The sequence below is a fragment of the Aquarana catesbeiana genome, linkage group LG10, assembly GCF_042186555.1.
Source record: "Aquarana catesbeiana isolate 2022-GZ linkage group LG10, ASM4218655v1, whole genome shotgun sequence".
In the NCBI taxonomy this organism is placed as follows: domain Eukaryota; kingdom Metazoa; phylum Chordata; class Amphibia; order Anura; family Ranidae; genus Aquarana; species Aquarana catesbeiana.
In genome coordinates, this window is record NC_133333.1 from 183,317,342 (window position 1) to 183,389,430 (window position 72,089).

Consider the following 72,089-nt stretch of genomic DNA (forward strand, 5'->3'; position numbering starts at 1 on the left):
TCGGAAATATTTAGAACATGTTCTATTTCTAGGTCCGTCAGAATTTTTGAAAAAAAAAGTCCGATGAGGCATATGCGATGAAAAGCTTCCGTTTGTGTGTACGCGGCATAAGAGGTGAAAGAATACGGTAACCATTCTAATGTACCCTAGTGTAAGTCCATATAATAGGCAAACAAAATCATTACATTTTTGAACAATATTTGACAACCAAAACAGTAAGACTACTGATTAATAAGTTTGAAAATCCCAAGAAATTTTTATTAACATTTATTTTCCAAAGAATGTAATTTGTTTTGTAGTATGGCTGTTCAATTGTTGATAGATATTATAAATGATTGTTGGATTAACATATGTTACATCTGATGTAACTCTCTGAAGCTGAATATCATGGATCACACTATTACCCTCATATGGCATCTTGGCATGGTAGCTCTCATGGTTCAGGTCAAGGCTAGCAAAACAGTGGATAGGGCAACACAGGACAAACTCATCACCTAAAATGTCAGCAATGACTAGCAACCACTGGACAAGCACAAAACTGAAACTGATTCCAGAGGGACTATTCTGAGGGCTGGACAGGAAGGTCAGGGCAGGAAGCAAGTAAACAAGGTCAGTCTATTAATTGTAAAATGGCTGTTTCCATGTGTGGGCAACAGGTGGTCATTAAAGAAGCATGAATCTTGCAAAAGGCATATTGTTTTGAAGGACATGCAGAAAAGATAGGCTAATTAGGATTCTAGCTGCCTCTGTGGCATACTAATTGGTATGATAACAGCCACAATACTTTTAACCACTGTTCGTAAACAGGAAATTCCCTTAAGAAATGGATGGAGATGGAAAAGCAGTTCTGGCCCTCATGACAGAGGGCACAGCATGACAGAGCAGAATGCGATCATTGGATAGAGAAGATAATTTGTTAAAGCAGTAGTAGATCGTAAACAAAAGAAAATTGGGCCCAGGAAGGATACTGTCATAATGTGCTAGTATGCATCGCATATTAGCACAATATGGTAGACTAACCTTAAAAGAAGCCCTCCAGTGGCACGCAGTCACTGCTGACAGGGCTTCCATGTTCACCCAGTCTTCCTTCTGGTTTGTGGGTTCTGGTTGTTTGAATGGCCAAGCCACAATGAAGTCACTCATACACGTGCGTGCAGGAGTCACGGCCGCAGCACAACTCTATCAGTGAACGGCATGCTGTCCCTTGCGAGTGCAGTGCGCAGGTGCTGGTGACGTCACCTACTGCTTTTTAAGTAAAGATCTCCTAAACGGTACACATTTAGGTGATGTTTACTGTACCTACAGGTAAGCCTTACCTGTAGGTATAAATAAAAAAGTTGACTTTACTACTGCTCATAAAAAAAGAGCATTCTATTTTATCAGAAGTCTAAAGGACTGGATCAGCCTACAGATAATGGCATTGTAGCCCTTTTGGCAAAAAATGCCCACTAGGGATCAAAATCCCCTCTTTAATGCACACAGCCATATCTCTTGTGCTAATAAGCACCCATTTCCGTCTTAATGATATAATGCATCTTACCTAAAAACCCACCCATCCAAGTAATCAGACATTACCACATTCTTACGTCCTCATCCCAGCATGGCTGCCTCACACTAGCCAGCATGCCCTTTTTATTAACACAAAAGCTTTCACAAACAGGAAGCGATGGTTCCAGCAGCCAATCACTTCTTACATGGGAAGTGACATCACAGGATATGACCATATAAGGATTTAACACAGGATATGACAACACAGAAACCCTTCCAACAGGGTTATATACAGGACCAATCACAGACATGTATATATTCAAATAGACTAGCAGTGACATGTGCAAACGATCAGGTGAAGAGCCATGCTTTCTATTAGACAAAGGGACACTAGAAAGATGGCTTTGCACAAGACCGTGTGCAAACCGACTAAATGCTTTCAATGACGCGAACCATACAAAACCATGGCTCAGTGACCCATAATTTTCATATAGTTATGCTATAGTTCCCATGTACGCAGACATGTTTGCTCGGAGTCATTATTGCAGTCGCCAAGAAGTGGCCAGTCTCTTGGTGAGGCATAAACGGACATCCCTAAATAAGCAACAGATCTGCCGTGTCCACAGGAAGGTTTTCGCTGCCAATGGTCTTCCACCAACGTCTGTATGTGCAAATACGCTCACATGAGCACATTACAGCAAAACAGACACTGGGGGACATTTGACAACATACATTTATAAAATTTCCACAACACCTCCTGGAGAGTGTTCTTGATCAGGCCAACTGTTGTGAATGGTGTTTTTTTCACCAGGGAAAGAATTCTTCGGTCATCCACCACAGTTGTTTTCTGTGGTCTTCCGGGTCTTTTGGTGTTGCTGAGCTCACCTGTGCGTTCTTTCTTTTTAAGGATGTTCCAAACAGTTGATTTGGCCACACCTAATGTTTTTGCTATCTCTCTGATGGGTTTGTTTTGTTTTTTCAGCCTAATGATGGCTTGCTTCACTGATAGTGACAGCTCTTTAGATCTCATATTGAGAGTTGACAGCAACAGATTCTAAATGCAAATAGTACACTTGAAATGAACTCTGGACCTTTTATCTGCTCCTTGTAAATGAGATAACACACCTGGCCATGGAACAGCTGAGCAGCCAATTGTCCCATTACCTTTGGTCCCTTAAAAAGTGGGAGGCACATATACAAACCGTTGTAATTCCTACACCGTTCACCTGATTTGGATGTAAATACCCTCAAATTAAAGCTGAATGTCTTTTGAGAAATTCCCAAAAGGATGTGTACCTGAAAACAGGGGGACACTGTAGGTACATCTATAAAAGTGTGCCAACGTCCCGATAATGGATCAATATGACTATAACAGCTAGGAAAATGGACTTTAAAGGCACACGGGTATATTGACTATAAAGGATAAAAATAGTTTTATTGGATTACAGTCTACATAAATAGAAACAATTAATATAAATAACACAGTCCATAGGAAAATTATTTTTGTATGTGCGTAGTATTTCCTACCCTGCATACAACCGAGACACCACTTATTGTAACATATATACAATAAAGCATTTATAGACAAAAGGGGAACAATTTCGCAAGTCAACATTACGATTGTAGATGTAAACTGGTGGATTGTGGGTCTGGTTGTAGGTCCGGGTGGATGTTTTTCTTAGTAGCTCAACATGTTGCGTGTATGGACAACGCTTCTTCAGGAGATAGGAAGATTTCTGCTGGATGTACATAAAGATGCATCAATGAGTATAATACATATGTACACAAAACATATCTCAAAGTAGGATATAAAAAACATTTATACAAGCAATATATAATATACAATATGCTTCGACCAGATAGAACGGCTGCATGGGGACCCCATAAAGGAATTGGTCATCTGGGGGCAGAACGATAAAGCAAGGTAAATGGGGAACCTATGTTGTCCCAATATGTATATTAAAGGATGGATTTTATAAGATTTAATATAAGGTGGATCCTAAATCTCTCCAAGTAGTCATTAGTGAGAGGAAGGGGGACCGATTTGCCCCAAAGGGAGGAGTTTCCAAGGGTAAATTCATAGACAATACATGGGGAACTTTTGGTGGTGGGAATAGTTCACAATCCAAATATATGGGACCTAATGCCCAAAAAGCACTACAAATACTAAATTCTCAGGGTCGCACTAACAACCCACCTACCACATCCCAATTATTGGGAGCAGTGGGAGGAATGTCCAGTAACACACAATCGATTCACACATCTATGAATATGGCACCCCAATCAAATTTTTCTAACTCACAGAACACACCCAATTCACTCCCTTTAGTACAGTTACAAACTTGCAGAAAAAAGAGCACCCTTGATTCTTACATTAATCAAGTAAATACACCTATTCTAAATTTTCCAACACTGGGGATGCAGTTACCCCAAACGTAGAATTAGATATTATCAATCTTACTCCCTACCACTTCACAGAGCAAGAACTGTACTGAAACTTGGCCTAAGCTTTTGCCCTTCACAACAGATAGATAAATATGAAACCATCAAAGACGTTTATATGTTTACTCGTATTCGTAAATTTCTATTTGACAAAGAACGATTAAGAGCAAAAGAAGAACGAGATCTTTCAGAAAGCATTAAACATTTCAAAATGGAGGACTTTCGGGCTCTCCGAGATTTAATGTTACTCTTATGCCCCGTACACACGGTTGGATACCTCCTCTGTCTCCTTTACTGTTCTGGCCGTCGTCACCAAAAAATCCAGAGGGGGTAAGTGGGATAAGTTCATTCTGCAGAGGGAAAGTCTATGGATAGAGCGCCTTAATGTGACTCGAGCGCTAGGACTGAATGAGACCCAGTCTTACAAACCCTTTCTCTAAAATATCTTCCTCTATCAGACACTTTCCTCCTTGTGAAATGGTATTGTTCCACACTTCCTAGACATGAAAAACTCTGTTCAACTTTATTTAGAAAAAAACACCAACAATTGCATATATAAAAAATCTTTTTATCTTTTATCACCAGTTGTCCTATATAATCAATATACCAATAATCTACTTGTCCCACGTAATTTAGACTTTACTTGGAAAATAACTATGCACTATTAACCAGCCTACTACTATATCCCCACGCTAATTCAAAACCAGAAATTGACCACGAATAGGGTTATTTATTTTACAAATGCGTTTCCTTGGTTCATGAATCTACTACTTACCTTATCAAAAAATGTATATGGTGATACCAATGTTAACTCTATATTATAAATCCTTATAAGCATGTTTATTTTGTATTCATTACATTGTTTATTTTATCTGCACAATGTGTAACATTACTGTCTGCTCCGTCCCTATTCACGGTCCCATGTTATTCCCCTGGTTCTGGTCGCCTGGATGGCTCAATGGTTCTTGGCCGGGTAATTCGACCGCACAGCGCCGCACATCCGGTTCTCTCCTCTGACTGGATGTGCGGCGACTGACGGGGGCACGGGGCGCCCTTCGGCTCTTGTTATGTCCCCGCCTTTGCCACTGCCACAATGGCCGATCGCCGCCGTGTCGTCGGCGTTGCCCGACACATGCACAGCGGCCAGCTAGTTCTATCGCCGCTGCTGCTTTGGCCGGGTGCCGCCACGTCATCGGCGCTGCCTGGCACATGTGCAGTGGCCAGCAGTCGGACTGGGATGCGCCACGCCCACTCGGGCCTGACTCGTTTCCGGTGGGGGAACCTTTTTAAAGCACACACGGCTCTGCTTTACTGTCAGCAGACGCTGTTCAACCACCAGGAAATGCACCTTACCCCACAGCCTTCCCAAAGCAAACCTAAGGTAAACTACTAATACTAACATACTCTACCCTTTTGATTTTGAGCCTTATTGCTGGATCTCAAATATTAGAAGGTTATACATTTTTCTTTTTCCTTTGTCTGTTTGTTACCTTATAGATAACGGCTCCCTCAAATCATCAATTTAGTGTTCTCTACGAGACTTTCTATCACTAACCAACACAGGTCTGCTTTTTACCAGGGATATTTGGCTGCTTTGATGGTGCCTAACAGCATCTTGTTTTTCATTGCTGCTTTTCTAAATAATTAGCTACCCAGCCCACCAGCTGAGATATCATACTTATACAGTTTTCATCGTACCTGACTTCTGTATGGTAAGCTGTGGGTGTTTCTTTGGTCCTTATTAATATGTTTTTGAATCTTTTTGCTGTATTTATAAATATGCCAGAACCTCCCTGTTTCTCCCTACATCCACTATGTCTTCATTTCAGTAACCATTATACCAAAAGTTCCCCATGTATTGTCTATGAATTTACCCATGGAAACTCCTCCCTTTGGGGCAAATCGGTCCCCCTTCCTCTCCCTAATGACTACTTGGAGTGATTTAGGATCCACCTTATATTAAATCTTATAAAATCCATCCTTTAATATACATATTGGGACAACATAGGTTTCCCATTTACCTGGCTTTATCGTTCTGCCCCCAGATGACCAATTCCTTTATGGGGTCCCGATGCGGCCGTTCTATCTGGTCGGAGCATATTGTATATTATATATTGCTTGTATAAATGTTTTTTATATCCTACTTTGAGATATGTTTTGTGTACATATGTATTATACTCATTGATGCATCTTTATGTACATCCAGCAGAAATCTTCCTAGCTCCTGAAGAAGCGTTGTCCATACGCGCAACATGTTGAGCTACTAAGAAAAACATCCACCCGGACCTACAACCTGACCCACAATCCACCAGTTTACATCTACAATCGTAACATTGACTTGGGAAATTGTTCCCCTTTTGTCTATAAATGCTTTACTGTATATATGTTACAATAAGTGGTGTCTTGGTTGTATGCAGGGTAGGAAATACTAAGCACATACAAAAATAATTTTCCTCTATGGACTGTGTTATTTATATTAATTGTTTCTATTTATGTAGACTGTAATCCAATAAAACTATTTTTATCTTTTATAGTCAATATACCCGTGTGCCTTTAAAGTCCATTTTCCTAGCTGTTTTAGTCATATTAAAGCTGAAAGTCTGCAGTTAAAGCACATCTTGTTTGTTTCATTTCAAATCCATTGTGGTGGTGTATAGAGCCGAAAAGATTAGAATTGTGTTGATGTCCCAATATTTATGGACCTGACTGTACACAGGAGGTCCACCAGATTATTGGTGCAGAGAGCAATGTAATGTGCCAAGGGTACAGTACCAATCTGAAGGAAATTATGACACTGAAGAGCTGTCCTGCATTCGGTATTAAAATAGGGGAATCCACATTTATAGGACAATTGTAGTATTGTATATATAGGCAGCCATTACACATCTCTTGCTATAAAAATATCACTTCACTGATTGTCATGCTTATATCTAAGCCACTGATTAGGAAAAAGTATGCAGATAGTTCTGACTTTCTTAATCTACATGTTTGTTGGAATGCATAGTGCAAAGCTATGTACTGTTTTGGTATTGTTTTCCTTTAACCACAAGTGATGCTCTGCTCTGCTACTTTACCTAACCTACATTGTACATTATAGAGACATAGCATTTTGGTTAACTTGCCTTCTGAATAATTTGGCTGTAATTAGGTGCTGAAACCTATTTTAGGCAAAACATTTGCAAATGCCAGAAAAATCTAATCAAGTTAATCAATATCTGCCAGTAATTGATCGGCTGAGCTATGACTTTTACCAGTCAGATGGTGCTGGACACGTGGCTGGGCCCTTTTTGTTTTCTTGGAAAACAACAGGAACACAAAGACAGGACATTACAACAAAACCATGTAGTTTAACTGGGAAGAACAATATATAAGGAATAATGCTACCACCCAGTGGCAGAACATCTATTCAAAATAAAATATTTGAGAATGGTTGTTGCACCTATGTCTGTACAAATAACATGCTAACAGTAACCCCATAAAAATCAATTGTTTGACAACAGATAACTGAAATCTAATTGATTATTATAGAATACTGCATATCTTCATTTCTCTTTGCTCTGTTATACCTGCCCACTTGCTGTAGAGAAACAACTCGCTGATTGCAGGTGAAACTCTGAATCAATAACATTTCTTGATATTATCAAGGTGTCCATACCCAGCCTAAGTGCACTGGACGACTGATCTGAATCTCTGGATTTTTAGAAGTTTTGCTCTCTAAACATCAATGGCTGCCAGCTGGCACATGAGCTATGCTTGCCTCCTCTCTTTGTCTGCTGCCTTTGCCTAGGAAGCAAAGAAGTGTAATTTACTTAGGGGGTACAACCACAGTGTTTTCCAATAGGTAGGGCATGTTCCATTAGTATTGGCCCTTACTATAGGAAGGACACTGCAAAGCTCAGGACTTGTGTGCTGAGCTGTCTTATGGAATAATATACCCACTCTAGTGTTTGATAGGAGCAGAAAATGGCATTAGTGAAACAGTTTGTGTATGTTTGTACATTCTTCAGTGGATATTTTGGTGAAAAAAATGTATTAACTTAATTGGTATATTGTAGAGGGGTGGTACAGTTTTAATACAGAGTGAACTTGGGTCCTACAAAGGTTGTAAGGTGGGACACAGTTGAGCAAATGTTGGACAAAAGGGTTTAGATTGGGGTGGGCAATTAATTTTCCCAAGGGGCCACTTGAGAAACTGGGAATGTTGCGGAGGTCCAAACTTAATTCTGTAAGTCTTGTATGTAAACATATAGAAAACAAGCACCTGGTGCTAGGAATAATAGGTACCACTGCTCATGAAATAGGATGGGCGATCAAGGGGTTGTAAAAATGAGCAGCGGTTGTATTTTCCTTATTGAGGAAGCTGACAGTGGAGGCATCATGGGCCAGGCAGGGACAAAGAGCTGGATGTGGCCCAGGGCCACAATTTGTCCAGGTGTGGTTTACATTAGATGGGTGTGGTTATTTGATTAGTGTAAATAAGAAAATTACTGCGCTAACTCAAATGAAGGGTGAAAAGCTGCTACATAAACAATGTGACAAAGAAGCTAAAGAGTGAATGATAAATAATGTAGCGCTAGTGGGTGAACTCATATATCAATACGTAAGTAAATAGTACAAAAAACAATTATACAGAAATAACACAAATGGAAATGTGAAAAAGTCCAATGAGTGTGAAGGTCCTGAGAAGGGCAATATGCGTCAACCACAAAAAGATGACTAACCAAAGATGGAATATGCTGGCCGGTATAAGAAGCATGAAGGATGGTACATCTTCAACCAAAAAGGGTAAGTATATCTACTCTTACCGGAACAGCTGGATTCGAATATCAGCGACAACAAGTCATAAGGGCATGGATGCCGGGATCGGCAGATTGACAGAATTCCCAGAAACCCAAGGCCTCCAGACACGACTCCAAAAAGTGTTAGGGACCACCAGTAAACTGGACCTCTGATGGAGAGAACACCGGGGCTGGACCTTTAGGCGTGGAAGGACTGACTGGACCACAAAGGAACTCTCGTCTGAAAAGTTTATGCAAAGAAAAAATACCTCCATATGATGTAGGTCAAAAAATGTTTTTTTTATTTCTAAAAACCAGCATACATCAATGAGAATAAAAACTGTGATCGCTAAATAAAAATGAGGGCCAATGTGAGAAGCAGAAAGCTGGTGTATTTGGTAAGGCCTGAGTACTTATCTTGTATTTATTACAATGGCAATTATGGACAAAAGAAAAGGAGCCTCAAGAACAGACAACATTGGAGTTATGTCCCCATTATTAGTATTTTGTGTGAACTGAACAGTACCTTAGTATCAAGGTGCATAATTCTTCAAATTCATCACAATATGGATACCCTCTCCCACCTAATTTAAACATAGACTTTAAAGTGCTGCATATGTACATTCATAGTAAAGCTTGTGAAAACCTAACCCTCTAACCCAAACCCTAACCCTTGTGTATAACAAATGTCTATGTAATAGCCTAGGAGTGGCCAAAACATAAACCACTGCAGGAAAAGTGTAGTACTGAGAACTGGAGATAAATATGAAGATATTGGATGATTAAACTCACCAGCATCTACACAAACCTGAATTACCAGTAGTTTTGCAAATACTTGGCTTTTAAAGTTATTTTTTTATGTTCCCTATAGTGTTTGATTGAATCACCTTCTGCTTATCTGGAAATGGATAAAACTGTGAACTATACAGTAGAGGTGCAGGTATCAGATGCAGTGTCATAGCTAGACTTGCACATCCCCCATTAGTGGAATGTTGGGATCTCCCACCAAGCAACGTGTGTGTAGTCCCGTTTCTCTCCTGGGAAAGATCAACATAGCAGGCTGCTTCTTCTCTCATACAAAACCCTTCTCTAGGGAGCTGTCACTAAGTAAGGCAAATCACATGCAAAAACAAATCCAAACAAGCTTGGGGAAAATAGACATAAAGGACCTGCTTTTGCCCTTACATGTTGGGAAAAAATAAACAGGAATGAAGCATGAGAGGCCCACAGAAAATAAGAAGAACACACAACACTACAGCTTGTGTTATACATTGATGCAATGCTAACAGCAAGATCATCAACTGTATTTAGAACTTGTGACCAAAATTTCCTGAAGAAGGACTGCTGCCACATGGAAATCTTAGTATTGGATTGGAAGTTTGGAAGACGGGACTGTCAATCCTATAGAAATGCTTTCACCTTTTGCAGTAGCCAGAAATAGACACTGGTAGAAATGTTTTGTAATGTTTGTAATTGTTTCTTTTTGGGAAGTCTTCTCCTGCTAAACACATGCAAATGCCGAACCTAGCAAATGTATTATTTTTACACCTGGATAACCATCTGCAAATAAATAGCAGAAACAAAAAGCTGTGAGAAGAGCCCTGTCATGCAACTTATCAAAGTCATGCGACCTGCCTTTACTCCAATCATGAAATGGTAACCAGAGAGAACTCTCAGAGTCCACATCATAGCCTGGACTTAAGGGGCTCCTACACATGACCAAATAGGGCCTTACACTGCCCAGATCAGAATATTTTTGCAGCAGATAATGCCAAGTGTTTGTCTGCAGCTTTTCTCATGTAAGGAGTGGTTACTTGTGGTTAGGAATGGATGTGTGCACCTGGATGTAGAGCAGGGGTCTCAAACTGGCGGCTCTCCAGCTGTTGTGAAACTTCAAGTCCCATCATGCCTCTGGCTGTGGTAGTCATGCTTGTAAATGTCAGCCTTGCAATGCATCATGGGACTTGTAGTTTCGCAACAGCTGGAGGGCCAGCAGTTTGGGACCCCTGATGTAGAGAGTTCGCAATCAGGGGTGCAAGACAACAGTACATCTCCAACTGCAGGTACTCACACTTTCAGAAACACCTGACCCTATCTGCTGTAAACATATGCTGATCTGGGCAGTGTATTGCCCTAATCAGCCATGAGCCCTTTAAATGGAGAATAAAATGCAGGCTGCGGTATGGAGTAACTTTGTGCTGTTCAGCAGAAAATGGTATCTGCTTATTCATAGGTGGGAAAACATCAAGAGGGATTTTCAGTAGGATCCTCCCACTCTATGCAGTGCTGATGTGATCATGTTAGTTCTGCAGTTAAAAATACAATGGCCTAATAATACACTAGGTTGCCTTGCATTAAGAGGAGAACAGCTGTAGCCAGTTGTGTAAAAAAGGAAAATCAGGGCAAGCAGCATCATTTTAACAACTATACAATAGAGCAGTGATGGTGAACCTTGGTACCCCAGATGTTTTGGAACTACATTTCCCATGATGCTCATGCACTCTGCAGTGTAGTTGAGCAGCATCCTGGGAAATGTAGTTCCAAAACATCTCGGGTGCCAAGGTTCGCCATCACTGCACTAGAGGTTCTGTGAAAGAATAGAGAAAATGTGTTAGTGTTTCATCAGGAGTTCAGATTTAAAGCAGTATTAAACCTAAAAGCAAACATTTATTATATTGCAGCGTACCAATTCTTAGATATCATGGCTGCAGGGAGAGAGAGGCACCAGAGAGAGTGACAATCGGAAGAGTCACAGCTGCAGGATATGTGTAAACTCCCATCGCCCACTTTGTCTCTCCCCCTCCCCTTCCTAGCAACAGCGAGGGACCAATCACAGGAGAAGAGAGGAGGATGATGGAGCATGTAGTCCTCTAGAAGGCATGGCCCATAGCAAATAGGTATGGACTACAACCCCCAGTGAGACCTATAAACGAAGGGGAGGGGAAATAAGGAATTTGCCGGGCAAAATCTTGTTAGAGAGCGTAGACAAGTGCAGGATTCCAAATCACACAGTCCTGCTGCAGACTGCCAGTGCCAGAGACTGAGCTGCTGAAACACCCTTTTACAGCGTTAGGGACCAGGCCATGTAGACCTGTGACCTAAGTGCGGAGAGCTGGAGCCACTGCCAGGATACAGACCCCGCCGCACTGTCTTCCAGAGTAGCCACCAGGAACCCAGAGTGAGGAGACACTTACCCGGAGGGACCACTGCTGCTGTATCGCTGGGTCTGATGAGAGGACCTTGCAGCCAATACTTGCTACCTCCATTAGGGACTGAGTAATCAAGAACTACCTAACCAACCACCCTATAGTTCTAGTACTGCCTGCAGGCCTTATTGACTGCCTTAAAGCACGCCAACTGTTACTGGGCCCCAACGCTTAGCTGGCTGAAGAAGTAGGACTAAAGACTGCGCCTAAAAGTTGCTGCCCTGAGGCCTTGTCCCTTTGTTAGTTAAAGAGGTACCTCTTAGGAGACACAATACCCACAGTCAATCTCGGACAAGCTCCCAAGGATAAAAAGTTGTGTGTGACCACGCATCTCCTATTCTTAGTAGTGGGAGTGGAGTTACAGGACACTGTGCAGACATATAGGGATTGATTTTCTATAACTGGAGAGTGCAAAATCTGGTGCAGCTCAATAAAGTAGCCAATCAACTTCTAACTTCAGCTTGTTGAATTAAGCGTTGACAAAAAAAAAACTAGAAGCTGATTGGTTTCTGTGCAGAGCTGCACCAGATTTTGCACTCTCTAGTTTTAGTAAATCAACCTCACAGTGCCTGTATTACATTGCCTGTTCAGCCTAAGGCTGGCCATAGAATATGCAATCATTTTCTTTCCTTCAACCACGGATTGAAGGAAAGAAAATCAATACAGTGAGTGTTGATAGGGGAATCCCTCCCGTTGCGCTATTGCATTCTGACAGCGGGAGGTTTCAACGCCGTCAGAATACAATGGTAATTCCTGGCGGCTCTAACCACAGGCAGTGATTATATGAAAAAAAATGACAGGCTGGTTGTACTAAAGTCGATCGATAGATCAACTTCAGTACAAACAGCCTACTCCATAGATGTATCAAAACTTGTCCAGTTCCTGCTGAACTAGCTAGATTTTGATTTGTCTAGGGACTGCTTAAGGCAAGAAGCAGGCTGTGCTTGAGCAGGGGCGTGGTCAAGAGGCAGCCTGTGATGGGGGGGGGGGGGTGCCAGAGGCAGCCTATGAATGGTCAGGGGTTGCAGTGGCTGAACAAACTACCCAATACAGGCATGCTGAGTGTCTGCACAGTGTTCTGTGCCTCTCAATGGCCAGCCAAAGGATGAAAATTGACCATGCTAACACAGATTAGCTTTTGTACTTTGTGTCAGTTTACCAAAGGGATGTTGACTAGCAGGATCAACCAGGTACATGAAAATGATAGCGTTTATGATTTATAAAATGCACACGTGAACACACACTTAGAAAAAATAAATAAATAGGGTAACATGCACTTTAAGATCATCATTAACTATTATTGTATAACTATTAAAACTCTATACAGTATAAATAAAGAACAAACACTACACAGATTTTCTTCACTCTGATACTAGAATCCCAGTTGCTTTGCTCTGTGCAGCAGCTGACGTTTGTCTAATTCACAAGTTGTTATGCTGACAGGAGACATATTGACTGGTGCAGAGATCATGACATTTAATATTCCGCACATGTAATCAATCCTCGCTGTGTGCTGTGTGGGTAAAAGCCTTGCATGCTCAATTTCCTCACACCTGAGAAACTGCGTCCCCCGAGTTATGACGTTAGCATCTGCTTTGACAAACACGTCTGCAGTTGCCCGTAGCAATTGGGCTAATTAAAATGTGAGACCATTACGCCATCGTCTCTGGCTGTTTCCCAAGCAACCAATCACGTGCGTTAAAGCCGACAATGGTAAGAGGCATATTAGTGACCCCGCAATGAAATAACATGAACAGCAGAGCCTGCATCTTACACAACGCTCACAATAAATATAGGTCTCTGCAGCATTTTAAATGGATCACTTAATAGTTTGAGGTACCAGAAATGAATAATTACTGCAAAGTGACAAGAGCCTGTTAGCAAACGTGTTTACAGTTGTCTCCTGGAAGTACTCCAGCTGCTTTTCATAGGAACGGATTCCTATGTACAGTTTTTATATCTCAAAATCAGGCAGGAAAGAAGATATGCAAACATACACATTTAGAGGGGAACTTCACAATGCTAATGGAGGATTAAAAGTCAACAGCTTCAAAAGACATTCGCCGTTGACTTTTAAGAAAGAGATATTTACTAGCCCAGAAGTCCAGCGTTGTCTTCAACTTAGCCGATTGTTTGCAGGGCTTCTGTCCTTCTGTGCTGCCATCTTGGATTTGAGAGCTGGCTGTGAATTCCTAATCACTCATGGCTGGGCACAGCATGTGGACTACAGGGAGACTCATCCTGTAATCTCCTGAGATGTGTGATGTTATAGCATGAGGCTTTGAGTGGTGGTGTGGGGGACAGTGGGGATGTCAACCTCCTCTAGGCTAGGATAGGGAGAGTGGGAGCGAGTACTCCCCGAAAAACAAAAGTGATTGTGTAAGAAATTGTTGTTGGTGGTGGGGGGGCGGGTGAGGATGATGCCGAGTGTAATTTTCGGGAGAAAGTCTACTTTAATGGCTCATTCACGTGGATGGCCAGAGGGCAGTCAAAAGTGGTGGCTGAGCCATGGTTTTATTGATAATACTCAATCTAGATAAGGATAAAAGACACCAGTTATTGCAGCTCTGCATTCAATAATACATCATTAACATTTTTTTTTAATGCAAGCTTGGTAATTATTTGCATTTGAGCTAGTAATTATCTTTTGCAACCTCTTTTACAGCAGAGCTCTTCTCAGGAGGGAAAGCAGCACAAGACGCCAATAATTTGTGCTGCAGTGCTCATGTGCTAACAAGGAATATGCTGATAGGAGAAGAGAGAAGAGTGACAGACAGATGAACCCATCGATCCATTGGACCAATGTAACTATGTATATACCATACCTGGACCAATGTAACCATTTATATATCATACAAAACAAAGAAGTAAGGGCGCACCAGCCTTGCGCATTACCCAAGTGGTATCTTTAATAATGTAGTAAAGGAAATATACTCTATACTCACAAACAACTCAAAGGTAAAAGCATTTCAGAGTCCAAAGTATGCACAAAGCAATCTGGTCATCTAGACTAGTCCCAGCAAGCTGGGGGATTCATCCAGATGGCTGACATGTTTCGAAGGTCGATCCCTTCTTCCTCAGATCCCTTCCTCTTCCTCCGGCTTGCTGGCACGAGTCTCGATGACCAGATTGCTTTGTGCATACTTTGGACTCTTATATGCTTTTACCTTTTATGCCGCATACACACGATCGGAATTTCTAACAACAAATGTTCGATGTGAGCTTGTTGTCGGAAATTCTGACCGTGTGTATGCTCCATCGGACATTTGCTGTCGGAATTTCCGACAACAACTGTTTGTGAGCAGGTTCTCAAATTTTCCGACAATAAGACTTGTTGAAATTCAGAGCGTGTGTACACAATTCCGACGCACAAAAGTCTGTGCATGCTCGGAATCAAGCAGAAGAGCCGCACTGGCTATTGAACTTCATTTTTCGCGGCTCGTCGTATGTGTTGTACGTCACCGCGTTCTTGACATTCGGAATTTCCAACAACATTTGTGCGACCGTGTGTATGCAAGACAAGTTTGAGCCAACATCCGTCCGTAAAAAATGCACGGTCTTGTTGTCGGAATGTCCGACAGTTTGTACACGGCATTAGTTGTTTGTGAGTATATTTCTTTTATTACATTTTTAAAGATACCACATGGGTAATGTGCAAGGCTGGTGCTCCCTCTTTTCTTTGTTTTACAATGTCTCTACTGGGTCCCCCCCCCCCCCCGATCCTCAGGGGGGCAACAAAGCCTGCAAAACCTGTGCTTGTATTAAAATACCAAGGAACTGTGATCCATCTCCACCTTTACATTACTCTTGAGTGCAGGAGATTGCTGTTGTTCTTTCTGCATTTATATACCATACCTGGTTAATACCCCTTGAAGCTGGAAATCGCACCACTACTTAGTAATCTCCACTTGCTTCTGCTTGCTGCCCTACTGCATTCTGAACACAAGGGGTTGGCTGCTCAGCATGGGCACCATTTAGAAAATGCTTTATATCTTCCGAATCATCCAGAGAGTGCTTACTGTAGCTGCTTGGAACAGATTGAGAAAGTGAGTGTGGGCACCTGTTCCACAAATGAAAAAAAAAGCTGTAAATGTGTTGGAGGCTTTGGGGAAGAAAAAGGGTGAGCTGCAGTTTCCTTTTTGGATGAAGGTCTATTTTAATCAGTGTATATAGCTGTTTGCATGGAGTTCAGCTAAGTGGACCTTCAGTCATTTTTTCATCTTTCCCTCTATTAAATCTTCTGCCCTTGTTGCTTTAACTTTGGATAGTAAAATATTTTTTTTTCTGCCAGTAAATTTCTTATACAGCCCACTTCCTGTTTCTTGTCTGGAAAAAAGCCTAGGCCTATGATATCATGCAAAGCTCTATCTCTCAGTTTGCCAGGAGGGGGGGAGTCATAAGAGGAACAATGAGAGCTGCAGAGCTGGAGGTGTGACTCTTTGTTTTTGTGTAAATCCAGGAAGTGAACATGCAGCAGCTTCAGCTGCCCACAGTTAAAATCATTGCAGCCAGACTCAGTGGAGTGAGATTTCTGCAGCATATTTGGCAAGTAGAGAATCACAGTATATATAAAATAATATGCGAAATGGTTGGAGGGAAGCTTCAGAATGGCAAAGATGTTTTTATTACAAATTATGTGAGAGGACTGCAGTTCCTCTTTAAAGTACAGGGGCACACAATTAATAGGTACATAATATACATCCTTTTATACAGCTTTTTAAATTGTTTATTTTACTAGTAGCCTGCAAAGAGTAGGAGCTAAAATGATTTTGTAGATTTGTTGTAGGAATTTGATGCTATCTACTCTCTGTAGGTTGCTGTGCTGCTTAATGCTCATAGAGATAATTTATGTACATCACTTCCTGTCTGTGTGTCTGAGTCAAACCCCGCAGAAGGAGAAAGTGGAGAGACAGGGAAATGAGCTAAGACCATATGTCCCTATGGAAGAACTATTGCTATTTCAGACCAGAAGCAGGGGTTATTAGGCAAGTGTTTATATGTTAATAGTTTACTATTGTTGCCATAGCTTCTGGGTGTATATAATGTATATATTGTATGACTGGTGACAGAAGTATATCTGTTCCCTTTTTGTTATCTCACATGCACTATACCAGATACAGTAGTTTGTTCTGTGACACAGTGTGCATGTGTGTCACCTTAGCGGTCACCTTGCTGTATGTTAGTAGGTAAACCTGTTTATTACAATAAAGTTTATATGCAGCTCCTGTTAAGCCTCATACACACAATGAGAATATCGGATGAATGATTGCCTGGTTTTCTTTGTATGCTAGTCTCATATCGAAAATTAAAAGGTTACTAAACTTTCTCGTATGACAGAATACAAAGGAAGTGATGCAATGAGTTGTATTGTATTGTAATAGATTCTTTCATTTCTGAGCATGCGTGGTCTTGCTCGTCCCATTTTTTGGGATGAATACTGTACTGATTAAACAAAAATCCTACGATCTGGTATTGTACGAGAAAATATTTTGTGTTTGTCCCTTCGGGTAATTTCACATGAATTGTCTTGATCGGCTCTCGAAAGCTGTATGCTAATGTTTAGATTATCGTACGGTCGCTTCGAAAGTGATATTTTTGTCGGATTTTCTGATCATGTGTAGTAGGCCAGCATTCAAAAATTCCATTCGCCTTGAGGGCTGGCGATAAAAGGCTGCCAGGGAGCGGGGGGGGGGGGGGGGGGTTCAGCACAGCCGGCAGGCGGGGTTGAATGGGAGTCCTTCTGATCATGGAGGGAAAGAGAGAGGAAAGCCGCTTGGATGATCAGAGCGCGGGGAACACAGCGATAACAGCTTTCATTTCTACTGCTGTACGTTCCCCGTACTCGTTGTCACATACAGCCCCGTCCCCTGCACGGGAACTTTGATAGACAGGTCACCCGTCCAATCTCGGGATGGGTGAGCTGTCTATCAAAGTTCCCCGGGCCAGGAGATGGGGCTGTATGTGAGCAGCGGGAACATACAGCAATTGAAATGAAAGCTGTTATCACTGTGTTCCCCATGCTGTAATCATCCGGGCGGCTTTCCTGTTCCTCTCCTCTCTTCCCCTGCACAGGCAGGCTGCATTGGTGGGTACAGACTGCATTGGTGGGCACAGGCTGCATTTGTGGGCACAGACAAGCTGCATTGTTGGGCACAGGTAGGCTGCATTGGTGGACATGGGCAGGCTGCATTGGTGGACATGGGCAGGCTACATTGGTGGACATGGGCAGGCTGCATTGATGGACACAGGTGAGGCTGCATTGTTGGGCACAGGTGAGGTAGCATTGATGCACACAGGTGAAGCAGCATTGATGGACACAGATAGGTTGCATTGTTGGGCACTGATAAAGTTGTATATTTTATATTTATTTTTATAACTTAATTCTGCATAAAACATTTAAGTGTCATTTCATTAGATGATTCATAAGAGCGTGTTTAGGGGGTGGAATTAGGGGTGGGGCAACTAGTGGCGAGTAACCCTTGAGGCCTGGATAGTAGCTCAGGACTTGAAATTTTGAGCCCTGTACTAGGCTGTAGTCTAGTTAACCCTGCCCTTTCTTGTCTTGGTTTCCATAGCTAGTTTTAGCTCAGGGCTCAATAACCAGCATAGGCTAGAGCTAGGTTAAGCATCCAACTGTTGATAGTGGCATGACAGATTAGACGCTACCAGAAACTAAGCACAGAGTAGATAGGCTGACTCTGAATTCCGGTGCCACGCGATGGTTTTGGTTGGTGAAAAGCTACATTCCAGGTTAGTTGGACAACAGCTGGAGGGTCCCCTTATCACTGAAGATCTTGTCTTGAGGTCTCCAACACCAAGAGAAATGCTGCATTATGATCATCCACAGGGACTCTTGCAAATGGACTTTGATGCAACTTTGATGCAACATTCATCTATTAATAACTATATATACCCGGGTAAATGTGCATAATTCCACCCGAACTCTTGTTGGGCCCTTTGCTGATAATACCTGTTGCACATTGGATGTATGTAGTATTATTAATCTTTTTCTTATATAAATCTTGTATTATTTCTATACTGGTGTGCATCTATATATTTAGTGTTAATATTATATGCTGGTTGCAATAGTTCCTCTGCTCCCAATTCTTTTGATTAGATTAGTGGTTCATTTCCTAAGAAGTGAACCCCTCTGTTTACAGGAGCCCTGTCCTGGGTGGAGGCACTGCCAACTTTATTATGAATCCCACTCTCCACTCACCACCTAGCGAAGGTTTTGATTCTCCTTATTACCTACAGGCTTAGCGCAATATCCTGTTTGGGAAGGGCCTTTTGTCACATACCACTGACAAAAGGCCCTTCCCAAACAGGATATTGCACTATTCTTCCCAAACAGAATGGGGAAAAATGTATTTTTTCGATGGTGGGATTGCACAAGTGACTGGCATATACAGGGTTGATGATCCTCATCATGGAGGGCCATAGTCCCTTGGATAAGAATATTAAAGTGGGGTAAAAACATACAGCACAAGCCATATTACAAATACATTTCTTTTTCGTAAGGTGAATGTTCTTTTACCATGTCATCTGAGGCATCCAAATGCAGCTATTGCTCTTATGTTTTTTATGTATAAGTTCAAGTTAATTAGGCAATTCTGTAAACAAAAACTTCGTTAATACATATGACCAAAAAAAAAAAACCCAAAAAAAAAAAAAAAAAAATATATATATATATATATATATATATATATATATATATATATATATATATATATATATATATATATATATATATATATATATATAAATGAGCCATGTTGTAGGAACATGTTAGATTTTCTGTCAAAAAAATGCATAACAAGGAGCATGACTGGTCATTTCACACCTCTGCGCTTTGATATATTCATGCTTACTGCATCCTGTGAGAGGTGGGTTTCAGCAAAGGCAACTTCCATAGGAATAATTGGTAACATACACTATACTGTCAAAAGTATTGTGCCGCCTGCCTTTACACGTGCACGAACTTTAATGACATATCAGTCTTAATCCGTAGGATTCAATATTGAGTAGGCCCACCCTTTGCAGCTATAACAGCATCAACTCTTCTGAGAAGGCTGTCCACAAGGTTTAGGAGTGTGTCTATGGGAATGTTTGGCCAACTTTATAGCTTTCTTTTCAGAATACTGTAACCATATTCTACATTGTATAACATGAAGGTGATGACTTGTGTAGCACCCTGGTAGTAGGCAGGGTTGCTAACAAATTTAGCTTGCTAGGTGGTAACTAGCCTGGCTGATTGATAAGGGATTCACTGGCTTTTCTCTAACTCTGAATTTGATGCACCTCTCACCTGTCACTAGATGGCATTGTTGCCTGTGGCATTAGAATCACCAGGGCATAGTGAATTCAGACTAGGAGTGGATGGATTGTCTCAGCCAATTGGCAGGGGTTTCTTTAGTCCCTTGGCCTGCTGGGAGAGCCTATTTATTCGATAAGAGTCAGGTGATTGGGGTTGTGTGCCACCTGTACGGCTGTCTGGGTGGACGCGTGTCACAAGGCTGTGGGCTGCTAGGCCAGAAGCTTGAGACCTATCCTGGGAGCACCTGGCTGCTAGGCTGTCTGAGGCCTAGCCTATCCAGGTTGGAGAGAAGCAGCACTGGTTTGGGGCTTCAGGCTGGTAGCCCAACCAAGTTGCAGAGGTTATGCCAGACGGGGGAACTGGATCATTGCCAGCAGTGAGGGAGAAGCAGTTGCTACAAGGGATGACACTCTGTCCCCAGGGGCAAGCGATGATCAAGGCCAGAGGTAAAGGGGGGAATAGTCGCCAGCAAGGGACAACCATTCCTGTTATCAGAGGCTAGTGTTTGAAAGTCTGAAGAAGTACCAGAGCAGCCTTTGCACCAGCCGGGGACGGTGAAGAAGTGGGAAAGCTTCAGCAGAGTGCCAAGCAAGGGACCCAGTGGGTTAGCGTGGGTGAAGCTTGAGGAGTGAGATGTGAGAGATCTATAACGGGTTACTGTGAGTTACGTGTATGGAATTCTATTGACTGTTCAAAGTTCTGTTGCCATAGGAGACAGCAGTTTTACAAATACAGTTGCTGCATCCAGCTTAAAGGCCCTCTACCTGTATAGCTGATTGCTTATTTTTGTCTCGGAGTCTGCCAATTACTATTACATCCGCCAAAGAGTGTCCTGGGCCTAACCCTCTCTCCCCCAGTTCTGTTAAAGCGACAATAACTCTCTTTTCTTGCATTCCAAAAAGTGACTGATGCCTATGTTTCCAACTTGCAATACACCCACCATGCCTAATAGCCCACACTACAAGGAAGGGTGTCAACTCTCCCTGACTCTGGAGGTCACCATTAGGCCTTTGTAGGCTGGGGATGCAGCTACATTTGGCGCCCAATGTGGGCCAAAGGCGTTATTCCTGCAGTGGTCGTCCCTAGCAACAGACTGCACTGGGATTTTGTCTGGCTCCATAGGAAGGTGGCAAGTAACATATTATTCCTCATAGACTGTGTTATTATCTATCTCAACTATGTGGGGAAGAACCAACATGTCTCATTGCTCATGGGAGAGTGTCAGCCTGGTCTTTTGTCACAATTTACGCCAGCGCTGCAGGGGTTAAGGCAGACTCCATTAAAGTTTTGGCGCGCCGCAAGAGGAAGGAGGCAGGCACTGAAGTTCCTGGAGAGCATGTAAACCAATTTCTTGGCAGGGGGAGTAGTTGTCGTTCTACAGAGGAGGAGAAGAAGATGCTACCATTACCTGAACACGTGTTGATATCAAGAGGGAGATATGGCGGATTGGAAGCAATATGCTCCAGGTGCTGGTCCCAGCCTGAGTGGACCGAAAATCAGCTTGACAGATACCGGAGTGTACCCAAAGGTAGCCTCGCGCTCTACACTGCAGGAGGTTATGAAGCTATTGGGCTAGTCTGTGAGAAATGTTCCAGCCTTGCTACCAGCGTACGGCTCTGGATCATCTGCGGACACTGCGAGGAACCCCTACTTGAGATAGTCTCACCAACGCCACCTCCACGGGCAATAGAGGTGGACTGGGACACGAATGTTGCCATCCCAGTTCAGGGAACCACCAAAAGTTCCACTGCCATCACCCGGCCTACAAGAGACGCTGCTCCTCTGACCCTTGTGGCTGCTCCAAGGCCAGGTACTCCAGTCATTTCCCGGGGCCATGGTCGGGCTAAACTGCGATCATTAATGACAGAACCTCTTAGGGAAAATACACCGGAGACCGGTAAGCCTGATTTGGGTGAAAGTGGTGTGCCTGTGAGGACTGTAAAGCCTGTGGCCAGTAAGGAAGCGGATTCTGCTATACCTGGGGTTGCCAGTTCAAGGCACAACCTGCTCCCGGCTGAAGAGTGCTCTACTATATCTGATTCAGACATCTGACCGGATTTCTGAACTGTTCTCAGACACTTTGTCCTGGCCTGAAAAATGGACTGATAGTGATAAGGAACAGCTTTGTGATGTGGAAGAGGATGAGATCCTCTCTGTTAAGGCCTACAGTGTCAAAACTGAACTCTCTACTGATGTAGTATCACACCTTTGCCCTGTAAACACCTTTGAGTAAGAGCAGTGGGCCAACCAGGCCCGAATTCCTAAAACTGCTAAGCCTAAGCCATTTCTGTCAGTCAGACTACCCTCTAAACCTGAAACCCTTGCTGGGCATCGGGTTCAACCTGCAGCGAACACGCAGGTTCTACCTGGCTGTGGAGATCCCAAAGCGCTGCTTATGCTGTCTAAGCTACAGAGAATTGTCATAAAGAAGGTAGCTGAAGAATATGGCTATCTATATCCGTATGTACCTGCTTGTTTGGAAAAGGAGATTCAGGAAAAGAGAATGCAATGGATTGATGCTGTCATTCAAAATTACTTAGATATTCCTCTTTGTGGTGAATTGAAGAAGATGTCCCAACGTCATGCTGATAAGTATGCAAACATCCTACAGACCTGGGATTATGGTCGCCACATCTATTTTGACTGTTTTTTTATTCATCGGCCTAACCAAAAGGATATACAGCACTATATCACCAAGACTGGCTAAAGTGCAAAGCCTTTGCAATTGCCAGATCCCAGATATTATTGGTGATATCTTTGGAATGTGACAAGTTCATCCTAACCAGAGTGGATTACAAAATTGTTAGTGGAGTTGTGTTGACCTTGCCAGAAGTTGCTCCACCCTTGGAAAATGTTGATGCGGGGACATTCCTGCTTGTGCTCTACTGCTGAATTTTGTTCCTGAATTCCAGCAGTTGCAGGAAGGGCCTTAAAAGAGTCATGCTGGCCTGTGCCTTGGAATTGCCAGCGTGCCTCCCTCTGAAGAGTGACATGCTGATCTGATATTGTGGAATTTCAGCATGTTTGTTTCTTCATTAATGAGGAAAATTGATCTCAGTTCCCGACTGCGTCAAGGGCAGTCCGAGATTACTTAAAATGCAAGGGGACTTTATTAATCAGGAAGATGGACCGTTCTTCGAGAATTAACGTCCCTTGCATGATTACATCACTAAAGTGTTGTCTGTGAATAACCATGCAGATTGTCCTCGGAGTTGTCCCTGTAAAGAAGGGAGATTACTGGGAAAAAGGTTATTGCTGTTTGTTGCACCTTAAGTGAAATGATCATTGAACTTTGGGTCTCCAAGGACAATGGGGTGTTTACTTAGTTAGGTAGAATGTGCTGTGGCAAAAAGGGCACGTTCTTACCATAAAGTGGATTATTGGACTGAAATATTACACAAGGACTGTTCTCTGATACTGACCACCAGGTGGCGTGAGAGTGCCAGCCTGAGTAAGTCCTACGTTCAGTTTTGCTAAAGTTCCTGAATAGGTTGCAAAGTGAGATTTCTTTAGAATTGTTATGGTAAAGGGGTGGCACCCTCAAGGGGTGCCATTTTAAATTGTAGCTATGTCTATATATAGTCATAGATTGAGACATACCACTTTTTTTTTGCACTACTTGTTGCTCTCGGCTGAGAGTGAACAAACTTTACTTATGTACATATTGCCATGTATTGCTGTAGGAATAGGATGTATTTCTATGTTGTTTATTTTCAACTCTTTCAGGTGTTTCAGCACCCATCGCATCTTCCTAGGCTAAGGAGAGACAATGACCCCATCTTGTTTGATAACACTAAGCTTTCTCCCCTTTATAGGTGTATATACTAGATAGATAGTTAGGACATAAGGTTACTGTTAATGCATTATTCCCTCATTTGTTTGGGTGGTCCTCCACGCGTAAAATTGTAAAAATACTGTCTTATATTTATTGCCCTTGTGTGAACTGCCACTCTGAGGTGTAGTTTCCCTTGGCAGGGCTGATGATGTAGCACCCTGGTAGTAGGCAGGGTTGCTAACAAATTTAGCTTGCTAGGTGGTAACTAGCTTGGCTGATTGATAGGGGATTCACTGGCTTTTCCCTAACTCTGTGGATTTGATGTACCTCTCTCTCTTCTGTCACTAGGTGGCATTGTTGTCTTTGGCATTAGAATGACCAGGGCATAGTGAATTCAAACTAGGAGTGGATGAGATGTCTCAGCCATTTGGCAGAGGTTTCTTTAGTCCCTTGGCCTTGCTGGGAGAGCCTATTTATTCGGGAAGAGTCAGATGATCGAGGTTCTGTGCCACCTGGACAGCTGTCTGGGTGGACGCGTGTCACAAGGCTCCGGGCTGCTAGGTCAGAAGCCTGAGGCCTATCCCAGGAGCACCTGGCTGCTAGGCTGTCTGAGGCCTATCCAGGTTTGATAGAAGCAGCACCGGGTTGGGGCTTCAGGCTGTAAGCCCAACCAAGTTGCAAAGGTTCTGCCGGATGGAGGAACTGGATCGTTGACAGCAGCGAGGGAGAAGTAGTTGCCACAAGGGATGACCACTACTGTTGCCAGGGGCAAGTGATGATCAAGGCCAGAGGTAAAAGAAGGAAAAGTCGCCAGCAAGGGAGAACCATTCCTGTTATTAGAGGCCAGTGTATGTGTCAGGAGAGCACTTACCGAGGCCGAGATGCCGAGAGCGGTTCGCCCTTGCAACTACGCGCACCCCGTCCCCTGGGGATGGTACAGGGAATGGGTGGCACTAAGGATCACGGCCAACAGCAGGTATAGAGTTCCTGAAGGAAGACTGCAGAGCCGGATCAAAGTTTGCAGGGGTCTTGGAACTGGCTGAGGATCCGATGTTGGGAGAAGCAAGTCAAATCTGTAAACAAGCAGAGGGTCAGGCACTAGTAACAGGCAAGGCAAGTCCGTAGAACAGGCCGAGGGTCAAACACTGGCGGCAGGCAAGGCAAAGTCCGTTAAGCAGGCCGAGGGTCAAACACTGGTAGCAGGCAAGGCAAAGTCTGTTAAACAGGCCGGGGGTCAAACACTGGTGGCAGGCAAGGCAAAGTCCATTAAGCAGGCCGAGGGTCAATCCAGGAGAGTAGTAGTGTGGTAAGAACGGTCCGGGTCACAACAGGTAATCAGATACGTCAAACAGGAAGCAGGAACCAACATGAAGCTGACGACAAACCAGCAACCCGTCTGGGCGCTGGAGCCATTTTAAATAGCCCCGCCAGATCATCACAACGAGCATGCGCAGGTCACCGCGCACATACGCACGCGCCGCTTCACCGTGTTCCGCGCGCGCACCGGAGTGCCAATCCACCGTGCACGTGCGCAGGACCATGGCTGCGGCTGGAAAAAACCCTTCTCTGACAGTATGGCAGTCTGAAGAAGTACCAGAGCAGCCTTTTTACCAGCAGGGGACGATGAAGAAGTGGGAAAGCTTCAGGAGAGTGCCAAGCCAGGGACCCAGCGGGTTAGCGTTGGTGAAGCTTGAGGAGTTTACAGTGGGTTAGCTGTGAAAGAGCCCAGGGGATCCAGTGACAACTGGGATCTTGAAGTCTAGTGAGAGACCAGGAGCTCAGTGAGTGAAGATCTACAGTAGGATACTGTGAAATGTGAAAGAAGATCTATAACGAGTTACTGTGAGTTACTTGTATGGATATCTATTGACTGTTCAAAGTTAGGTTGCCATAGGAGACAGCAGTTCTACAAATACAATTGCTGCATCCAGCTTAAAAGCCCTCTACCTGTATAGCTGTCTGCCTATTTTTGTCTCGAAGTCTGCCAATTACTATTGCATCTGCCTAAGGGTGTCTTGGCCCTAACCCTCTCTCTCCAGTTCTGTTTAAGAGACAATAAATCTTTTCTTGCATTCCAAAAAGTGACTGGCGCCCATGTTTCCAACTTGCAATACATCCACCATGCTTAATAGCCCACACTACAAGGAAGGATTTCAGCTCACCCTGAATCTGGAGGTCACCATTAGGCCTTTGGAGGTCGGGGATGCCACTACACTTGCATCATGTTTATCTTTGCTTGAATGCAGACTACCTAGCAGACTCGTATGAATTTTAATTTATAGACTAAATACACTGCTGGTCTATAGACTTTGGCAGCAAACGAAGACTTGGAGGTGTCTTCTCAAGGTACCTTGATAAGAATGCAGTTATATGATAGGATCTCATGGCACCAATTCAGGCTCATCATATGGCCAAAAGTTCAGGTGTTTCCAGCAAGGGACACTGTTAATGCCACAGCATACAGTATACAGCCAAGTCTGTAAAGATGTTGCTTGAAAAGCTTAGTATGGAGGAACCTAAGTGGCCTGCACAGAGCCCTTAACTCTTTTAGGATTATTTGGAGTGTCGATTGGGAGCTGGGTCTTCTCCTCCAACATTTTTACCCAAACTCACAATTCTCTTTTGGCTGAATGGAAAAAATTCCCACAAACACAATCCAAAATATTATGTAAAGCCTTTCCAGAAGAGTGGAGGCTGTTGTAGCCTCAAGAGAAAGGGGTGGAGGCAATGATATTTAAATGGCCAAAGTTTTTGCATAAGATGTCCAGCAATCTGATTATTGTATGATGGACAGATGTCCACCAACCTTTAGCTATATAGTGTACTTCCCTGGATTATATTAGTTATTTATTTATTTTTTTGCAAGTATTTCTATAGCACCAACAATTTACTCAGCATTTGACATATTGCACATTCACATCAGTCTCTTCTCTCAAAGAGCTTACAATCTAAGGTCTCTATCTAAAATGGGGATTACAATTTGATGTATATGGGCTGCATAGCCACAGACTGGTGAGGGTGCCCATGCTGACCCGTGTCCACAGCCAAAAGCGCCTACAATGGGCATGTGAGCTTTAGAAATGCACAACAGAACAATGGAGAAGGTGGCCTGGTCTGATAGATCACATTTTCTTTACATAATGTGGATGGCCGGGTGCATGTGTGTTGCTTACCTGGGAAAGAGATGGTACCAGGATGCAATATGGGAAGAAGGCAAGCCGGCAAAGGCAGTGTGATACTTTGGGCAATGTTCTGCTGGCAATCCTTGGGTCCTGCCATTCATATGGATGTTACTTTGACACGTGCCACCTAACTAAATATTGTTACTTACCAAGTACACCCCTTCATGTAAACAGTATTCAGAATAATGCGCCCTGTCATTGCAATTTGAAATGGTTCAAGAATGGTTTGAAGGACACAGCAATGAGTTCAAGATGTTAACTTGGCCTCCAAATTCTCAAGATCTAAATCCAATCAAGCATCTGTGGGATGTGCTGGAAAAACAAGTCCGATCCATGGAGAGCCAATCTCCCAACATATAGGACTTAAAGAGGAAGTAAACTCTCCCCCTCCTATGTTGCTTTCTATTAGACCATTATATTCAATTCTTCTAACACATATACAATATAATTTAGCCCCAATCGCATGTCCCTTACTGTGTTTGAAGATGTTTATAATGTTGTTTCTCTCAGGGTAAGCCAGCGCCATATTAACTGTTGTTTTCCGTGTCTGTAGTAGAAAATACGTCCGCCCATGTAGTCTCGTGGTATTGGAGTTCAGTGCCGCTGGGAGCGGATATGACAGTCACGGCACACTGTTCAATGGACTGATAGCACAAAGAGCGTGCTGTGAATCGCGGGAGAGATGTGCATGCGCCGGTGACGTCATTACAGATAAAAGGATGGATTACCAGCAAACTGAGCAAGTAAGGTGACATCTGAGGACAGCGATCAATAGTGCTTTTATTGCAGATTTATATGGCCTAAAGTGATGGGAGGGAGTTTACAACTACTTTAAAGGATCTGTTTGGTGCCAGATACCACAGCATATCTTCAGAGGTCTAGTGGCATCCATGCCCTGACCAGTCAGGGCTGTTTTGGTGGAAAAATGGATCTGTTTTGGCAGAAAAAGGGGGACCTACTCAATATTAGGTGGGTGGTCATGGCTGATTAGTGTACATGCATACGCATATTTGAACAGCACACACTTTTGGTTTAGAATTTCTTCTATACAGCATTAAGATTGACTTACCGTATTTATCAGAGTATAACACGCACTTTTTTCCCTTAAAATCAGGGGAAAATCATGGGTGCGTGTTATACGCCGAACCGCTGCCTCGGAGGGGAAGGAGGGAACGAGTGCCGCCGAAATAGACAGAGCCGAGTGTACTGTGTACTTGGCTAGGCTCGGCTCCGCTTGGCTTTGCTCGCAGTCACGCCCAGTCCCGCCTCCTAGCATTTATGTCCGGCCATTGGACCGGTGTTGTGTCCATCATAGGACCCAGGCCAAGGGGCGGGATTGCGAGAGGAGCTCTATCTATCTCGGCGGCACTCGTTCCCTCCTAAATTGAGTACCAGTAAAAATGTAAAACCGATCATGCTGCAATTTTGGGCAAGGCTGCAGATGGACAATGATCATTCTGCAATGATGGACAAGGCTGCAGATGGACACTGATAAGGCTGCATTGATGGACATTTAAATTGTAAGTTTTTTTCCTTAAACTTCCCTCCTAAAAGTTTTTTTCCATAAACTTCCCTTCTAAACTTGGGGTGCGTGTTATACGCCGATAAATACGGTAATTCATTCAGATTGATTGAGTTTTGTGTTTGTTTCTTTATCTAGTATAGGTTCTGTCTGTCTGTATGATCAAATATAATGTACATATTTTGTATCGTTATAGTCTTGTCTTGTATTTGCCTTATGAGATGTTGGGATGATGGAGTTTTAAAGTATAACAAAGGGCAAAACTTTTTTTTTAGTTGAGTAAAGAGGGATTAGTACCCGTATCCGTTTCTATTGCTGTCTTAATCACTGTTAACCTCCCTGGCGGTATTCCCGAGTCTGGCTCGGGTTGGATTTTTTATACCAAAAGCGGTATCCCCGAGCCAGACTCGCCTTGCATCGCAGGATCCAGGAAGAGCATACTTACCTTGTCCCCTGGATCCTGCGATGTCTCCCCGCTGTGATCGGCGAGCCGCTGTGTCTCGCTCGATTCACAGTGCCGAGCTCCGTTCCCTGCGAGCGTTGCGACGCACGGGGACGGAGTTCGGCGGTAAATTCAAAAGTGAAACACACAGTATAGATACAGCATACTGTAATCTTACAGATTACAGTACTGTATCAAATAATTACACATCCCCTTTGTCCCTAGTGGTCTGCCCAGTGTCCTGCATGCAGTTTTATATATATAAAACTGTTCTTTCTGCCAGGAAACTGGAGATTGTCCATAGCAACCAAAACGGTCTCTTTACATCAAAAGTGGTTTTAGAGCAGCTAGAAAAAAGCGATAATAAATTAGAATCACTTGCAGAATTGAGCGATAGTGATTTGTGGGGAGATCCGTCATCAAACACTAAAAGTAACGAAAGCTAAAATTCTGCAACTGAGCAAATTTCAGTGTTTTTGATTTGATTACATTATTATATAATTTTTATTATTATTATATTATTATTTGTTATAATTATTTATAGTTATTTATTATATTATAATTTTTTATTTCGTTTTTCAAACTTTATCATACCCGGGATGTCTACTAGACTCTTGTTTGGACAGATTTAAGTGAACTATTCCTAAGAATTACAGGCCTACAATATAAAACGCCAAATTTCTGTGCAAAATAATTGTACCGCTTTCAGCACCTAAAATCAGAAATAATCATACCGCCAGGGAGGTTAAAGTGGATGTAAACCCGATTCATGAAATTTGAGCTGGTCACATATATCTGCAGTGTTTTCTTATCTCTCCAGTTGCTTTCTCCTGCTCAGTAGCTCTGTTATCAGCCTGATAACTTCTGACAAGTTCTCAGAGGTGGCAACCTGAAGTGTATGTCTGGGAGGTTGCTATAAATAGATTAGCAGACTCACAGGAGAGCTCTGCACATTCCTTCCTTCCTTTGCCAATGTGGAGTAGGGGTGCGTGCCTTTCCTCCAATCAGCTGTCATGGCTGTATGCCGATAATCCACTCCTAGTGCTGACCACGAAGAGAAAATCTCTAACACCAAAATGCACTTTCTAAAGGATATATAAAGCTGAAGACAACATATATAGATGTAAAACTTATGTAGGGAGATTTGTTTCATCTCTGAGTATCATCGGAGGCTGTTCACTTTACTGGGTGTATGTGAGGTTTATATCCACTTTAATTGGATCCACTTTTTATTCACCCTATTTGTCCTGTTTACCATTATCTTTGAAAGTGAAAGTAAAGAAAATCACAAATTTGGGGCTGTCTCTAGAAAAGTAACAGAGGGGAAATCTTCCAATGGGGACACTAGTTCTGGTGACCTGGGAGTCCCCAAGTTCACTGTTTTGGCCATGGGACAGGAATTAAAGGAAAATTTGTAAAATGGGACACAGAGGACGAAAAAAAAAAAAATCTGGCAAGCGTTATAACCTCCCTTACTCTATCTAAAATGAAAAAAAAGTTTTGCCTATAGTTCAACTTTAAATGCAATCTGGACTATATGGTAATACATTCCTCCAAGTACTAAGGGCACTTTCACACGGGTTCACTTCAAAACTGGCAGTAAAACGCCCTATGCGTTAAAGCAAAAATGCATCCATTTAAAATCGATGAATGTTTTTACACTGGGGCAGTGCGCTTTTGTTTTGGTAAAAAAAAAAATCCTGCTTGCAGCATCTTTGAAGCATGTTTGGGGAGCACCAAAAACGCTCCTCCCCATTGAAATGAATGGGAACCGCATCAAAAGCGCCTCAAAAATGCCTCAAAAACACCCCCACTAAGCATTTTTGGTGCAGTTTTTAAATCACATGTCTTTTAAAAACCGCCCCGCAAATGCTGCAAAAGTGCAGCAAAAATGCTTCATTAACGCATAGGCATTTTACTGGCAGTTTTGAAACGAACCAGTGTGAAAGTGCCCTTAATGACGTGGAAAATCTGCACCAAAAACTCCTTAGCGGGGGCGTTTTTGAAGTGTTTTTGATGCGGTTCCCATTCATTTCAATGGGGAAGAGTGTTTTTGGGGTAACTCCCCAAACATGCTTCAAAGACGTTGCAACTAGGTTTTTTTTTTTCACTGCAACGGAAGCGCACTGCCCCAGTGTAAACACATTCATTGATTTTAAAGGGAAGCATTTTTCTTAAGCTTTTCAGGCGCTTTTTTTAACGCAAAAGCTCTTGAAAAAACTCCTCAGTGGGAAAGCAGACTTATGCCGTTTACACACAACCGTACTTTTCGTCGGACTGAACTCCGAAGGACTTTTCGACAGAGTTCCGACGGAGTTCTAACGAAACGGACTTGCCTACACACGATCACACCAAAGTCCGATTGTTTCGAACGTGATGACGTACAACTGGACTAGAATAAGGAAGTTGATAGCCAGTAGCCAATAGCTGCCCTTGCATCCTTTTTTGTCCGTCGGACTAGCATACAGATGACTGGACTTTTCGATCGGACTCGAGTCCGTCGGAAAGATTTGAAACATGTTCTATTTCTAAAGTCCGAGAGATTTTTTGACAGAAAAGGTCCGATGAAGCCCACACACGATCGAATTGTCCAACGGATTCGTTCCGTCGGACCAGTTCGGTCGAAAAGTCCGGTCGTGTGTACACGGCATTAGGCACTGTATGACCATATGAGGTCCACCATAGAGGGTAAGTACATGTCCAGTAAAGTAGAGAATGATCACTGAGGGATGAATTTTGCACTTTAAAAGGTTATGTATAATATTATTACTATCTATTCTCATAGGATTAATTGCATAGGGCTGATTTATACCACACACATTCACACACATATATATACACAATATAATTTATATTTAGTTTTGAAGAGTAGGCTAGAACTCTATTTTTTTTGTTCTTATTGTCATTTGCTTCTGTACATTTGTTGTTTATTTTTGTGTTTTTTTTTTTTAATAAAAATTTAGTGACAAAAAGTAGAGTATTTATTGACAATGAAGATAAAAAACAAGGTGTTGGTTTAATGTTCCCTGCATTCCTTTATTCCTCAACCCTGGCCATCATGTTAGCTATTCTGTCCTTCCCCCTCCCTTAACGCTCCCCAGGTTGACCCATGTGCTATGTAAAGTGGCTTTATCCAGCTTTTACAATTGCAGAGTGCTGGAATCCAGGGGTCCTTTCATGCTTCATGCTTTATCCTACCTCCTAGGTCTGCACACACACAGCATGCTCCCCTCCTCCTAGGGAAAAATACTGTTTACTCAGCACCACTGTAGAGAAGGAGAGCTGCATCATGGCAGGGAGTCCAGCCTCGGTTAATCATCTGTGCCATGTGCTGCCCGAGGTAATTCCCTCTTTAACAGTTGCACTGACCCAGCTCCCTCTCAGCGGAGGGTAAATATGTTTGCCTACTGGCAATGCAAATTCACTGTCCCCTTTCAGCTCATTCAACATCAATAAGCACAGGTACCTACATGAGTTCTATTATGGCTTTCTATTGCTTCCCCTAATAGGAAGTTAGAAGCCTAATAAACAATTCTCAAAAAGCAATCAGTTTAATTAAAGGTTACTCGCAGGCTCTGGGGACTTCACAATACTTATTTCAGCAGTGCCTATAATTTGGCCTAATGGTGTAATATATACATTAGCATGAAGATCACGCAGTATCCCTTTCTCTTACTTTCTGTTTCTTCTGAGAAATCTTATTCACATGAGTTAAAAAAGCAGGGCATTGATAGCAAGGAAGTAAAGGTTCTATCTATATTTAATAAGAAGGATGATCAGAAGCACCTGGAGCTGAACGTAAGGACTGCTATTGAGAACAATGTTGGGTGAAGGTTGGATGTGCGCACTGATGCTCTGTAACTGTACTCAAAAAGTTATTTTTTTGTATTCTTAATTTATGAGCTTTTCAATACAATACAGAAGAGAAGCCAAAGGAAATATGTAAAACAAGTAAAACAGACCACTGTTTAGCTGTAGGGGCCCAATCACATGTATACAACAAGAGTAATTTGAGAGGCATCATACGGTTCTGGATTTACATATTGCAATGGTAGAAGAGATGAGAGGGGCCAAATGGGAATCAAACCAGGACTTTCACAATAGAGTAGAGAACAGGGAACATTACCAATAAAGGGTGTCAATATACATGTCTATCACATAGCTTGTGTGATGATGTCCAGGGAGAACCCACAGGGCCTGTGCAATGGTTGTAGCAACTATTTACATAAAATTTAAGAGAATAGCGGGAGAGAAATAGGAAAAAAAACAAGGGGGGAATGGGGGGTGGCGTAAGAAAGGAGGGGTGCCACCAGTTTGAGTACATATGGATAGAGCTGCAGAAGGGCCCTCCTGTACTGAGCTTAATGAAACTGAAATGGGGCCCACGATCTTACTTAATCACTCCCAGCACATCCCAGACAGCAGCTTGTTTAAATAGCCAGTAATCATTTAAAGTCCCTAGTGCATGTAAACTCAATCCAATAACACCACGTGTTTCTGAATTTGGTGTGTGTTCTTAATAGAACTCATGAGACTCTCCATCTCCCTGATATCCTCCACCCTTCTGATTCATTGTTGTATTGTTGAGGGCTGGACTGAATTTCACATTGCCAATATGTATGTTCGTCCCACGTTAATCAGGTGGCGCAAGAGCAACAGTACTCAAAGAGTTTCACATCTTTCCCATTTATTCAGCAGGCATTTACTGTGATGAAATCCATTGCTACCATCTGCGTAGGTGCAACAATCTGTCATTCAATATATCTGTTTCTTGCCATCAAGGTCATCGGTGCCTCATATGATGTAAGTAATAGCCCAGACAAGATCTCTCTCTCAAACTGGGACATCAAATATTGAAAAAAAAAATTAAAAAAAAAAAAATATATATATATATATATATATATATATATATATATATATATATATATATATATATAAATAAGGGTATATTCATTAAGCCCCACATGTAGGCAGGTTAAAATGTATGTGTATTTAGGTTTTCAGCATCCGGACCATGCTGGGGAAAGGATTAAACATATCCGACTCAGTTGCCAGGCTTTTGGTTTTGGCGGGCTCACCTGTTAATATAGAAAGGGGGGCAGATGAGATCAAGGTCTGGCTGGCAGCTGGAAAAGGCATGGGTTTAGGTGCGAAGAAAACTCACCTGTGAGGGCAAATCAAGTCATAGACGTTGCTTTTATGGATGAATTCTTACTTCATGGAGGTATGCTTGGGCCACATTATGCTAGTTAGGATTAGAAACAGGACGTTATTCATTTTGTACTGCCATGCTGCATTTCAACAGTAAAAGTTACATTAATCATGCTAAGCCTGGTCTGAAGTTATTCAAGGAGGTGCATGCTGGTTCTCACATATTCCAAAAGAATCTGGGTCTGTAAAGTACTATGGCTATGAAGTAACTGTAGCACCCTCTAGGTAGGTAGGTGCCAGAGTAGGATTTTTTTTGTAGGTTAGGACAATTTAGGCAGGCCTGGCTGGCAGCCAGGCATGTTTTTTTTATTTGGTTTGGGCTGGGAGTGGCTCAGAGCAGCAGCTGGTGACTCACAGGCAGCATCACTGAGACCTCCCTCTTCTTTCTAGAAGGTTCTAGAAAGAGAGGAGGAGAGGAAAGGTGGAGTTGCCTGGGGTGTTCTGGGGATCCCCGACCAATCCCCAACTTGGATTGGCAGGGGGCAGGCCTCCTTAAATACCCAGGGTCAGCCCATCTGGGGGGAATTGGAGTTGTTCAGAGCTTTGGAGATGGAATACTAGGCTGTCAGGGCCTTTGAGGGTGGCCCCAATCTGGAGGGGGGACCTTGGGCCTGGGCTCGGGTGTGGACAGAGCTCTTCAAGAAATCGTGTAGGTTCTGGACAGGATGCACAGGAGGAGCAAGAGAGGACAGCAGGAGAGAGCATTGCCGGGCAAGTCTCCAGGGAGAGGACCAACCGGTCGCAGCCAGGAGGGCTGGTGAGTGACATGCACAGTCTGGAGGACTGGGGAGGCATGCCTGAGAGGACTGGGATCATGCAGTCTGGAATGTGTGCAGAGCCAGTGGTGTGGACTGTGGTGTAATGGGCAGTGGAGAAGGACAGCTGCAGCCAGGAGGGCTGGCAGGGCCTGAAGATGGGTTACTGGGCTTAGTAACCGAATGTAGAAAAGCTAGCAGCAGAGCTTTCTATCTGCTACACTATAGGGGTCTGCGGTCCCTGCCTGCAAAAGGCAATTGCTAAGGCCTGGCGCATTAGAGAGGAAGCGATGTTCAGGAGGAGAGAGGAGTGAACATTAGAAAGGAAGCGATGTGCAGGAGGAGAAACGGAGTGTATATACCAGCATGTACATAGTTTGTCCCAGTAAGTTCTGCAAAATTCCATTGGGCATCCCATACTTCCTATACCCCATCCAAGTTCATATCCCTCAATAAAACCTAAAACCAAGCATATGGACTGTTTTCTGTCTTGGAGTGTCTGAGAGATAAACACCAGTCTGGGCAGTGAGACAGGTGGGCCACATCACTCAGCAGCAGAAACCAGTAATTAAGCGTGGTATCTGGTAAGGTCCTCCAGTAGTGAGGGGGGTTGATGTTCTGGCTCCCTACCTAGCGGTCCACGTTCATCTCCCATAGCAACCGGGAGTAGACTAGCATTATGGAGATCTATGGCCTGGTCACAAGGTATGGGAAGGAAAAAGTTAAGTGAGAGCACACATGAGGTCTGTGCTAGGTGCTCGGCAGGACCCCATTCTGTTAAAGGGAGTGAGATAACAGAGGTAGGTTGGACTGGTGGAGGAAGTGCAGGCTCAGCACGTCCGTCCTAATGCAAACATGCAAGTTGTAGTGTATAGTGACATGGGACAAGTCACTTTTCAGAGGAACTCTGCACTTTATTACTGCACACAATAAGAGCTCATTTCTAAGTTGGGGAAGTGCCTTAATGTTAGATTCTTCACATTAGCACAGTCTTCACCTTGTCTGGTAAATGATGAGCACTCCCCATGGGAGAGGTACCCCACAGGCACAGTTGCGGTATGCATCGCCCACAACTTGGCGTAGTCGGAAAAGCCTGCTTTCACACGGATTGAGCAAAAGAAATCAAATCGATTCCTCCATCCATGCTAAAAAGCATAAATGGTGGAATCTCCTCTGTTAGCTTTGTATTTTGACAGCTGCTGCCCATGGCCGTAAGAAGACTCAGACAGTGACTGCATTTTCCAGCCGACTTCCTAAACAAAAAGGCCACCTACTTCAACAGGAATCTGCTAAAATTCAAGCTGAGGTAAGGGCATATCTCCTTAACAGAGCCCCTGATAGCAGTAAAAACCAAACAGGGGTTCTGAACCTTCTCTACTCTATTCAAAACAAATACACTTTACATTTTTTATGTCATTTCAAAAGTTGTTTTCTTTAAAATCTTTTAAAATGAAAAAGTTTTGTTAACACCTGGTGATCCTGCTATAAAGGTCCTTGTTCAGGTACTTCTGTTATGCTGTGACAACCCAAGAGTGCTCCTGCATTGTCACTCTCTCACACATGCCCCTAATTGAGAATACAAGCAGCTGTGACCACCCTCATTGCACAGGCACAGTCCACTGTCATCACTCAGGAGTAATGATGTGCAGCTGATGCTCGTGTGAGTGCATGTAGCCAGGATGTAGCTGAAAAACAGAAAAGATCAGCAATACTAAGATGCAAATCAGGTTGAACAAAGTGGTAAAAACATGATTGTATGAAAAAAATGAAAGTTTAACTCCACTTTTGTTGAGAAAAAACATTCCCCTCTGGGTGATGTATGTACATTGTAAGGATTTTATCAAACTTTGTTACAGATTCCTTTTGTTATTCTAAAGAAATCCCTGTTTGTTCCTCTGTGCCCCTGTTCTAAGTGAATCTAATAGGAGTGGTTTCATAATTATCAACCAGCTGCTGCAAAATCAGGGCTCTAATGAGGAAAATTGCATCTGCTTTTTCCTATTAGTGATATCTTACCAAAAATGACATTTTTGTTGCAGGAGATGCCAAAAATCTGACTTGTATCTTAGTGCAGAATTCTGGGGAAATCAGTGAGCTGATCATACAAGCAGGAAATGATATTCAAACAGTGCATTATAAACATAAGGCGAACTAAGATAAAAGTCTGTTCTTATGGCATAATTAGTGATGTGTTGTGATTATTTTAAAACACCCTGTGACAAGTGAGAAAAATAATAAAAAAAACACATTTGACTAAGAAAAAAGTCCATGAGTAATTTCTTCAAATAGTGAAACTTTATAAAGTGTCTTCTCAGTTCTTCCAACACACCAATATGTGACGTGATTCCTCTCCCTTCAGATAACACACTCACCAGCTTCCAATGCCTTAGACTTTCGTGTTTTTTTCATGTAAATAATAAAGTGCTCCAGATAGTTTTCATTTAAATTATAAAGTGCTCCAGATAGTGTAATAACGTAAAACCAGTTTAATTAAAACACTCCAAAAAATCTTCAATCATTAAACTCACATCAAATAAATAATGTAAACGCATATAGTGAAAGCACAGCCACGCCCCGACATGTTTCGTCATACCGACTTAATCATTGAATCCCATGATTAAGTCGGTATGATGAAGCATGTCAGGGAGTGGCTGTACGGCAACCACGTGTAACATCTGAAACTCCACACTGAACGAGGAAGTGGAGATCTGATTCGAGCCTGAGGGGTGGGTGATAGTGAGTCCTTTATCTGCACACCTCGGATCCGCGAGACCACTACACATCGCTGTTATAAGTTGTTTGAAGAGCTGCTGTGCTTTCACTATATGCATTTAAAGAATTTATTTGAGTTTAATGTTTGAAGATTTTTTGGAGTGTTTTAATTAAACTGGTTTTACGTTATTACACTATCTGGAGCACTTTATTATTTACATGTGGAGAGATCCTGATTGATGTTCACGGCTGGAGTCTGAAATTTCACTTAAAGTGGAGGGCCACCCAAAAAAAAAAATTGCACCAAGAATTAAAAAAAAAATAAAAAAAAAACGTGAAAAAAAAAATTTACTTATCTGAAACCCTTGTTGCTAGGTAGTCTTCCTAATCTGCCTCTTCCTATTCCGCAGCGTGTAATGCTCCTCGGTGAGCGGTCCCGTTGCCTTCTGGGAACTGTGTGTGTTCCCAGAAAACCACAGGGCCATTCACAGAGCGCAGTGCTGCTCGCGCGTGCGCAGTAGGAAACTGGCAGTGAAGCCGCAAGGCTCCACTGCCTGTTTCCCTTACTTAGGATGGCGGTGCCGGGACCCGAGAGCCGAGGGACGGGTCGGCCTCAGGCGGCCGACATCGCGGGCACCCAGAACAGGTAAGTCTACTTATTTAAAGTCAGCAGCTACAGTGTTTGTAGCTGCTGACTTTAAAAGCAAAAATTTAGCCGGCCGGAATCCCGCTTTAACCCCTTTATGTGCAGTTGAAAGCACTTTAGCCAAACACGAAAGTGTAAGGCATTGGAAGCTGGTGAGTGTGTTATCTGAAGGGAGAGGAATCACATCACATATTGGTGTGGTGGAAGAATTGAGACACTTTATAAAGCTTCACTAGTTGAAGAAATTACTCATGGACTTTTTTCTTAGTTAAATGTGTTTTTTTTATTATTTTTCTCACTTGTCACAGGGTGTTTTAAAATAGATTGATGCACGTTGATCAATATATACTTTCACTGTATTAATGAATTTAGCGCCACTATTTTTATATTTTTTTATGCTATTGCTGTTAGAGGTTAAAATTGTGGTCACATTCATTGTATTACCATATATACTCGAGTATAAGTCGAGTTTTTCAGCACATTTTTTTGTGCTGAAAGTGCCCCTCTCGACTTAAACTCGAGTCAAGCACTTTTCTGCAGCAAAAAATTTCATTTTCCGAACCAAATTTGGGGCCCCGTATCTCAGGATCACTTGGTGCTAGGAACCCCAAATTCCTAGCACCAAGTGGCCCTGAGATACGGGGCCCCAAAATCGGTTCAGAAAATGTCATTCTCTGCTGCAGAAAAGTGCTTGACATTTTCTGAACCAACTTTGGGGCTCCGTATCTCAGGGCCACTTGGTGCTAGGAACCTCACATATGGTGTGCAAACCCAACGGACCTGGTACCATAACTTATCCAAAGCTGGGGTTCCTAGCACCAAGTGGCCCCGAGATACGGGGCCCCAAATTAGGTTCGGAAAATGTCATTCTCTGCTGCAGAAAAGTGCTTGACATTTTCTGAACCGATATTTGGGGCCCTGTATCTTGGGGCCACTTAGTGCTAGAAATCCCAGCTTTGGATATTTTATGGTGCTAGTTCCACTGGGTTTGCACACCAAATTTGGGGTTCCTAGCACTAAGTGGCCCCGAGATACAGGGCCCCAAAGTCGGTCAACTGTGTCCATCTGCAGCAATGTCATTTCGGGACACTTTGGGTTCAGAGACCCCAAATTTTGGCTGCAGCTAGGGGGCATCTAGGAACCCTTAACTACCGAGTTTGAAGTTCAGGGGACCTATGGCTGCAAATGGGCACAGTGAGGCATGCAAATGGGCATTGTTGACCCTCTTTTCCACTTACAGTATCTGTGCATTTCTCACCCTCGTCTTATACTCGGGTCAATAAGTTTTTCCCATTTTTTTTTGGTAAATTAGGGCCTTGACTTATACTCGGATCGACTTATACTCGAGTATATACGGTATTTAACGTGGCAGCTCTACTATATAGGTTTATATCCAATCTATAGGCGCAGTGGTGGAACTTCAAGTATAGGCGGAGGGAACTTGTTGAACCAACAGTTTTTTTAATGTCTTGTGATTGCCTGTAATTCTACTTTAATGTGTTTAAAAAATATAGAATAAACCAAAGTAGGGCGAAGCATTTGCTCATTCACTGATGCAGTCATTTTGTTTGCAAGTTAGGTTAAATAAATACAAAGTTCAACCTTTCAAAAATGTTCAGAAAACTTCCATCTAATCCAGAATAAAACATAAAAACCCTAAAAAATTTGACAAGCAATGAATACTCATACATACATGAAAAAAAAACAAACTTTATTTAACCTAGAGGTAACAGCATCAAAGCATAAAATGATTGTTTAAAAGCAAATTTTTATATTTTTTTGACCTTTTTTTTAATTCTATGTTCTAAGGTAAACCCCCCCCCCATTCCCCGAATACTTACTTAAGTTCTGTATTGATCCAGCACTGTGCCCCGCTTCAGTTATCTTCTCCCCTCTCCCTGCTCTCATAGGCTTGGCTGTCAAGGACAAAGAGCCTCGGTATGGAACAGTGTATGACATATTGACATTATACGCACCAGGAGAAGGAGCCAAATTCCTTCTACCATTGGCTAAATAGAAGACTATCTTCAACCACATAATACTGCTGTAATGAATGCTGTAATTTGCGGTCCCAGTGTGATATATCTGTACAATCTTTCGTCTTCCACTATCCAGCACTGTGTTCCTTATAGTGGATGACACGTGGGTCAAAAGACTGTAACTGGAGCTAAAATTAGTGCCCAATTTTAGCCAGAACTTTTTTTCTTAGATTTGCATAGACTTGGGAAGAGGAAATACTTCTCTCAAGTCTTTATTTCTGTCTGTGACATCATCGAAGAGAATCCAACTTACCTCCTGTCCTTATGACAGTAGGACAAGAAATAAGGAAGCAGTTGTTACAGACATTTATGATAACCTGGAAAAAGTGCTTTGCTGCAGTCTGGAGAGATTTTCCATCACTTCCTGTACTGACAACCTATTCCACTGGGACTTCTATAAAATTATGAGAGGTCTAGCATTCCTTTACCAGCCTATTCAGAATGAAAATAAAAGTTTTGGCTGGAGTTGGGATTTAAGGTACCTGAGCATTTTTTTGTTCTAATATACCATACCACCAGCTGAACAATGGTGAATAGAAATGTTTAGAGTTGTAGCTATACTGTCCCTGTACCCTGCTTTGTGAGTGCCCTCCACACTTCAATCGGTTTTACCATACTGGCTCTAACATTAGAAGGAAAGGGTCTCGTTGAGACAAACTTCCACTGTGTTCATCCCTTTCTTGCTCGTTGATCCACTATGTTTAATCTGCAGGATATTACTGAATACTGACTTCGTCCATACAGCTTATCCGGTCATTAGTGCTTCTTAATTAATAGGGAACTTCTTATGACTTTTTTAACTTCATACTGAGCGATCAAACCCTTCTATCGTGTCTTTTGTGCTATATGTGATTCCTCAGCTTGAGACAAGCCTTGTTCTGCAAGCTGGACATAAGTACTTTTATAAAACCGACGCCTTAAATGGAATGGAACGGTTCTGAGTTCTTTAATCAAGAGTCTCCCCTGCAGTTTAGTTCAAGGAACACTGGCTCCCTCGCTTGTGGCGCTCACAAGGCCACATTCTAGAAGACTCTTTGAGGAAGGCACCACTAGACCCAGCTCCCGGGGTTTCAATGAAACAACTTGATTTGTCTGTCTAACACTTTGACTTAAGGAGCTAAGCAGGGGTCTTGGGTCAATATTGGTTTTGGAAACAGATGGAGAAATGTTGAATTCCCCTGGCTTTCCACTGTGCTGTTTGTATCCGTGCAGGTCTATTAGTGTAAACAGCCTATTGTCTTACAGAAAACCCACTAGCAGGAGGTAAGAAGACAAAACCTTGTTACAGAGATTAAAGCCTGTCCTGCAAATGAGGTGGAGAAACATACAGGTTTCAAAGTTGCGAATGAAAAAGGAAGCAAAGTTGAGAAAGAATAACCTTTACACACTGTGAACAGGAGACACAGCATGGAGAAAAATAAACGTGGCTTGTTCCCATGTTGTAGGCTTCTATTGCGGTCGTAAAAGATGAGAGATGACATGGAAAAACAAACTCTATGAAGGGTCACATGCAGGTTCAGCGACTGAAGTCTAAGGGTTACAGAATGCTGCGGTAGAACATTTTTGTATTTTAAAGGATTCGTTTAGGATTGCCTTGTAACAGTTACTATCTGACTACATTTACAAGGCCTGATCTTTAACAGAGTTGGTGGTCCTTAGGGCAAATGTAACTGATCGGGATGTTTGGTGCTCCAGATTAACTTCTGAAACAGTGAATGTGATTTTACAAAAACCATAAACACACATAGATTTGCTTATCATACATCAGAAGATATTTTGCAGTCTCAGTAGCAACCCGAGAGGCTCTTTGGCTGGGAAGATTTTATAAAGCTAATACAAACATTATTATGTAGAAAAAAGTATTTTAAGCAGAGGTATAGAAAGGTAAAATAGCTTTAATCCTATTTAATGAAAGAAAAGCTTTTCTGATAAGGCCTCGTTCACACGGGGGTATCAATGTGATGTCCCTATTTACCCACTTTGGGATGCACAGGAGTTCCGTGCATCTCCAGGCAGTCCCATTGATGTATATTGGGATGCTGCAGCTGCATGGACACAACCACTGCTCCCAATCGGACATCTGCATGTGCGTGTCCCCAAACTCACACTGACTGCATTCGGGGCCGTGCACCCACATTTATAGACCAGACCAAAATGAGGGAAAAATGAGGAGGAAAGAGGGACAGAGGGACATTGTTCCAAATCAGGGACCATCCCTCGAAATCATAGACTGCCCCTCGAAATTAGAGACTGTTGGGAGCTATGCCACAACCACATGATGCCAGGTTTTGTTCAAACATTACTATGTAGAAAAAAGTATTTTCAGCAGAGGTATAGAAAGGTAAAATAGCTTTAATCCTATTTAATGAAAGAAAAGCTTTTCTGATAAGGCCTCGTTCACATGGGGGTATCAATATGAGGTCCCTATTTACCCACTTGGGGATGCACAGGACTTCCGTGCATCTCCAGGCAGTCCCATTGATGTATATTGGGATGCTGCAGCTGCACGGACACAACCACTGCTCCCAATCGGACATCTGCTGGTGCGTGTCCCCAAACTCACACTGACTGCATTTGGGGCCGTGCACCCACATTTATAGACCAGACCAAAATGAGGGAAAAATGAGGAGGAAAGAGGGACAGAGGGACATTGTTCCAAATCAGGGACCATCCCTCGAAATCAGGGACTGTCCCTCGAAATTAGAGACTGTTGGGAGCTATGCCATAACCACATGATGCCAGGCTTTGTTCTGATCTATGAGTTTTGGGAACATGTGCAAAATAGTGTGCTTTCCTGACCCATACAGAAATGCTTTTTAGCAGACAAGCAGGGGTGCTATTAATTATTATTGGCACCCCCATGCATCAGCAACTGCATGCATTTTTGTGCATGCCAAACTGACTGGTACTGCAGCACCATGTGGTATGGTGCGGCACGATTTTACAAAAGGGTCAGGGACTTTTTCACCCACATTTCACTGAAATGATTTGGCTGCCCTACGTGCAGCATGCAGCACACATAGATCTGAACCAAGCCTCAGATTGGGAGCAGCGGCTGTATCCATGCAGGTGTTGGGGCCCAATAGTCATCAATGGGACTGCCTGCATGGGGATGCACGGAATTCATATGTATCCTGTGTGGGTAAACATGGCCCTCACACGGGGCTAGGCATTGATATGCCCTGTGTGAAGGAGGCCTAACTGTTGTCCCATTGATATCTATTGGGCCCCAACAGCTGCATGGACACAGCCGCTGCTCCCAATCTGAGGCTTGGTTCAGATCTATACATGCTATACATGCTACGTGCTGCATGTAGGGCTGCCCAATCATTTCAGTGAAACGTGGGTGAAAAATTCCCTGACCCTTTTGCCCTTTTGTAAAATCATGCCGCACCATACCACATGGTGCTGCAATACCAGTCAGTTTGGCATGCACAAAAAAGCATGCGGTTGCTGATACATGGGGGTGCCAATAATAATTAATAGCACCCCTGCTTGTCTGCTAAAAAGCATTTCTGCATCGGTCAGGAAAGCACACGATTTTGCACATGTTCCCAACACTCATAGATCTGAACAAAGCTTGGCATCATGTGGTTGTGGCATAGCTCCCAACAGTCCCTAATTTCGAGGGACATTGCAGTTTGGTGAACTGCAGCTGAGTACTACAGCCTAGTCTAGGATGCACCTCAGTGGATGAATGGGCAAATGAAAGAGCAGAAGCTCACTGATGAGGTTATCTTTCTAGACTCTCCTACATTTATGAAGCTCTCAGTGCTATATGTGCAGCACTGTGTAATACAGTAGAACCTAATTGGCTTACAGTTTTGCCCCCCCCCCCCCCCCCCGAGTCTGTATTTGAGATCTGCTATATAGAGATAAATTGCAATTGCAAAACCCCAACATTTTTGTGAAAATCGGATGTCAGCAAAATGTCACTATTTTGGCGAAAGCAATTAAATCAATGGGAAAAGCAAAATTAAAGTGGTAAAATGGCTCCTGAGAGGCATAGAAGCACATTCCACTATTCTAGACCTGTTCTTGTACTGAACAACCGCCCCTCATTAGCTAGCAGATGATGACCATCATTTTTGCTCTAATATAGAGTTACAACTGCACTAGTATCAGAGCTCTGCAGGGAGAAGCTGCCCATTGGACCATTTTTTAAAATATTTTAACTGAAATAAAGCTTATTGAACAAAATAGATTTGTCATTACAAAATCCAGAACATATGCAGCCCAGTATTTAATTGGAATTCTTTTAAACTGACATACAACATGGTATTAAACATCAGGGTTGAACAATCTATCCTCAAAAATCAGGTAAAAATACATGTTGTTAAGTCAAAAATATACACCCTTGCTGTCCATAGACACCCTCACAGAAAAGTTACTACTTATCCACAGCTGATTAGTAGGCAAACCATAATAAGGTCAGCTAATTCAGCGTGTCCAGCCAGAGGGACCATAGCTTATCGAATTTACCAAAGCTATCCCTATGACGAAAAATATATTTTCCAGCCAAAGGGTATCTCCCATTTGTGTTATCCACTCCTTCAGTGTGGGAGGGTCAGATGAAGTTCAGTGCCGTAAGATTAACCTGCGGGCCTGGAAAAGCGACCTAGCTATGGCCTGTTTAGGGGCATCTTCTACCGGGATTTGACCATTGTTAAAGTAGAACAAAAGACAATTTTTTTTTCCATTTTGGATAAAGAAGGAAGGGTTATAGCCCCTGTCAATTCTCTTTGCCATCTGTGTCGCATAAGTAAGATTTCTCTTGACATCTTTTCCCATAGTCACAACAGGAAGTCAGAAGAAATCCCTTCATGGTGAGTGAAATCCCTAGTTATCACCACAGGTAGTTTCCCTGCTGGAAGATGTCCTCTATATTCCTGTTTTGGTGACAACTCAAAATTTGGGATTTTCTTTCATTTTCACACTTGGCCATAATGGTCACTATGACAATTAGAGACGGTAAACCTCCCTAAAGGGGACACTGACAGAAATAAGGATCTGTTAGGTGCTCTAAAGCCTCTCCACTATATCCAAAATGAAAAAAAAAAGTTTTGCCTTTGGTATACTTCATTGTTCCTCTATGCTTATTTTATTGTATGTAGGCAGGGTCACTTTGAGGAGGTAGTTTCTTAATGATGCTATACCAGGATTAAATGGTGGCTTTTATATCTGCCCAGAATTAGGGTTTAGTTCTGTCTTCACAGATAAGACATTGCTATCCATCACTGACTTATTTTACTTGCTTGTAAGATGCTACTAATTTTTAATACCTACTTTACCCATTTCGTTTATCATGACGGTGTTCTTCCACTGCTATGTGGCACTGCTAATCACAAAACCACACTTTTAGTCTTACCCAGCTGTGCGTATTGGAGCAATAAAACATCCATGGAATATTTTGGAAATGTCTCAGCGCTGGTCTGTGTGTTCAGCTATCATAATTAAAAACAGTTAGGTAAATACAGTATTCTTTCCTGTGCAGCTGAGGAAGCTTTTCATGGTAAATTCCTGAAACACACAGCCCTTGGCTAATGACGCCAGTGATTTCCAACCCTTCGCTCTCTGGGTGAAGTCCATAATATATAGTGCAGAATGTGTGGAAAGGAACTGTTGGCCATCATGCAGGAATCCAGACCCATTTGTATAGATTGTGAAAAACTATGTCTCAAATTAGTAAAGCATTCGCTGTACCCTGCGCCAAAAAGAATATGAATATAGCTTAGGTCTGGGGAATTTGCACTTTGATGTATGACTCCAAGCAGGGATAAAAGTTAGAAAACGGCATCTCGTCAGGTGGGCCTGGTGCTGGTATTTTATGTATGATTGTGGGTTTGCTTTACACGTAGATCATGACAAAAAGCTTAAAGCTCAACTCTTGCAAGAACTACTTTTTTTTTATAGCGTTAGGGCTTTGTATTCCAAACTTACTCACTTACTGCCCAGGTAACATCCTGTCACATCTTGATCCAGAATGTGTCACTGGGACAGGAAGTGGGGGGAGCTTCACCAATTAGGTTCCTAAAGTTCTTGTAATGCCCCTGTACACACGACTGGTTTTGCTGTCGGAATAAACTCTGAAGGTTTTTACGACGGAGTTCCGACGGAATTCGGCTCAAACTGTCTTTTATACACATGGTGACACCAAATTCCGACCATCCAGAACACTGTGACGTACAACACGTACAACGGGACTAGAAAATGAATGTTCAATAGCCAGTAGCCAATAGCTTCCATCTCGTACTTGCTTCAGAGCATGCGTCGTTTTTGGTACGTCGGAACAGCATACAGACGAGCGGGTTTCCCGATAGTAATTAGTTCCTTCGGAAAAATACAGAACATGTTCTCTAAGTCCGTCTGAATTTTTGACAGAAAAAGTCAGATGGGGCATACACACGGTCGGAATATACAATGAGAAATTCCCATTGGACACTTTCTGTAAGAAATTTCGCTCGTGTGTACACGGCATTAGGGTAGACATAGATTATGGAAGCTTCTTTCCTTCAACCACAGGTTGAAGGAAAGAAAATTGCTTGATTCCCCCATCAAAACAGTCTGTGCTTATGGCGGAATCGCTCCCGCTGTGCTATTGTATTGTCACAGTGAGAGGTTTCCCTGCTGTCAGAATACAATTATCACGGCTGGCGGCTATAGCTGCCGGCAGTGATTGTACGAAAAAAAGCCCAACAGGCTGGATGTACTGAAGTCGTTTGATAGATCAACTTCAGTACAACCAGCCTTTCCATATGTAGTGCACCAGTTAAACTGGGATTTCCCACCCTGCATAGCCAGGCATACCGAATCTTCATAGGCACGCAAGAGACAGAGAACAGTCAGTGCCTTTGTGTTTGTTATTTTTTAAGGGTTAATAACGTGGATAGGGATGGGAAGCTTATGGGATGCCCACTTGACTTTAGCAGAACTTCAGGGACATTCTTCCTATACACAGTCTCTACATACAGTCTATATACAGCTTCCAACCTTTTCCTCAAGCACACTTTTGCTTGCAGACCCCAGCTGAATCACGGTTAGGATATCTGCCCACTCTCAGACAGATGTTTGAGCGATGTCCCATTACAGGCAGGAACCAGAGGCCCCTTGTAGTGTAGTAGTAAAAACAGTGAAACAGCCTGCAGATTTCCTCCTGTGGCTACTAATCCCAGCACCACCTCTTCAGGCACTGCCAACCCACCTAGCTGTAGCTAACGCTTTCACTAGCCCTCCAGGCTAACTTCTTCTCCACAGTCCTCCAGACTGACACTCACCAGCCCATCTGGCCAACGCTCATGAGATCTCCCAGTAGTGCTGATCTGCTCTTGCTGTCCTCTATCCTTGCTCCTGTGCCTCCAGGAAGGGCTTCCCCTGTGTGTTATGGCAGGATTCTTCCAGCACCTGAGCCCCGGCCAGAGGTCACCCCCCCAGGACTAGGGGGCACCCTGGAAGGCCACAACAGCTTCCTCAGCACTCCATCTCCATCTTCCATCAGACTCCCCCTTGCTGGCATGACTAATGCCTATTTATGAGGTGACCTGCCCCCTGCCAGCCTTTTACCTGGGGATTGGCTCATAAATATTCCAAACAGCTCCTCCTAAAATCCACCCACTATATCTAGAACAGGTGTAGGCACCAGAGAGGTGGCTAGGATGAGTCATCCAGCTCTAAATGACTGAACCCTGACCCAGATTCATAGCTCAGGCTTAGCCCTGAGCTAAACTACATTTTCCTACAGTAACAATTCTACACTAATAAACCTAGCACACTAGAGGATGCTACACATACATGGATTGAAGTTCGGCCATTCGGCCTGTTCCTGCTGAACTAGCTGAATTTTGATGCAGAAGCCTCTGTTGTACTCCCCCCCCCCCCATCCCTTCTTTCTTCTTGCCATCTTCTCTCCACTATCTGCCCCTCGAACACCTGTCTTATCTTTTCGTTTCCCTTCTTTTTTTATTCCCTCCCCTTTCTTCCTACTTCCTTTCTTTCTATACTTTCTATTTTTCCTTTTATTGATTATCCTGTACTCATATTAGACTAGGGAGCCCTTTTTTCCTCCCCACTGATAACCGGTAAGTGGTCATTAAACCCCAACTTCAATAAATCAACCGCTCGGGTCTGTGACTTGTTATGTTTTCAAATGCCAAATCACTCATGACATTTCTTGTGATATTCTTTTGAATACTTTTTCTGATTCATAGCATTCTTTTGTTCATTTGCATATGTCACATTTCATTGCATAATGAGTTAACTATTCATGAAAGAAAAGCCTGCTTGCTCACGGTAAATAACACCGAGATTTTAGTTTTGCTTCAACTTGGGTCTCACAGATTCTACTAATAGGGCAGAACTGGGCCATTCCTCCTCTGCCTGGTATACAGTAAAACATGATTTTAGGCAGGTGCAACTGCACCCGTGCGTCCTTCCGCCAGGACACGCCTACACACAGGGCTGACTCAGACCTAGCACATAAGCCACCCACAGTCCACAACCCATGCAAAACTGCTTCTGCCGCACACGTGCACATATAGTGTGTCAAAGACATGGAGTGCCCTGGACACCCACTCACCATACTCTTGGTCACCCTTGACAATGACTCTACTCTGGTTGAGGACACTTCTTGCATTGGGCCTGATGTCTTCCACATGGTATAGGATAGAGCTCTTACTCTCCTTTCCAACTCTAGCCCGACTAGGCATACAGTGAGTTGCTTCACTGGGATCCTATCCCTCAGTGTGTGTTTCTTAATGAGATGCACAATCTAGCTTTGGCTTAATTGGACGCTATCTCACTTTACAGCATCAGAAGTACCCAGGATCCACTCTTTACACTTGAAGCAGCTACGGGCTCAGTCTAACCCACTTTTATTGAGGTAGTTCAAAGTCACAGTTTAATAAATACATTTATCTTCATCCAGCTATAACAGTTCCTCTCAATGTGGTAGTGTACCTCCAGTTCAAAGTAGTAGGAGGGTGTCAATCCCTGAGGATAGCAAAGAAAGAATTGCAACTTCTTATCTCATGTTGGCTCTGTTCTTCTCATCTGTCCTGAGCTAGTCTATACCCACAACTTAAATACAATCCTGCCAGAAAGGATGTGAAATCACCTCACTTCCTGAAAGGATTATAAGCAAAAACCTTCCTTAGAAAGGCTACAAATTAACCCCTGCCTACATTATGTTATCATGAATTATCCTCATTCTGCCTGAAATCATCAACCCCAACTATAGAGATCTTTGTCTGTTTTGGTATACTCTGCCCAAGAGGTCTGTGGCATGATTTCATCAAACATTGTAAAGAAATGATATTACATTTATTGCTGCTGCTGTCAATATACTTTATAGGTTTAACCCTATTGAAAACGTTGAATCTGACTCTTTTGAGTAAGCAGACTGAGGTCACTATTATTAGCCTTTCCTGGGACCCCAGTTCTCACCCCTCGCTTCCCTGTTGTGTTAGCAAAACAGGCTGTGTTGCTCTTACTCCTTACTTCCCTGCTGTGTGAGCAGGGCAGGCTCTGTATGAAATCTACTGCTTGCTCCTGCACCCCCCCTCCCTCCGGTAGCAGAGAATCTGAGCCAATTAGAAGCAAGAGGATTTGCTATGTAGCAGCCATCATAGATTCTGGGAAATGTAGTCCTTAAAGTGATACAGTGTAATGCAAGTGAAGGGAGGCTGAGGACTTCACTAGCCAGTATTACCTGCACAACAGAGGAGGAGAGATAAGACTTTTCCCGGGCAATTCTGGAGAGATCTGGGTCTTTTGCAGAGGAAGCCAAGCTGTACAGATGTGTGATCTTGGCTGTGACTATGCAGAGACCAGGGTGCCATATCAGAGTGGTTCAGGGACCAGAGAATGCGGATCTGTTGCCTTTCCTGAGCCTGTGCACAGATCAGGTGCCCTTGCTGTGTATATGAGAGCCTGAGGACCGAAACGCAGAGGGAGTGATTGCTGTGCCTTAAGTTGTGCCTTAGCCGTGTGTGCCTACATCAGAGAAGACAGATCCCATGAGAGAGTGAGCCTTGTGAGCACCAGTACAGGAGGACTGAGTCACCGGGGTACCTGAGGACAGCAGACTGCCAAGTGATCTGGTCCGGATTCCTGTGTAACATTAGGGGTGAACTGAACCATCTGTGCTTATCCCAACACTGACACAGCTGTATTATTTCAATATAAGTTTTCCATTGCACCTGACTGTGTGAATTATTGCCACTGCACCATGCTGCACCCCACCTACAAGCAAGACCTTTTAACTTTGTGCATCTGCTAATGACAGCTTACAATTGAACTTCAGACAAAGAGCTAAGTACTCATTGAAATTATATATTATTACTATATAATTTACAGTATTATAAATAGCATATTAATACATTATAACTATATTGCTAGACAGCATCATATTAGAACTATAGTCTGCACCATCGAGGAATGCAGAGGAATGCTGGAGAAGATCCAAAGAGGATAAGTGCCCTGCGCATTGTATGACTGACCTGAAGACATCCAGTAAAGGTAAGTATAAAAAAAGCCAAAGATACTGCTGGGTGGCCTCCAGAGGGAGGCAACTAGGGTTGTATGTGGGGAGGGGGGGGGGGGGGGGCGCGGTGTCAGGGAATTGGTGTAGTTGTAGACTTTAAGGATGTAGAGTGAAATCTCTCTAAGCCTGCATTCATACCTGAGCAGAGTGTTTTTCTTGGTGATTTTTTTAGCCTTTTTTTTCAGATATAAAAACGCATCACAAGTTTTAAGATGCTCCCATTGAAGTCTATGGGGCTTTGAGTGTAGGTGTAGAGAGTAGGGTGACAATTACAAAGTATGGGATACTGCATGTTGAGCATAGTCAAACATAGGGAAATTCTCACGTGTGAATAGGTACACTGTAGCAATAAAAACACATTTATGGGGTAAGAATAGAGCCTCAGCCTTTTATTGCTGTTCCCCCTTTAGATATTTCTCCTCACTTCCATCTACAATTAAAGAATTGTCACCAGGACAGGAGATGAATGAAGGTCTTAAAAAAAAAAAAAACATTTACCACTCTAACCAAACATAAAAAAATGTTGGTTAGAGATATACTTATACTAGTTCAAAATAAGAATTATCTGAATACTGCAATGCTTGTGTTTTTTTTTAATTTTTTTTTTAAGTTCTGTATCAATGGGCTTTTGTTTACATTAGACAGGTTTTGCATAGATAGGATATGTCTCCAACACGCCAACAAGCTTATTTCAAAGTGCAAAGCTTTTTTACTTGTAACTGATCACTGAAGGCCTTCAAAAAATACAAGGTTGAGGGATCATCCTCAGCATTCAGACTTTATAAAGAATGCAACAAGAAATGTAAGGGTGCAATTAGGACGGCTAAGATAGAACATGAAAGACACATAGCGGAGGAGAGCAAAAAAAATCCCAAGAAATTCTTTAAGTATGTAAACAGTAAAAAAGGGAGGACAGACCATATTGGCCCCATAAAGAATGAGGAAGGACATCTGGTTCCAAAGGATGGGGAGATGGCGAAGGTATTGAATTTATTCTTCTCCTCAGTCTTCACGAGTGAATCGGGGGGCTTCAGTAACCAAAACTGCAGTGTTTATCCTCATGACACAACACAGGAAGCACCTCCATGGTTAACAGAGGACAGAATTAAAATTAGACTTGAGAAACTTAACATTAATAAATCACCGGGACCAGATGGCTTGCATCCGAGGGTACTTAGGGAACTCAGTCAAGTGATTGCCAGACCGTTGTTCCTAATTTTTACAGATAGTCTACTGACTGGAATGGTACCAGCTGATTGGAGAAAAGCCAATGTAGCACCAATATTTAAAAAGGGCCCAAAATACATCCCTGGGAATTACAGACCAGTTAGCCTAACATCAATAGTATGTAAACTCTTGGAGAGGATGATAAGGGACTATATACAAGATTTTAGTAATAAGAACGGTATCATTAGCAGTAATCAGCATGGATTCATGAAGAATCGTTGTTGCCAAACCAATCTATTAACCTTCTATGAGGAGGTGAGTTGCCATCTAGATAAAGGAAGGCCCATAGACGTGGTGTATCTGGATTTTTCAAAAGCATTTGACACAGTTCCCCATAAACGTTTACTGTACAAAATAAGGTCTGTTGGCATGGACCATAGGGTGAGTACATGGATTGAAAACTGGCTACAAGGGCGAGTTCAGAGGGTGGTGATAAATGGGGAGTACTCAAAATGGTCAGGGGTGGGTAGTGGGGTTCCCCAGGGTTCTGTGCTGGGACCAATCCTATTTAATATGTTCATAAACTACCTGGAGGATGGGATAACCAGTTCAATCTCTGTATTTGCAGAAGATGCTAAGCTAAGCAGGGCAATAACTTTTCAGCAGGATGTGGAAACCTTGCAAAAAGACCTGAACAAATTAATGGGGTGGACGACTACATGGCAAATGAGGTTCAATGTAGAAAAATGTAAAGTAATGCATTTGGGTGGCAAAAATATGAATGCAATCTATACACTGGGGGAGAACCTCTGGGGGAATCTAGGATGGAAAAAGACCTGGGGGTCCTAGTAGATGATAGGCTCATCAATGGCATGCAATGCCAAGCTGCTGCTAACAAAGCAAACAGAATATTGGCATGCATTAAAAGGGGGATCAACGCCAGAGATAAAATGATAATTCTCCCACTCTACAAGGCTGTGGTCCGGCCGCACCTGGAGTATGCTGTTCAGTTCTGGGCACCAGTCCTCAGGAAGGATGTACTGGAAATGGAGCGAGTACAAAGAAGGGCAACAAAGCTAATAAAGGGTCTGGAGGATCTTAGTTATGAAGAAAGGTTGCGAGCACTGAACTTATTCTCTCTGGAGAAGAGACGCTTGAGAGGGGATATGATTTCAATTTACAAATACTGTACTGGTGACCCCACAATAGGGATAAAACTTTTTCGCAGAAGAGAGTTTAATAAGACTCGTGGCCACTCATTACAATTAGAAGAAAAGAGGTTTAACCTTAAACTACGTAGAGGGTTCTTTACTGTAAGAACGGCAAGGATGTGGAATTCCCTTCCACAGGCGGTGGTCTCAGCGGGGAGCATTGATAGCTTCAAGAAACTACTAGATAATCACTTGAATGACCGCAACATACAGGGATATACAATGTAATACTGGCACATAATCACACACATAGGTTGGACTTGATGGACTTGTGTCTTTTTTCAACCTCACCTACTATGTAACTATGTAACTATGTAATATAGAGAAGCAAGGTTTCAGGACTACACAGGGACTCTTCCTCACCCTTCCCATGATCACATGCCTGAGAAAGGGTCCCTGTGTGGTCCCAAAACATTGCTTTTCTATGTAATAATACAGGAATAAAGAACTTTGCATTTTAAAACCAGCTTTTTAGTGTGGTGGCGACATATTTCATCCATGTTGTACACCGTGACCAGTCGGAAATCATTGCAGCACCCTTTCAACCAAATGGTCTTTTCCAGTATAGTATATGAAAGGAATTTACTTCTATGTGGGTTTTGAATTCCCATACAAGTTTATGGAAATGCAAACCCTGCCCGAAGCTGGTGAAATGTAGATCAGTAGGAGGTCAACTGCAGATTACATTCACCTCTCAATGAATTCTGAATAAGTTCAGGATGGTTTCAAACTGATACTATCGCCACAAGCCCAAAGCCCATCCACACAGGCCCTTCTACTGTTAAAATGATATAATTTATTTTATATTAAGCAGGGTGGCTTTATTTTGTCTTAAAATACAGAAACATGATTATTGAACTTCAGGCATTGTGAAAAGATAAATAAAATAATTAAAAAAATCATATTTCCACAATAAACACTGAATGTGTCTGTCTAGAACACCACACATATGATGCAATCAAGGCAGGTAGAGGCACATCACAACCTTGTCTTTGATAAAGATAACCAGAGGGTCTGTTTATTGTAATCTAAGTCAAAAAAATAAATCTTATAGTAATACAGCTCAAATGAAATGTCTTTGTCATTCTTCGCGTATATCTTATTATTCTATTTAACACAAAATTTTCATGATACTAGCAACTTGGGAGTGTAACTACAGAGATAAGGTCGGCACAAAGGAGATTTTGGCCATGGGATGCAGGTAAATATACACCCAGGACAGGGGAAAGTGGTGTACATTAGGTCAGGGGGTGGTGGAAAGGATAAGTGTACTTTGTGTAAAAGTGCACTTATCCTTTGTCCTCTTGCCATCTGCTTATGATACCTAAACTGGCGGATGGCGCACTCCTGAGGGTGGGATGATGTTTTAAAATGCAATTTTCAAATTGCTCTTCTGCCCCCCCTGGCATGTGCACGAGCACTGTTCTATGGATGCAATATCCATTGGACAGTGCAGTTCACAAACAGAAGGTAAAGAACCAATGGCTTTGTACCATGTTATCCCTGTGACCAGTCACAGCATCAAACAATGCAAGCAATGGCTGTGGTTAGCAGCCGGATTTCAGTTGCCTTTCACATACCCAGTCTGTGCTATGCATACAGCCAGACTTAAACAATTAAAGATTATATGTAAAAAAAAAAATAAAAAAAAAATATTAAGGCTACCTTCACACTGAGGCGCTTTACAGGCGCTACAGCGCTAAAAATAGCGCCCGTATAGTGCCTGTAAAGCGCCTCTCCTGTGTCTCCAGTGTGAAAGCCCTCGGGAGCGGTGCGCTTGCAGGACGGTCAAAAAAAGTCCTGCAAGTCGCATCTTTGTAGCGCTATAGGAGCAGTGTATTCACCGCTCCTAATGCGCCCCTTCCCATCGAAAACAATGTGGCAGCGCCGCAAACCTGCTGGCAAAGCGCCGTTGCAGCAGCGCTTTGCAGGCGGTTTTAACCATTTTTTGGCCACTATTGGGAGTTGAAACCGCCCCACTAGTGGCCGAATAGCGCCAATAAAACGACAGTAAATCAGCGCTAAATATAGCGCCGCCGACGCCCACAATGCCCCAGTCTGAAAGTAGCCTTAAGCTTGCAGCTAAAAGTCTGCTATAATGACATGATAGTAAGAAGTTACGCTAGCAAGTAATCCTTTGAATATGACTTCAATCTAAAAATAGATATCAAACTTTCAACACAGAACAGGCCCTCTCGACTGAGGACATCAAACATTGCTTGGATTGGTACCAGCCTGGACCATTTATGAGATATTTACTGAATATGCAGCTGGAGACATCACCGGCGCATGGGCTCTGAAGCAGATTTTCCTTCAGAGTCCTGTGCCGTAAACGGCGGCTCCTGTGCGCATGTGCGGGAGTGACGTCATCGCTGATCCGGCCACTCACACAGTCGGAGTCCGCGAACCTGGAAGGAAGACCTGATGAAGATGGAAGCGCCTTCAGTGGTGACAGAGTGCCGCTGGAGGGCTTCGTTCTAAGGTAAGTTTCACATAATATGCTAGTATGCAATGCATACTAGCACATTATGACATTGCCTTGCAGGTTTAAAAAAAAAAAAAAGCCAGCGGTTTATACCACTTTAATTGAACGAGCTGAAGTTAAAAGCTGATTGGCTACCATGCACCAGTAAATCAACCCCTATGTTTTTTCTGTGGTTAAAACTTCTGACCTCTGCTGGCCAGCTTTTTTAGATTGTACACTGAGCGGTATGCACAACGCCGTATACAGCCTCAGCATGCCTTGGCACCGGGATGAATTAAAGAGGTTGCGTCATCCCAGGCCAGCCATTAAGATATCTAAAGATGCCGAACCTGAAAGACGCCAGTGAGAAGATGTCAGCTGCAGTGAGGTAGCTTGTGGATTTGTATCACTGCAGCAGGGGTAACTTAAATTCAACTTAAGGCTCCATTCACACCAATGCTTTTTTTCATGCCTTTTGCACAAACACAGGACATTATTTTTAACATGAGTTCCTATGGAACATGTTCACATCAATGCATTTTTGTGCCTCTGCATTATTGGAAAGGGTCAGGGACTTTATGAAACGTGAAACGCTGCTTTTTGGGTTCAATGGACTTCAATGGAGACGCTGCACAAAAAGGCATGTAGTGTGTTTTTAGCGCGTTTTTGATGTGTTTTGCATTATTTAATCTGCCCAACAACAACTTGGCATACAAAAAGAAAAAAGAATCAAAAATCCAAAATGCATCAAAAACGTGTGTCCAAAAACGCAGAAAGCACAGCAAAAAGCACTGCAGAAACGTTCAAATGCAACATGCATAAGTGTGAATGGAGCCTAACTTTGGCTATGTGTTGAATGTATCACTTACATTTTACATAGATAATAGATAATACGATACATTTAAAAGAGATAAGCTAGATGTGAATTATATTTTCAGTTTTTGATGATATTTTCAAATCTTGTTTTTAGGTATAGTCTGTAATTATATATGTACATGGTACATGTGTGCTTATTACATACACATGCTCTGCTTCCTAGTTTGTAGTGCCACACAAAATTCGTGCCACTCAAGTTTTACAAGTCTATGAGTCTGCTGACTCCCTAAAAATCATGCATTCCCCTTTTTAAAGTACATCTAAATCCAAGAACAAATATGTAATATATAATTTCACTAAATAAATCCAAGTGGATATTTATTCTGTAAACTTTAACTCTTAAAGGGATTGTAAAGTCTCACAGTTTTTCACCTTAATGCATTCTGTGAAAAACCTTCTGTGCTGCAGAGCCCCCCCTTTTTCTTACCTGAACCTGTTGCCGTCAATCAAATCCCGTGACATGGGAGCAGGGGGCGGGGCTGAGTCCTGTTGTCTGTGTCAATGGACGCAGCAGTGGGATTCTGAGCATGCCCGCACGGGTGCCCCCAGGGCAAGCGATGAAGAGGAGGAGCCAGGAACGATGCCGGGGCACCCCAGAAGAAGAGTATTTGGGATGCTCTGTGCAAAACCCTTGCACAGAGCAGGTAAGTATAAATAATGAGAATGGACCCGCGCCATGGAGTGAACATAGTGAGTGAAAAAAAAAAATGTAAATAAAGTATTTTTAGTGAATCCAAAATGTAAATGTGTGTGTATGTCTGCATACACACACACACACCTACAAGATATATGCAATGGGGCTGCCGCTGTAGTGTGAGGTAAATACCCCCAAAAAAAACTGATAAAAAAGAAAAACTGATAAAAAAGAAAAAAAAGGCTGAGTATTAATTTCTTTTTTATCAGGTAAGTATAACTATTTAAAAAAAAAAAACCCTTACAATCACTTTAACGACCTTGGTATAGATATAGAATTTAATGTCAATAGTTTTATCAGTGATTCGTAACATCATATTCCACTCATATAAGTAACAATATCTGTCAGTTTATTATGCATTTATACTGTATATTGTGTTGCATTATAGTAAGTTTTGTTATGTTGCTTTTCTGTGTAGGCTGTGCTTGGTCCAGCAAGCTAGATTTCAGCCTAGGAACTATAGGTTTGATTAATTCATATCTATCTTATTGTATTGTTTGTTTTTTGCTGTTTTATGTTCAGAAATAAATTTGATAAACCATCAGTTATATAGTATATTCACATGTATTGAATATCACCATTTTGGATTGATTTTTGCCAATTCAGCCATCACTTCACACCAAAGGCTGGTAAACTTATATGACATTTTTTGCGGATTTAAACACACCTTTTTACACACATGTTTAAAAAATCATTTTAGGCCTAATGGTTAGTTAAAAATACCAAATAATATATATTTTCTGAAAGCAGACACTGGAGAATAAAATATTAGTAGTTCCAATTTTCAGTAAAAAATATGCTAAAGTAAGACACACAAATACATATTGCCTGATTGTTTAGTAACATATAAAAGATGAGGTTGTGCTGAGTAATTAGATACCCAACATGTCAAGCTTTAAAATAGGGGGCATCTGCAAAAAGGCAACACATTTCAATACCCTATAGTTCCCATAGATGATGCTTTAAAAGCCCTACAGGTCATCGCTTTGGAGTTACGAAAAATATTGACCCTAGAATTACTGCGTGTGTTTACGTTTTTTTGGGGGGTTTCTAAGTGTTTGGGTGTAGCTATTTTTTCACACTTTTGTTTCACTAAAACTTTATTCATATCACATAGGGGAAAAAAAGTGGGACAGCGGAGCCCAGGAAGCTTGACAAGTAGGTGGCACAACTCCAGGGTAGACAGGAAGCAATTGGGCAGCTGTACATCTGCCTGATCGCAGAAAGCCAACAGTAGGCTTGTGGAGTATTCACACACTCCCGGTTGCTATTGATGTATGACATACGGTGGGGACAGTAAAAGGGTTAATCTACCAATCTCTATATAATAGTATATAGAGTATATGATGAACAAGCATGTAAAATGTCACATTAAACATAAATTTAAGCTAAAGTCTACTATAACAACTCAAAATTAGTGCAAAAAATACCCCACACTTTCCTAATGATGTGGGTAAATAATTTAATACCATGAATTGGTGGTTTCTTAAAAGCTGCACAGAATAATATAAGGTAAATGCAAAATAAGAACAGCAAGTAGACAAGTCATTTTTAAACTGTTAATTTTTTTAGTTTCATATGTCTTCTTGCTTAGTTAAATACTGTATAACATTTCAACCTAAAGCGCCAATAAAATCAACTTTTTTTTTTTTTCTTACAGATTCAGCTAATGAAAGTAACTTTCTTTTCATTATTTGGTCATTTTCCTCCTCATTACCTCCCTTTTGTCTGAGTTGGATGCTGCCTGGGTATACATGCAGGAAGTCCTAGTGTTGCTGCAGGCTAGAAAGCCTGAATATCTAAAGTGGCTGAATATTTTATGGCACTCAATATCCTTCTGATTAATCTGCAAATCAGCTCTATTCTTCGAGAGTCCTGGATAGACAAGACCTCAGTGCACCTGTCCAGTGTATTCAGGGGATGCTTTGCTAAATTAAAATCAGGAGATAATGACATTTAGTGAACTGTTTAATGTGTGTAAGATAATGTCTTCTTATCTATATTTTTTTGTGCGTGTTTTATGGAGTACAGCACCTATGATTGATCCAATGATCTTATTATCTATCGAGTGCCACTTAAAATGTAATGTACTGCTGAAGTTCTCACTAATAATTTAATTGTGTTCTTTATTTTTATATCTGTTCCCTACTGTACTTTTCCTTCTTTTTTATTTTTTTTTAACTATACAACTTTTTCATTGCACTAACTTTTTCTTGTGTATCTGCTGGTCATACAATTTTCACAAGTGATGCAATGGATTTATCTTTGTGATAATCTAATGAATTGATTAAAGTGCAACTACAATCAGGTTTCTGGTGGTGATATTTTGTGTGGTTCCATGGAGGGGGGGAGTACAAATTGTGATGTAAATGTTTAAAATGACATATTTTTGGGAACACAACACTCAACTTACCATATCCACCCTCCTCCCCCTACAAACACACACTATGATATGAGGGTATGCATAGGCATACAAGCATTGAGGTGGATTTAGTAAAGCAGCAAAGACAGTTCACTTAGGACCCATTAAGAGGAGCAATTAGCTTCTCCGCTGTAAGAATCTGCTGCGGAAAAAACTTCAGCCAATGCACACTTAGTATGCTGACAGTTGCGGCCAGCAGCTGTGCGGTAAGATTTGTTGAAATGAGTGCATGTAAGCACTCATACAAGCTCATACAAGCAGTTACATGCCATTAGAGGCTGAAGAAGGGGGAGTCCATTCCCCCAAAGCACGTTGGATCCATGCACATGTTTGCCTTTTCAATAAACGATTTATGAACATCAAAAGGTACAATTTTCTTGATATCGGGCAGGAAGAGTGCTTAGGGGCCCATGGGGGTTACTTGATGACATTTTCTTGTTATTAAACTATCTATTAGTCAGGGCTATAGCTATGTCTGATGGGTTCTACAGGAAAACTATTGGGGACCACCTGCTTTAATTTTCATAAGCAATACCTATAATTAACAAACTATACAGTATATAATAATTTTATCCATATGTATTTGCCAAAAGCCATTGCTATTGCTAGGATCACCATATAGCCTAACAGTACTGGGCTTCTGGGTCCCATAGCAGCAGCATGGTTTGCTATGCCTATAGTTACATACATTCTTTCTATCCTGTCTATGTCATGCTATTCTAATGTAAACTTGATGATCCTAACCAGGTTGTAGACTTAACGCCCACTGAGAGATCGTAGCAGTTTGTCTATTTACCTTGAACACAGAGAGATCTGTGCATACACATGGATACTGTTTGGCTGGTTTACTAAAGAAGCTGGGAATCCACATTCAAACAATTGTGTAAATATTCACTAATATTATCCAATCATGTGAACAACATCTATACATGACTGGGTGAATAGAAAATACTTTTCACACGACTGGATAATTCAAGTGAATATTCACCCATTTTTTAAATAAAGATTTTAAACTCCTTTAGTAAATCAGGCTCAATAACTTACTACTACTGTAATATACTGAAACCAGTGAATTTTTAACATTCTCTTGCAACAAAGGTTTTAGAACAGTTCCAGGCAATGAATACACTCATTTTGGCTTTCAATGTAAAATCTGCACTTTTTTGTTTTAGTTAAGTAAATGATGCTATGGTTTTGCTATATACGTTTTCCACATGTAACTGCCTCTACTAGGATGGCCTCCTCCATATAGAGACAATGCAGAACAATATATGGTAAGCCAGCAATGGGGAATAGGTCAAAGGCAGGGAGACCATAGACAAAAATGATGATTCCTTTGCCCTCTGCCTGCCTTTTTTTGGGCACATCTTTCATTTTTCAGTGACCACTATGTAAGCATACTTTTATATGACATTTATTATTATGCCAGTGATGCATCTGGCAAAGCTTTGAGCTTGTGACACAAGCTTTCAAGGCACCAGCTAGCACATAACAGACTTGCAAATTTCGAGAAAGGTATTGTGCTGTAATAAAATTCAAATGAAATTCACTAATTGTAAAAAAAGGAACATATAAATACATGGTGTAAGTCCAAAGCATAAAAAAGGAAAATACAGGTGTGGGTATAATGTCCCCATTGCTAGAGTTTGGTCAATTCTACTGTGAAAAAAAAAAATCTCTATTAATCTGTATTAATGTAATTTATTTCCACTCCCTCCATAATCACTTACCTCTGTGTAACCATTAGGAACTAACCCCCTTTGCTTAAAGGGGCATAATGTATGTCTGAACAGCTGTTTGTTCCAATAACAGCCTTGCCCCTATGTATGTAGTAAAGGTACAATTTTATCCAATATGTTGTATAAGGAGTTGGGCCTAATGGGAATGCTTGAATCCTTATATTTCCTGCAAATGTATGAAATCTATAATTTGCTGACTACAGTTATTCCACTATGAAATCAAGTGGCTGAAGCATGAAGGAATAATGGTGTGTATGCATTATTGTATTAAACTTTATAGATGTCTGGATGTTAGAGGGCATTTAGGGAAAATACAGGAAAAATGGGTTTTAAGACTTGACATTTTCATACACCTGTCCGGGAAATTTAAAGTAGAAGAAAACCTTAAAGGAGAAGTACATCCAAAGTTTGTTTGGTTGTACTTCTCTTGTGGATCACAGTAGTGCAGTTCATTCTGCACTGCTTTGACTCATTTTCAGCAGACAGGGGACTGAAGTCCACTCTCGGCTGACGTCACCGAGCCAGTCCAGGCTCGGGAAGGATTGTGACCATATGGTTGGGATCCGCCCACATGCCCGGAGCTGCTGATAGCCAGAGCTGGCCACTCCCGCCCCCTCCACAGCCCAGCGCTCCAGTGAGCGCAGGTGGGAGGAGCAGAGAGCTGGTGACTGATAGTCAACAGCTCTCTGCTCAGGGAGCCCTGAGAACCGAGCATTCGGCGGTGTTCTCAGTGATAGAGCTGGCAGGGGGCAGATGCAGAATCAAACCGATGCTGCATTCAGCTAGGTAAGCATGAAACTGAAAAAAAGACAAACCCCAAAATTTTCTTTTAACTATAACTACTTTTAAAAATGTTCCCTACCCCTCCCCCCACCTATCCTGCCCAACCTGTATAAAAAAAAAATCTGTGTACTTACCTATTTTCCATCCGGTCCAGTCACATGATCCTGCAGCTCTGTGTAAGGAAGCATTGGACAATGGCTGTAAATTCTGGGAGCTGTAACATCACCCATAGAATTCCATGGCCCAGGTGTTGTTGGTGCTCCCTCCTCTGCCCTGCAGCAGCCGCTCACTGGGTAGCACTGGGACCACATGAACCGACTGGAGTAGATTAGAAATAGGTAAGTACGCAGATTTTCTTTAAATGGGTCAAGCATGATAGGTAGAAGGAGGTGGGAGGAATTTTTTAAAAAAAAAGTTATAGTGCGAGTATACTTCCACTTTAAGGGCTTGATTTTACATGAGGCTTTTCACTGCGTCGTTAGAGAACTTTTTTTTGGAAGGGTGTAGGACAGGGATCTTCAAACTGCGGAACTACACATCCCATGAGGCATTGTAAAACTCTGACATTCACAGACATGACTAGGCATGATGGGAATTGTAGTTTCTGAACAACTGGAGGGCCATAGTTTGAAGACCCCTGGTGTAAGAGACAACAGGGATACCAAAGGAAGTGACTAATATGGAGCCCATGACCCTAAAGAAAAGAGGGGTGAACTCTAACCCTGACTCAGAAACAGCTGGGCCTTTCCCTCTTACTGATCATTATAATGAATTGAAACACTTAGAAAACAGCCCCATGCTTACAAGTTTGTTGAGTCATGTACAGCCTATTTGATAATTATGTTTAATAATGAGATGTGGTGGGACCCTTTACATTGGAACAGTAGTGGCTAAGACAATAGTAATACTTAATGTGAAAAAAATACTATAGTTAAAGTATACCTGTCACGAGCAGAATATGGAGGCTGCCATTGAAGGTCTGCTTTTGAAAATATTAGTTGACTCGCTGTGTCTGGCATCAGTAGTTCTAAGGCACAAACCCAGTGCAAGCATACTGCAAGTGAATTTCAAAAAATACTATCTCCTTGCTTAAGGTTGGTGATACAGACAGCACTGAAAACTATGCATCAACAGAAAACCCAGGTACCTAGCATTTTCAAAAGTAATAGTCACCTGTAGTAAATGGATCTCTGATGATAGGTTTCTTTTAACAACGCTACTTATTAAACAATAATTATTTTATATTCAGTTAAAGGGTGATTTCATGATAGTCAAGAAATGACTAAAGAGTAGTATTTGTGTTGGTCAGTATAAAAAGATGATACATTAATATGTGTACAGTTGTGCATTAACAGTTTATTCCTCATTTACTTTTGCATGCAGGTTACAAGGTCTGATAGGTGGATGTTCTGATCTGGTGAACGCTGTACGAAACTGTGGAAAAATCTATTCCCTAAAAATTATGCAATCATTTTGTTTCTTGTACACACTAATTCCACTTTGGTTTCTCATGCTGATAGGCTATTAAATGGCTTTCTTTTAAGAACAATGGCAATGCCTTTCATCTAACCTACTATTCTCCAGTTATCCTTTATAGTGGCTGGAGAACTTGCTGTCCCACTGGGAAAGGGATAAGACTGATGACATTGGTGGCTTTCCAACTCAGTAGGTTTTTTTGTCTCTACCTTTACATTAAGTAGTTCAGGTTTATCTAATCTTTGTTATATATAGGAAATACAGTAATTTAGGTTTATAGAGGCCCATATGGCTTGGTCACGTTTTAGAGAAAACACACTGTTCCCTTAGCAATATACAGTATATATCAATGCAAACTGTGTTTTTTAAATCTTTACAAAAAAGAATAACATATGTCCAATTGCGTTTCTTTTTTTTAATTATTATTATACTCATTTGTACAGAGAGAATTACATGTTGCACATCAGTTCCTATCAATGAAAAAGCTTAAAATCCAATGTACCTACCACATTTACAGCAGCATATACTCATTGAAGAGAATTTAGGAGGAAACCAATTAACAAACTAGTATGTTTTTGAATAGTAGGAAGAAAGAAAACTTATGGAAAAACCCTTCAACACAAGCTCCATGTGCATAATATCCTTGAAAATTACGATATTTTGAATCTAATCTGACATTTAGATTTGTATGGAGAGTGGTGACTTTCAATGCATACAAATTTGGATTTAGATATCCACCAGTTCCTTTAATCTTTCAAAGAACCCATTGATGTTTATTTATTTGTGCTCTCAAATGAGGCCATAGGAAGTGTCACTATCATGCCTCCAGAATCTACAAGTACTGAACACTCTCATTTTTGGGTATTAGGGGTCATGACCACCCTCCAGGCCCATATACTTGTTCTGGTATCTTCTGCTGGCACATACTTTACATTACAAACATTCTAGTCTGTGACATCCAAAGACACATGCATACAAAGATGACAGTAAAACAATATTGGTATATTAGCCTATGATTTCTTTTTTTTAATGTAATCTTTATTTAAAGTTTTTATCATTTAACATACAGAAGCCATAAAACAAAACTCCATAAAAAGAGCAGAAGCATACAAACAAGTCCACATTGGTGTCAGTCGGAGTTCTCATTATGATGACTGTAAAAGTGGAAGGGGAGGCAAGTAGAACATCATAACCATACTTTAACTGATGAACATAAGCAGAAATGTATTGCCTCAAGTAACCTAGCACTTCTTGAAGCTAGAGGTGACTTAAACTCTATAACGTGGTTTAGAAACTAGGGGGAAGGAAGGAGAGGCAGGACAATACAAGACAAAAGAAAACAAAACATAACAAGACAATACTGCATGATACAACCAGTCCGATAACATGTAAGCGAGTACAAAGGCCGATCAAGATCGGCTAACGGTCAAGAGCTACCATACTCCCAATCCCATCAGGGAGGGGGTTTGCAATAGGTGGAGCCCCCTGAGAGCCCAGTGTGGCCTTGCCAGTGTAATGTATTCAAGTGGCTCATATACTATAGAACTTGTCATAACAATCTTTACACGTTGCCATCCGCTCCTCAGCCACCATTATATTATTCACTAACAGGATCCAATCAGCCCGAGTAGGAATTTGTGGTCTCTTCCAGTATATTGGAATTATCCGTATAGCCGCATTGAGTAGGTGGGGCAATACAGACTTGAGGTAATGGCTGAGAAGAATGGCGGGGACGTGCAGCAGTAACTCCAATGGGGGGTCGGGAATCTCCATGTCCAGAATGGCCCTAATTTGAGATCGTATGTCTTGCCAATAGGGTTGTATCTTGGGGGATTCCCACCAAATGTGGAGGAAGGAGCCCCTGAGGCCACATTCCCTCCAGCAAGTGTCAGACACAGATAGATAAATCCTAGCAAGCTTTGAGGGAACCCTATACCACCGGGTGAGTATTTTATAATCATTTTCCTGCATTTTTGTGTCCACAGAACTTGTGTGGGTGAGATGGTAGAGATAGTCCAACTGTGTTTCGGTAAAGACATGCTGAAGGTCTCTCTCCCACTCCCTTTTGTAAATTGGCTTTCTCCTGTTCTCCAAAGACTGTAACATCTCATACAGCACAGAGATAGCATGAGAAATTGCAGAAGTAGACATACAAAGCCGCTCAAAGGGGGAGGCCCTGGGAGCGAATGGTCTGGGGTTGGCTGCGAACAAAGTGTTGGAGGTGTCTATAGCGCCAATCATCCATAGGAAAGGATCCATATTGTATTCTCAGAGTAGCCAGTGGCAATAAACCCTGATCTTGTATAATTCTGCTGCATCTCTTCTCTCTGTCAGCTGACCAAGACCTGAAAAAGGAAGGATGTTACTCTGGAGTGAACCAAGGGAAGCCCCCAAGGGAGTCAGGGGAGAAATCAGAGGGCAAGCTGTCCCTGCTTATTCAATGCATCCCAGATTGCTAAGGCATGGATGGCCATAGGAGAGGCGAGCTCAGAAAGTCCCCGGCATTCCTGAAGGAGCCAGGGGGCATGAGATAAATTGCGGACTGCCAAGAAATTGTCAAGCAGAAACCTATAATTTAGTGGCAACATCGTGGTACAATATAAGATCCGTTGCAGAGCTATTGCCTCATAATACTTACGAATCACCGGTACACCTATACCTCCCCTTCTTTTAGGGCACTGTAATAGGCAAAGGGCCAGACGAGGCCTTTTCGCATTCCAAAGGTATTTCAGAAACAAACTGTTAAGGGCTGGGAAGAAAGACCAGGGCAATGAAATGGGCACCATTTGTAAATAGAAAAGAATACGGGGCAACACATTCATCTTTGAGACACTGACTCAGCCCATCCAGGAAAAGGCAGTACGGTCCCAGTTTTGTAAGTTCACTCTAATAATGGAATGCAATGGGGCATAATTACAGGTGTACAACTGGGAGCACTGGGCTGGTAAATAGATATAAAATAAGACATCTGCATAGGCTGACAGTTTATGCTCCGTCTGTCCCATGGTAAAGCCTTTAATGGCAACGTTAAGGTATATTCTGTTAAGCAGTGGTTCGAGGGTCAAGGCAAAGATGAGGGGGACAAGGGGCATCCCTGCTGCGTCCCGTTGCAAATGGGGAACGAGGCCCATAACACCCCATTCACCTTTACCTTAGCTTCTGGGGAATAAAGCAAAGATATCCATGAGAGCATATTAGGACCTAAACCTAGTCTGGCCAAAACTATCTTGAGGTAGATCTACACCACCCTGTCAAACACCTTTTCAGCATCTGTGGAAAGCAGAAGACAGGGAGTGTGACCAGCTTGCAGCTCAGCCCAATGAATTAGTTGGATCGCTCTATTAGAATCATTCTATGATTTAAACTTAAGTCTGTCATTGTTTAATTGTTCACTACCTTATAATCTATGATTACTGTAGACTTGGATGAAAGAAAGTTACATCTTGTACTGTTTTTAGAAATGACCTAGTAGTTTACTGTAGCAGGAGAAAACGAATGCTTCAGAACAAGTCTTGAGAAAATCTGCCTAAACACAAAATAATTAACATTTGTGAGTCTTAGATCAACTCTGTTCTGGATTTACAGCAATGCTTTTCAACAGACTGCACTTAGGATCATTCATTTTGCACAATATATTTTGAAACTGCCTTCTAAAGCAATTTGAAGCATCAGAAAAGAGGATGTGAAGGATAAGCCTGTAATCTGTAACACATGCAGAGCATGGTATATAATGTGAAAAAAGTTATCCCTAAATGATAAATACTTGACTCACTTCCCACCAGTAGGCAATTAAGCTTCTGAGAGGGATTAGCCCTTTCAACCGTTTATTGGGAAGGCCTTCATTAGCTATACAAGGCATGAAAGTGACACAGAGCACAATAAACCAAGTAAATATTTGGCTTATTGGCCAACACAATATTTTATGTGCCAAATAAAGGGAAAAGACCAGGGTTGGATTTACCATTAGGCCGTGCCGACTTGTGCCTTAATGGCACTAGCAAAGAGGTAGTCTTTTCCTGCATAATCACTGGTCACATAGTTTTCCCAATATCTGCAGTAATAAAATAATCGTAAATAAGAATATTGATCCTACCTATACTAAGGGTGGCCATAGATGGATTTATGTGTATTTAGATATTAAATCTCTTTTCTTCCAGACATAAAGAGTGTCCCCTTGTCCTCTGTGATGACCCTAAAGTGATTACCTCTACGCCAAGTTCATTATATGGACTACTTAAGTATTTATACATGTTGATCATATGCCCCTTAATCTCCTCTCCTTAAGAGAGATAAATTCAGTTCAGCTATCTCCAGAATCATTTCTGTCTCAGAGGATCAATTATGTGTAGCCAGGTGCTGAGCTACAACAATATGGAGAAGGAGACATTGCCTCTCCTTTCACCGAGATACTATTGTTATACTGCATCAATCTCCTCTGGTCAGCAGGGGTAGAGCTAAAGCCAAGCAAGCCCATAGACCTCTATGCAGAGTGCTGAGACTCCTGGAAGTTGTAGTTTTAGACAGCAGCCATATAATGGGACGAATAGACACCCTATACTACACACAGGTGCTGTGCAGTAGGAGTGGAGAGATGATTTTTATGAAATTGCCCAGGAAGGTTCTTCCTCTTGGCACCGAGAGAGTTCAAGACAGAGACCACCTCCGTCTGGATATTCAGCTACCAACGAGAGACCATAACAGCAGGGGATCCAAGACTGGGAGTGAGGACACCAGGGGGCAGTCAAGCACCGCCCGCATCACAGTATCTGCATGGAGACTGGAGCGTTCACTCACCCTCTTCTTCCCACCGCTGATCACTGGAGGCTTTTGAGGAGAGACTGAAGGCCCCCCTCTCCTACGCCATGAGGTAACCACAGCATCCCAGGGACTGGCAAGACGGCTATTCCCCCATTGCTAATACTGCTAGCCAGGACTGAGCCACTGAGAGCAGAATACAAAGTGTACCCGATCCATACAGTACCCATACTGCACTCTATACCACAGTTATTCCAAACCTGGACTGCTCCTATACCCACCCTATACCTCATTAAACCGAATCATTACCGCATCTGAACCACATCTACCTTGCACCTGTGCCGAGACTATACTGTACCTATACTGCATGCAGGTTAACTGGGACTGTCATTGTGTGGCCCAATGCTCTTAAAGGGCCCCAATGATAGCCGACAGAAAAACCACTCAAAGGACTATCTCTCTCAACAGAGGACTAATCTTATCCAGTGGCTCCTATGGGGGCAGCGCTACATATGATTTACCCCAGAACAAACACTGACAAGTATCTGAAGGTGCCCGTAGACTCTACTACCAGATTAGAGCAAAATAGGTTATGAGTTATCTAATGTCTATAAGAACCGCAGCATGTCTTCTGGCTTTAATTGTCTGAATTTTTAGATGAACTAAAACATTTTAAGGCAATCTTTACAGAGAAAACAATGTAGGTTCTAGATCAGAAGATGTGACTCTACACAAATACAATTTGCCCAACAATGGCAGCCTCCATATTTTTCTCAGAACTGGATTCCTTTAAGCTGACAATAAACATAGCGGGTGGTTGGGCGTGTGGGTGAGTTTTAACCGCCTAAAATTTTTTTTGCAGATTTACCTTACCTGTAAGCAAGGATGCTTGGATTGCATAGGTATACCTAAGCAGACAGGTGGAATATATGTTTTAAGTAGAGGGTCTTCTGGGTGCGGGGAAATTTATAAGGGATTGTGAAAAATTGGCTAATCACTGTTTTCTCTGAGATTAGTTAACCAAAAGCCTCCAGTATGCTCTGGTGCCTCTTATAGACGTTAAGGGCTATCTCCTGATCCTACCAAATCACTAGTGTTTGCTTTGGTATAGCTTTGTTAGAGAAGGAAGATGTTTCACTTAGGGTAAAGAGTCTGCATTCTGTCTAAATGAGTCAACTAACTGTGCCCCATGTAACGTTGTCCATACATCTGCAGATCAGACTGCTTTCTCCTTCTCAGTTGTGGGCGGCCTGATAACAATAACCTGTAATAGATATATCTGTATAACATTATGACCATATTTAACAGACCAGTGCATTCTAGCCAACAATATCCAACAACATACAGTAATTATAGGATTAATTAATTAATGTTAATGGAAGCTACATAAGCTGTATGTTGAGTCTTCTCTGTAGATAATGTGCACAGTTATAGGCATTTTTTCTATTAACCAATTTTGGACTAGCCGCCGCAGTTATACTGCGGCAGTTTGGCTCGCTGGGCGAGGCGTTGTAGCTGTACGTCGGGCGTGCGCGCCCCCTAGGCAGCCGCGATGATCGGATTTGCTTCAGAAACTATTAGTCTCCAGGCCAATTATTTCTGGCCTGGACCTGGTGATTGGTTCTGGTGAATGAAATCCTCCCCTGCCTGTGTAAGTGTAAACACAGGGAGAGGAAGTGATGTCATCTCCCCTCGTGGAACTCTTCTCCGTTCCAGAGAAAGGAGAGAAGACATCTCAGAGTAAGTTGCACCAACACTACCATGACACAGTACACATAGGCACACTTGTCACCCCCCGATCACCCCCCCAGTTAACCCCTTCACTCCCTGTCACTGTGTCATCCAGTGCAGTGTTCATATTTTTTTTGATCACTGTACTGGTGTCATTTGTGACAATAATCAGTGTTAGGGTACTTAGTGGTAGGCCCAGATAGGTCTAGGGACCCCCCTAAACCCCCCTAATTAAGGTTAAAACCCTTGATTACCCCCTGTCACCAGTGATCACCGTATTAGTGTCATGGGTGACGCTGGTTAGCTAGTTATTTTTTATAGCATCAGGGCACCCGCTGTATGTTACCTTAATAAAGGTTTAACCCCCTGATCAACCGGCGGGTGATATCAGTTAGGTTTTAGCGTCAGTCAGGGTCTGCGTCGCCCCAGGCAGCATCAAATTAGTAGACATGTGCACACTGAAATATTTTGTTTCGGAATTTCGTTTTCGTCTGAAAAGAAAATTTATTTATTTAGTTACTCCCGAAATTCTTTTTTATATATTTCATTTTTCGTTAAAAATTGCATTCGTCGGAAAATCCAAATTAATTAAGGTCTAATCTGTCATTGAAGGCTTATGGTGTCTGTTGAATGTTCAAAGAAGATTCGATGATGCAGCTAAACTGTACGTGTACATTTCCGGTCAAATTTTTCACCTACAAGCTAGCTGTAGTAGAATTCTAATGTTGTATGACTAGTAATAATTATATTTATTAATTATTTTACTAGTCAACCAACATTAGAATTTTTCTATAGCCTATGGGCGGATGCATTTGACCGGAAATGTACGATTGCAGCGTCGTACAGTTTAGCTGCTCCGTCGAATCTTCTTAGAACTTTCGACAGACACCATAAGCCAAAGATTCAATGTTTGTATGTTTTTCGTTGCTTTGTCGAATCTTCGTCGTTTATGTTGTATGGTCTACTCTACCCCAACAGTCAGCCAACTTTCACATCGTTTCTCAATCTCCAAGTGCAATGGCGGGCGCGGCATCCGATGTTGTGTCAGATGTTGATATGGCATTATAATATAGAATCTATAATAATAAATCAAAAGAAAAAACTGCGCTAGAGACCAATAAAGTGAAGCAGCGGCTATTAGTGGGGTACACCAAGAACAAATAAAAATAGAAAAGCCGCGCATTAGACTGATATATGCATAATAAATGAATAAAAAATGAATCTGTGAAAAAAATTTGTGAAAAAGTTCCTTTGTGATATAAAGCTAATAAGAATCCAACTGCAACAAAGGAAATCCAAAACTCCTCGACTGTCCAATGGTTATCACTTAATAATTGAATGTAACAATTAAAAGTCCCAACTGATGAATAGCATGCTTACCAGATGGCAAGCCAAATCGAGCAGATGGCTTAAACTCAGCCTAGGCCTTTGAAAAAACGATCACAGTGGAATTTGGCAATTTTCACTCGTGAGATTGGCGTGGATTCACAAAAATTACAACCCAATAAGATATAAAGCAACATAGCATAATACTGACAAATAACTTGGTAATAAAAAGAAAAAGGTGGCACTCAGAAAGTGAGAGAACCATATAAACACCCAGTGCTTGGAGACAGCAGATAACACACGAAGGACCTCTAAAATATTGGCAAAAATTAAGTGCAATTCATGCGGGTACTTCCAGTGAAATGGATAGTGGATACACCAGCACCACACGGA